The following is a 72,089-nucleotide window of genomic DNA, read 5'->3' as shown; positions in this document are numbered from 1 at the left end:
CTCTAACATGAATTCAGTGGCTGACTCTTTGATCACCTCCCCCTGAGGGGGTATGGCAGGCTTACTAGGCCACAGAGGAAGACTATAAAAGATAATTCTGATGAGACCTGATAGGCTGGAGTCAGATGGAAGGAGAGGAGATACTCCCTTATCAGTGGACTAGGGAAGGGGCATGGAAAAAATGAGAGAAGGATAATGGGTGGGACTGGGAAGGGACAAGGATGGGAGCTACAGCTGGGATTCAAAGTGAATAAATTGTAATAAATAAAAAATTATATTAAAAAAAGACTTCTAAATGAAAGTTACTAAAGTCTTCATTAGAGAAGAGGCAGACTCTTCAATATGCTGGATAAATTCAATATTCACAAACAGAAATCTGAAACTATGTCTGTCTTTCACCTGGTATAAGAATTGATCTCAAAATAGATCAAAGACATAAATGGAATCCCTGAAACTATGAAACTTCTATAAGAAAACAAAAAAAAAATCTACAACATACCTAGGATAAATACAGATAAAATATAATTGATACTTCATAGAAATATGTTAATTTCCATGCTTAGATCAACACTATTTACAAATGTTAACATATGGAATCAGTTTAAATGGACATCGGTGGATAACTTGATAAGTAAAATATGGTATAGATGTATGGTATGGTACAGTATTTTTAAGCAATGATGAACAAAGAAATCCTCACTCAAAAACCATGCATGAAAGTGGAGTATATCATGTTAAATAGAATGTCAGAAAAATAATATATGTTGTCTTTCATATGTGGAAGCAAAAAGGGCCATTCTGCATAGTGGTGATTGCTAAAGAGTGGAAAGTATGAAGATGAGGTCAAAAAAGATGCTTGATAACAGGGATTAAAACACAATCAAAAGGAATAAACTGTAGCATTATACTGCAAGAGAGGAGCTAGTCGGCTCCTAAAAATTACTGATAAACCAACTGAAGGCTTATCATGATTTACTAAGAATATAATATATACATGCACACACACACACACACAGACACACACACACGCACACACACACACCATTCATAGCTCCTCAGTTAGGAGTGGGAGTTCATGAGCCTCTTCCTCAGCCATGTTAGAATATTGACTGGCCTGACCTGGTACAGGTCTTGTGTTGATAGCGTTCATATCTTTGATTGCCATTGGTTTCCTATCTGGGGTGAGTAGATGTTTGTTCACCTCTACCCAAAAATAAGGTCATACAACACTAACCTTGTCTTTATTAATGGCATGTGCAGCTTTCTTTCTGTGTGTCTTCCAATTTTTTGATTAACATTAACAGTTTGGAGGTTTGATATTAAATTTCATCTGACACACACATACACACATATGCACACACACACACACATATATATATATATACACCATACACACCACATATAGAGTTCTCTCTCTATAGATAGATACATACATACATACATACATACATATATACATATCTGTCACATTATTATCAATGGAAGAAACAACCTTTCATGTCTGTGGTGAAAATATCCAGCTCAGCAGAAAGGAAAGGAAAAAGGAAAGGAAAGGAAAGGAAAGGAAAGGAAAGGAAAGGAAAGGAAAGGAAAGGAAAGGAAAGGAAAGGAAAGGAAAGGAAAGGAAAGGAAAGGAAAGGAAAGGAAAGGAAAGGAAAGGAAAGGAAAGGAAAGGAAAGGAAAGGAAAGGAAAGGAAAGGAAAGGAAAGGAAAAAGGAAAGGAAAAAGGAAAGGAAAAAGGAAAGGAAAAAGGAAAGGAAAAAGGAAAGGAAAAAGGAAAGGAAAAAGGAAAGGAAAAAGGAAAGGAAAAAGGAAAGGAAAAAGGAAAGGAAAAAGGAATGGAAATAAAAGGAAAGAAGTAAGGAAGGAGGGCAGGAAGGAAGGGAAAGAGAAAACAAAAACTAGTAGATAGTAAAGTGGGGGCAGGTCTAGGAGAAATTGGAGAAGTGAACATAAACAAAATACTAAGTATTAAATTTTCAAAGAATTTTAAAAATATTTAATCATCATTTATATTTGTCTTTTTACCTGAAGTTTAAAACCCCATTAAATTATCAAGTATCTTATTTCTTTTTTTTGCATTTTTCTTTTTTTATATTTTTTAATTTTTATTTTTTCTTATCAGTTACATTTTATTAACTCTGTATCTCAGCTGTATCCCGCTCCCTCATTCCCTCCCACTCCCACCTTCCCTCCCTCCTCTCCACCCTGCCCCTTTCCAACTCCACTGATAGGGGGTGACCTCCTCCCCATTCGTCTGATCCTGTTTTATCAGGTATCTTCAGGACTGGCTGCAAAGTTCTCCTCTGTGGCCTAACAGGACTGCTCCTCCCTTGGGGGGTGGGGAAGTCAAAGAGCCAGCCATTGAATTCCTGTTAGAAATAGTCTTTGTTCCCCTTACTATGGGAAACCCATTGGTTACTGAGCTACCACAGGCTACATCCAAGCAGAGGTTCTAGGTTGTATCTATACCTGGTCCTTGGTTGAATGTCAGTCTTAGAAAAGACCCTGTGCCCAGATATATTTGGTCCTTGTGGAGCTCCAATCCTTTCCCCATCATACTAACTCCCCTTCTTTCATATGATTCCCTGTACTCTGCCAAAGGTTTGGTCATGAGTCTTTGCTTTGAAAACACTGCTAGTTAGAGTCTTTCAGATGCGCTCAGTAGACTCCTGTCATACGTTCAATGCACATCCCATCTGTCTTTCTAAATGAGGATTGATCATCTTACCCCATGTCCGCTCAATTGATTTTCTTTTTTATGTGTATAGATTTCATTATGCTTATCATATCGTATAGGTTATATAAGCGAGTATATCCCATGTTTGTCTTTCTCCTTCTGGGATATTTCACTCAGAATGATCTTTTCTAGATCCCACCATTTGCCTGCAAATTTCATGATTTCCTCCTTTTTGATTGCTGAGTAGTATTCCATTGTGTAAAAATACCACAATTTCTGTATCCATTCCTCCGTTGATCAACATCTGGGTTGTTTCCAGGTTCTGGCTATTACAAATAGAGCTGCTATAAACACGGTTGAGCAAGTATCCCTTTTGTGTACTTGAGCAAAGTTTGGGTATATACCTAGCAGTGGTATAGCTAGGTCTTGAGGAGAAGATATCAGAAGATAGAAAGATCTCTCATGCTCATGGATTGGTATTGTGAAAATGGCCATCCTGCCAAAAGCAATCTACAGATTCAATGCAATTCCTATCAAAATACCAACTCAATTCTTTACAGACCTTGAAAAAAAAGATTCTCAGCTTCATATGGAGAAACAAAAAACCCAGAATCTCCAAAACAATCCTGTACAACAACAGAGCATCTGGAGGTATCTCCATCTCTGATCTCAAGCTGTACTACAGAGCAATAGTAATAAAAACTGCATGGTATTGGCATAAAAACAGAAAGGAGGATCTGAATAGAAGACCCAGAAATAAATCCACACACCTATGAATACTCAATTTTTTTACAAAGAAGCCAAAACCATTCAATGGAAAAAAGACAGCATCTTCAACAAATGGTGCTGGTCCAACTGGATGTCTACATGCAGAAAAATGAACATAGATCCATATTTATCACCCTGCACAAAACTAAAGTCCAAGTGGATCAAAGACCTCAACATAAAACCAGATACTCTAAATCTGTTAGAAGAAAAAGTGGGGAACAGCCTAGAACTCACTGGCACAGGAGACAACTTCCTGAACAGAACACCAGCAGCACAGGCTCTAAGAGCAACAATCAATAAATGGGACCTCATGAAACTGAAAAGCTTCTGTAAAGCAAAGGACACTGTCATCAAAACAAAACGACAGCGTACAGATTGGGAAAGAATCTTCACTAACCCTTTATCTGACAGAGGATTAATATCCAGTATATACAAAGAACTAAAGAAGCTCAAAAGCAGAAAACCAAGTAATCCAATTAAAAAATGGGGAACAGAGCTAAACAGAGAATTCTCGACAGAGGAATATCGAATGGCAGAGAAACACTTGAAGAAATGCTCAACCTCATTAGCCATCAGGGAAATGCAAATCAAAACGACCCTGAGATTTCATCTCACACCCATCAGAATGGCCAAGATGAAAAACTCAAGTGACAACACATGCTGGAGAGGTTGTGGAGAAAGGGGAACCCTCCTCCACTGCTGGTGGGAATGTAAACTGGTACAACCACTTTGGAAATCTATCTGGCGCTTTCTCAGACAAGTATCTTATTTTTAGTGGTACTTTATTTTAGTACCACTAATTAAATGAAAACTAAATCTATTTTCAAAGCTAATTTTTTCACGTGTGTGTGTGTGTGTATGTGTTGAGATCAAAAGTCAACACTAGTTGTCTTTTCTAAATCATTTGCCACAATATTTTTTGCCTCTCACAGATGACAGAGCTAACAGATTGACTAGGCTAGCTGGCCAGTAAACTTTGAAGGTTTGCCAGTCCCTCCATGACTTCATTCTGCTCCCACAATGGGCTGGGGCTCCAGGTGCTTTCTGAAGAACCTGGCCTTTTGCATTGAGTGCTGAGAGTTCTAACACGGGTCTTCATTACTCCATGACAGGGTCTAGTCGTGTGCTGTACCTTACCCCTAATGCTAACTGTCTCTGTGAGACCTTTAGATGCATTTTGTATGCTCTTTAGCGCTCTCTCTCCTCCATGCCTGTCTTCCTTCCTTCCTTCCTTCCCTCCCTCCTTTCTTACTTCCTTAATTCCTTTCCTTTCCTTTTTCCTTTCCTTTCCTTTCCTTTCCTCTCCTCTCCTCTCCTTTCCTTTCCTTTCCTTTCCTTTCCTTTCCTTTTTCTTTTCCTCTCCTTTCCTTTTTCTTTTCCTTTTTCTTTCCCTTCCCTTCCCTTCCCTTCCCTTCCCTTCCCTTCCCTTCCCTTCCCTTCCCTTCCCTTCCCTTCCCTTCCCTTCCCTTCCCTTCCCTTTCCTTTCCTTTCCTTTCCTTTCCTTTCCTTTCCTTTCCTTTCCTTTCCTTTCTGCTAAGCTGGATATTTTCACCTCGTGCATGAAAGGTTTTTTCTTCCATTGATAATAATGGAAATAATATAGTGACAGATATGACTAGATATTTTGTGAATACAAAAATTAGTTTTAAAAAAAGTTAACAGTATTTTAGCCAGAGTCCTCCCTCTTGATTAGTTTCTTTAGGTGTACAGACTTTAGTAGGTTTATCCTATATTATAAGTCTATATGAGTGAGTATATACCATGTGTGTCTTTCTGCTTCTGGGATAGCTCACTCACGCACAGATGTAGCCCATGACAGTTCAGTCTCCTAGTGGGTTCCATAGTAATGGGAACAGGGACTGTCTCTGATATGAACTGATTGGCCTGCTCTTTGATCACCTCCCCCTGAGGGTGGAGCAGCCTTACCAGGCCAGAGAGGAAGACAATGCAGCCGCTCCTAAAGAGACCTAACAGACTAGGATCAGAAGGAAGGAAAAGAAGACCTCCCATACTAGTGGAATTGGGGAGGGGCATGCATGGAGAAGGAGAAGGAAGGGAGGGATTGGGAGGGGAGGAGGGAGGGAACTACGGGGGGATACAAAGTAAATAAAGTGTAATTAATAAAAAAAATTTAAAAAGTTAACAGGATTTTTAAAAGGTAGTATTTTATCTAAGTGAAAAGCCATACTTCTAAATATCATCTTCATGTACCATATTCTTAATATAACTAAGATAACATTTTTTAAATAACAGCTAATATTCCCCCTCCAACTTATACCTTCTGGATCAATGGGATTACATTCTCATTGTGGCTATATTACTGGGCAGAAAATACTATAAATGAACAAGTATCATGGCTGTCACAAAAAAAATTTTTTAAGGGAACTCATTAGTTGTCAAGTCAATCTATATTTTCATTTATTTAAATAATACTGCTAAAAAAAGCTCATTTCTGAATAAGTTATCATTGACAAACAACTTAATAAATAAATAACTAAGATACATGAGAGATTACAAAACTAGTACAAAAAGGTCCAGGGGTCATACTGTGTCCTCAGCTACTATTCCACATGTATCTAACCCCAAATCTTCCATATGGTGGCAGATTTGTTTTGTTTTTGTTTTGTTGTTTTGTTTTTACTGGCTGGGGGTGGGCATTATGGTGTAGCTAAAAAGCTTTAGAAAGTCCTCTATTAAAAATATTCCTGCCCCAGACGATCTGTTGTTGTACAGGATTGTTTTTAGCAATTCTAGGTTTTTTTGTTTTTCCGTATGAAGTTGAGAATTGTTCTTTCAGGGTCTGTAAAGAACTGAGTTAGTATTTTGAATCTGTAGAGATGATCAGTCCTCACTCAGAAAGGCAAATGGCAAGGATATCATAAGAGGGAGAAAACAGGGAACAGGACAGGAGCCTACCACAGAGGGACTCTGAAAGTCTCTACCCTGCAGGGTATCAAAGCAGATGCTGAGACTCATAACCAAACCTTGGGCATAGTGCAGGGAATCTTACGAAAGAAGGGGGAAGTAGAAAGACCTGGAGGGAAGAGGAGCTCCACAAGGAGAGCAACAGAACCAAAAAATCTGGGCACAGGGGTCTTTTCTGAGACTGATACTCCAACCAAGGACCATGCATGGAGATAACCTAGAACCCCTGCACTGATGTAACCCATGGCAGCTCAGTCTCCAAGGGGGTACCCTAGTAAGGGAAACAGGGACTGTCTCTGACATGAACTCAGTGTCTGGCTCTTTGATCACCTCCCCCTTAAAAGGGTTAGCAGCCTTACCAGGCCACAGAGGAAGACAATGCAGCCAGTTCTGATGAGATCTGGTAGGCTAGGGTCAGAGGGAAGGGGAGGAGGTCCTCCCCTATCAGTGGACTTGGAGAGGAGCATGGGTGGACATGAGGGAGGGTGGGATTGGGAGGGAACAAGGGAAGGGGCTACAGCTGAGATAGAAGTAAATAAACTGTAATTAATATAAAAAAATAAGAAAAATATATCCCTGCCTACATTAGCATCTATAATTTTCAAAAGTCAACCTTTGCTTAGCATGACTGATCTCTCATGACTGATGTTTTGCACACTGTTCTTACATAGGAGGCAACAGCGTCTTTCATGTGAAATGGGTCAGACAAATAAAAACATCTTTTGTGTTCATCTCCCACTACAGTGAGATTTGCTGTTAGTTCATATTTATCATCTGTTGGTAGGGCCATGATGTATGAAGAAGAATGTCTTCAGACAAGAACATGAAGCAAATCGATGTTAGTTTTATTCATGTGCGTTATTTCTGTTACTTCAATGAGAATGTAAAAATCTGGGCATATGTTAAGCCACTCTGAGTGCGTGGATTACAGTGTCACCATGACATTCTTTGAAGAAAAGTTGTATATGTGGCCTCCTTACAGATGAGTCTCTACCCAGCTGTTCTTGCAGTATATTCATTAGACTCCCTTACAAATGTGTGCCTAGCGGCAGGAAGGGCTTCCATTGTGTGTGTGTGGCACATTATGAAATACAAGAGAAGACAACAGCCTTCTCTCTTAGTAGCAACAAAAGAAACTGCCAGCAAAAAAAAAAAAATGTGAAAGGGAGCACATTTCCAGCTCATAGATGCTATTAATAAACAATGTATTCTAATAAACGTAGTAATAAAACGGTAAACCCCAGTTTTATCATGATGGCCCTTCCAGAGAGAAATAAAAAAGAGTGACTCTGGGTGTTTGCTGCTTTTAATAGTGTGTAATATAAGCAGAAAAGCATACATCAATAGTTGTTTATTGCTGTAGCTACTTGATTCTGTATTCATATTTTTCAAATTTTACTCAGAAGCAAAAATAAGTTCATAATGAATAATAGCCATTAAAATATCCAGTGTAACTGGAAATTGTTTGCTTTAAAAATTCTCACAGCCATTTCTACTCCCTAGGGTTTCAAATCATGAAAATTACACCAATTTTTAAATTATATATATATATATATATATAAAACCAGCACATTACTTATCTTAGCTTGTTATTTCTATAAAACCATTGCATTTGATAGAAGAATACATGTAGAATTTTATTTATGAATAAGGTAAATAATACTTTATGTTTAATTACCTAAAATATCTTTAAAACTATTCACTGCATTTCACAGTCGACATTACTTGAATGATAAAGGATTGAAACACACTAACGAACTCTGTATAAACTTTATAGAATTTATGAATATATGAATATATTTATAGAATTTATGAGCTACCTTTGGTAGCTATGGTCAGTGTGTGTGTGTGTGTGTGTGTGTGTGTGTGTGTGCGCGCACTCACCCATGTACGTACTCATAGAGGCCAGAGAATCACAGGCCCCACCTCTTACCCACTGCTGGAGTTACAGATGTGTGCCACTATGTCTGTCTTTTACCTGGATTTTAAGGACCAAGAGTAAGGTCCTTATGTTGGCACAGCATGCACTTAACTGACTAAGCCATGTCCTTATCCCCCTGTTTTTAAAATTATATAAAACAAGAATGGCTTTTTTCATGCAAATTAACTAAAATTCTAGTTGCACTCATTAAGAGAACCATAGCAGTCAATCAGATAAGAATTCATAAATCATAATAAATGTCAAAATCATACTTTATTAAATTAGCTATGGGGTTTTATCTCAGTTTTTGTCTTAAGAAATGTCACTTTGTGAGAAAGACAGGAAAAATAATTTCTGCTAATTAACATGCTTTCAGTAAAATATGTTTCGTCTTCAAAATCTGGTAAGAACTTTTCAATCCATAAAACACTGTAAGAAAAAACAAAAACTGTGAATCAGGATCCACACACATTCCAAAGAACTGATGAGGTTGCAAATCACTTCTGCCTCACTCTCCAGCTACCAGAATGAAGCTCAGCACTTTCTCTGTGTTTTCTAGCTTCAAAGAGCTTTCTCCCTTTAACTAATTAATCCTTTACACTACCCAGGGAGACAGTGATAAGAACCCCCTTCAAGAGAGCATCTAACTACATATTAACACTTGCTTCTGCAGGATTCAACATATGTGCTGTGCTGTTCTTTTCTATCTTCTTCCAATAAATCTTCTGGGGGTGCTTTTCACATGGAGGTATATGATGCATGGCCATCTACCCCGATAAAATGACGAACACTGCATTCAGTCTTCAAAGAAAAGCTAACAAAGAAAGATACAGTGTAGCAGGTACAGCAAAACCATCTGGCACACTTCTGCTGTGTTTTCTCTCATTCCCTTCACATCTTATTTGCAATTATTCTAGGATGTTAGTTGTGAGACTAGAACACTGTGATGCAAAATATTATGATCATATTGCTGATCGTTTGAAATTGTTTTAGATTCTGAAATACCATGTTCAAAAAAAAATCAAGTGTGTAAATTATGCTGACCAGAAGAGAAGACCATATGTGAAAGCTACACCCGAATGAAAAGAATATTTGACTATTTTATTAAGAGTTCCCCGAGCAGGGATTGCCTTGTCTCTGCAGGTAGCTGGCTACAGGGGTCTACCAAAACAAATCTATTTCTGCAGTAAAGGTCAGCATCAGGTCAGTGTAGGGGAACAGTCTGGAAAAGTACTACACATCTTTCCCCCAAAACAGGGGGTGTCCTTATTCGGTTTCATTTTTAAACTGAAATCCCCTTGGAAAAGTAATCATTTCCTCTTTTAATTGTGCAGAAATTTGGGTTCCATTCTAGTTACTTGTCTATATCTAATCTCTAAGAAATGCAAAGATATTTAAACACACATAATCCTCTGTACATGTGTAGCCAGGCCACACGCATGTATTCACATAGGTTCACACATTCATGTTCAAACGTGCACACAAATACACATGAATACGGAATACACACATGAGCATACAAACAGTCACAAACACAGGCACATACATGCACACAAACACACATGCACTCAGATGCACAAATAGAAGTAAAAAAATGTATTTGAAAAAGCATCCTTGGACTGGAGAGATGAACCAGTGGTTAAGAGCACTGAGGAACTGGGGGAAGTAGAGGGAGAGAAAATTGTAGCAGGGCTATATTTTATGAGAAAAGAATCTACTTTCAATAAGAAGAGGAAAAGAGCACTGGCTCTTCTTCCATGAGACCTGGGTTCAATTTCAAACATCCAGAGTGGCTCATCAAAACACCGTTATACCAGAGACAGATTTATGTAAAGCTAGCTCAAAAAAACAAAACAAAACAAAACAAACAAACAAACAAAAACACATGGAATTGGTAACTCCAGTTCCAGGGGATTTATATACACAAAATAAAATTAAAACAATACGAAAAGCAACCGTAGTATACATGCACTCTTTTTTTATATGCTGTTTTTTATTAAGCTGATAATTACCATTCAGTAGAGAACTTATTTATTAAGATCCTCAATAAGCATGATCACCCTTGGCTAACAGGCTTCATGTGGCAAAGGATAGCAATGAATCTGCTTAATACATGATCATCAACTTAAAGAATAAAGAGGATTTTTTTTTAATTGTAACTTGACTCTGTGGTTCCCAAGAGTGAATTCTGTAGATGATACCTTATCACCAGGTCAAAGAGCTGTATATCATGCAAAAGAGGTATGAACAAGCTAAGAAATTTGTTTTTTATACATACCCTTTCTTTGTAAATGAGGTGATATAGTTAAAGTGCTTAGCTTTGATATAAAAGACTGATACAAAATTTGACTTTTAAAAATATTCTTGTTTATTTTTTGCTAAAATGAATTGAAATATCTTCCAGAGATTTGAGTTTAATCTGGGCATGAGTGGACCAAGAGTTGTAGGCACTAGTTTTTCAAACACTACTTTATTTGGGGGTTCCTTAAAACTTATACCTCCCTTCCAACCACCCAATCCCAGGCAGTGGGAAAAGAAGGTTGGAAGGGAAAAGGAGACATAGACCTCTTTACTTCTTCTGGCTGAGTATGGTTGTAGGATTCTTGCGGCGGGGGGGGGGGGGGCAGTATTAATCTTGGTCATCAGGATATCCACAAGTCCAGCAAACCAGCAAATGCAGCAAGCAGTTCTCCGTCTGCCTTCTCCAAGTTGCTGCTCCTTCTTTCTCTGGTGTATCTGGTATATACCCCTCAGTGTTCTCAGAATTCAACTAACTTTACCTAGTAGAGACCATACCCTTAAACTGGGCAATTACCAGCTCTGGACAAAGTAAAATCCCACACTTAGAATTATAACAAAATAAAAAACATGTTTACATAACAAAACTAAGATTATTTTTTTTTAGTTTACAAAGAACCATTTTATTTATAAGTTCTTACCCTTGTGTGTTTTAATTACCTCTTTCTGCTCTGCTATTTTTCTCCTGAACTTTGAGCACATGTTTCCAAATGAGGTGCTAGGTAAAAGATATCCTTGTTTCTAGAAGGAACTTTCTTTAGGCAACAACTAATCTAGCTTCTTCATTTCACTTTTTCAGTGATAGCTAGGTGAAATCAATTCACTGGCATTTCAGATCACCAAATCTTACTCATATTTTTTTTATATTTTCAATTTTCTTCTCAGTGAATTGAATTCTTTATGTAACATTAATTTTCAACCGACAGTTGTCTGAATTTGATCCACATATTTCCTTGAAAATATACTCCCTAAGGTCACTTTTAAGCTCTCATATTTCAGATTTCAATTTAAATGTCATTTACGAATATAGTCCTGTCTTAAGTTTCAAATATGAATTAGAAAATCTCATTTGGTATCTATTCATAATTCTTTTCCCCCACTTTTCTCGGACTTACATTATACTTTAGAATGTTTGGTATGATTATCCTTTTGAACACAGGAGTCTTTCCAGAGACTCATACTCCAACCAAGTACCAGGCATGGAGATAACCTAGAACCCCTGCACAGATGTAGCCCATGGCAGTTCAGTATCCAAGCTGGTTCCATAGTAATGGGAACAGGGACTGCCTCTGACATAAACTGATTGGCCTGCTCTTTGATCATCTTCCCCTGAGAGGGGAGCAGCCTTACCAGGCCACAGAAGATGACAATGCAGCCACTCCTGATGAGATCTGATAGACTAGGATCAGAAGGAAGGAGAGGGGGACCTCCCCTATCAGTGGACTTGGGGAGGGGCATGGGTGAAGAAGGGGGAGGGAAGGTGGGATTAGGAGGGGAGGAGGGAGGGGTTTCTGTGTGGATACAAAGTGAATAAAGTGTAATTAATAAAAGTTAAAAGGAAAAAAAAGGGAAATGAGCAGCAACATTTTTGACAATGCCATCACCCCAAAAAGAAAAATTGTTGATGATGGAGAGAATGCACCCTAGATTTCCCATATCAAACAAGAATGACCATTCCAAATCACCTTGAAAACCAGAACTGAGCAAATGATTAACTATAAAATGCCTTGAGCAAGGTTGTTAAGTTGAATGTACCTTTTGTCCCTGCCTGAATTAGACATACATGCGAACCTAAAGCTCATGTGGGTGCTCAGAAGATAGGTGTAGATGTATTAAGTTCTGTATTTACAACTCTCGATATAGACACACTGGTTAAATGTCCTTTATCAGCTTTCTACTAGCACTTATTTTTATAAATGTCAAATTGTTTTCCTAGAGCCTAGGGACACCACACTCTAGGGCTTTTACCATAAAATTCAAGCAGGACTAATAGTATCAAAGATTAAAATGTCCTAGAATCTGGCATTTACTCTTTGGTAAAGTATCTGTGTTTCAGTATGCAATATAGTCTCCACTATTTACCCCATCGTAATAGGAAAAAAAAGTAGACATGTTTTTCCTTAACATAGAAATTATATCTTGTTTTAAAAGGATAATCATACCCAACCTAAGTTTTAAGGAAACCAAAACTTCCATTACAAAGAGTATTGAAGAAAGTCACGTGCTTGAAACAGAGGCAAGACTGCCATTGTTTTACCAATCCCAAGCTTGTTCTGGGAGCAAAACTATGCACCCAGTTTTCTGACTTCAGACCCAGTTTATAGAGATGGATCACAGACTCGCAAGCATTACCCTAATTTTAACCACTGTTTGGAATGATTCTATTATTTGTAGTTGCGATTGTATCTGACAACTAGCCTTGGAATCCTCAGTACTTTGGCCAAAGTAATGTCAACATTTAAAGATGATTCCTTGTTATGAGGGTCCTTACCTCTATTGTAACTCTGACTTGGATCATCTGGCTGAGAGATGACTTTTAAGGTCTCAACCAGCACTACAGGATTTTGAAGAAAACAATTCATATTGCTATGAAAGTCTGACCACATTCTGATGATGTGTCACATTGTGGCTATCATGTTACATTACGTAGCCTCTCTACCAGATGTCTTCTTGTTTTAGAAATGCTCAATTGTTTACTGTAGATTTTACCTCTACAAACGATGGTTGGGCTCTTGGGCTATGAGCATATATGAACCTGCAGCACGCGCCAAGGAGAGGTAAAAGAAGAGACCTATACAAATCCTGAGGCAGAGGTCTGTCTTCCTTGATGGAAGAGAGACAACTGATTCTTCTCTGGGGGTCTCTAGTTTGTGATAAGGAGAAGCACAAAAGGGTTGCAAGTAAGAGCTAAGTTTGATTGTTGGTTTCTACCCTGCAAAGGATTTGTGCTATGGCTTCATTCTCCTGTGTTAAACTTTAGATTCTTGCTCTGATACACTAAGCAGAAGGCCCCCGGTAGCAGCTGCATGGAGCATCTGGCCTAAAGGTAGCAATCAATGTCATATGTCTGGCTGGCAATGCCAGACTTCCAGGCTGAGAAACAGATCAAGCCTTTAGGGATTCTTGGAAATATGGGAAATATTGGAGGAAATACAACTGGCCAGCCAAGGTTACTAAGAAAACTAAACAAGTGGCCATCAGAGCAGTGGGATCCCGAAGAGGACAGTAAGAATATGCATACGAAATCAAGTCCCCCAGCACATCCCAAATCAAAGATATACTGCAAGACATGCTTGAAATCATTAAGACAAAAATCACAAAATTTTTAGTTGTTTTCTATTAATTAAAATGAAGAACTCGCGGTAATCAATTTTAAGTCATGCAACAATTTTAACATCTGTAACATTCACGTACAATAAATATCATTTTTTTTAATTTCTTTGTGCTACATGGCAGGATTAAACAAGTATTTCCTCAAAACTTTTTTGCCATCAAGGTATTATGACTGCGCTACTGAACGATAAACCTGAAAGAATAAAAAGTGAGTGTGTTCGGGTTGTAACCGTTAATGTTTCTCTTCCTCAGAGTAAAAATTGTGTTAAGCAACAAAGCTTAAAAATCCTGTCTTCAAACATGAAGAGCTTAGAAATACTATTGAAAAGACATGATTGAAGCTCTCCCAGGGAAATGTTGTCAAAAGGTGCTCGTTGGAGAGATGCTAGATGGTAGGAGCAACAGAAGTCCCGACTGCAGCGATGCACTGAGAATCTTGCTATTTTTGACCCTCGTCACTCTGTGTCCTGGGTCCTGCCTTAGCTTGGAGAAAGCCCTTCAACTGCATTATTTTTTTTTCTTTATTTACGAATTGGGCAAAATGGAGTCTAGAAACTTTCAATTAGTTTCCTGACCCTGTGCTGTTTCTGAATCTTCTGCAGAAATTACGATGAAACATTGTGGTATGGCCAACAAATAATACCATGAAAGAATGATGACAAGTATGATTTGATTACCTAATCATCTTCATCAGTATTTTTTACATGGAACATTAATCTTTTAATATATGCTCTTCTCTAAATCAGAATAAGAATTATAATTTCTTCTCTTTTTATTAGCAACACAATTGGAGACATTTTCTGCTTTTCTGAAGTCAACTATAGCTCTTTTAGTAAGTACAAATGATACTAATTTGAACTTCACTCCTGCTAACTCATTTTGTCTTATTTTCTATGCTTCAACTACATTTTCTCTATGGACCTATGCACTTTCTACCCATTTGTTCACTGTAGGTCAATTAAAAGGGTTTTTTTTTTTTTTTATAGCTTTATAATTGTCTGGACACTGAGTCATTCTGCTCTATTTCAGGTGCACCATGAACAGCTCAGTATTATAACTGAAACTGATACAAAAAGTGCCTGGAACAAATGCCCAATGCTTTCCCAGAGCCAGAGTGAGTCTTTGAATTTCTCAGGATATGATAATATTCATAAAAGGTGAGATGAAGGGTTTTTGGAGTTGAATATGGTTTTAATTTTTAATTATACACAAATAATGGAGGCATAAAGGTTAGAAATATGATAATGAAGAAATTTTAACTGCGAGAGAAGTGAAATGCATAAAATTACCTTTTTATAAAAAATACATATACGCTATTTTTGAAAAGCAGCAGTTCTTCTAATGTACATTTTTGGCTCATTCTCTGTAATTAGGCTAACAAGTGTCGTGCTGAGAAAGGATTAGTCCTGATGGACAATCAAAGACAATGCTTCCTTCCTGGTAAAAGGTGAGAAGAGATGGAGGCATCTGTGCTGCAGTTATTAGGCATGGCAGCAGGAGGTCCATATGACCAGTTTGTGAGTGAGAACGGAGTTCTGACGCGGAGCTATTCCCAGCACCTCCTCAGCTCCTCAGTGCCAACATGGAAGGCCTGCTTCTGACGTGGACAGTAGAGACTGCTCTGAGAACATTGTCCTGGCGGTTCTGTTAGGGAGCATCCTCAGCAAGGCATCACAATGCTGGCAGGTGAAAACTCCCGGCAGGAGGAAGCATTTGGCATAACAGCAGGATTTGTGATCCTGTGATTCTGAAAGTAGAGAAAACATCCTTATATTAAAAAAAAAAAAAGTGGAAAACCTAACCATTTTGTTCCATACTGGGATGCAGAGAAGGGGGAGGTGGTGAGGAGAGTGGGAAGGAGTGAGGGAAGAAGAGGAGAGAGAGACTGAGACAGATAGAGGAGAGAGACTTTTGAACACAAGATTGGATCTTTTTTGATTCCCATGAAGGTGTCATACTGTAAGCAATATAACAGGACGCTGGGGAAAAAAAATGAAACTAAATATCCTCTCTGGCCAGTTCAGGAAGAGACTGTGATGTAGCTTCACATTCAGTTAGCATTTGATTCAGTGTTACCTTCTGAGAATACTTCTAATAGCAGAGTCTTAAACCTTTGAATCAGGTAAGGTTTATTTTCTTTCTACTGTTGTCGTTAAGTGTAAAAATTCAATCATAAGCTTTTCAAAACATTCGTTTGAACAGCTTAATCAGTGTGCATTAGCTTATACATATTGTACAGGATACTGATATTAATAAGAAAACTACAGGTCTCCAAGTGAACTAATCATATAATACTAAGTAAACATGCCTGAGTCTAAAGAATATGGGTTAGGTTACATTCCAAATGGACAGCGTGGAATAAAAACATGGTATCAAGAAATGAGTGTCTAACACAGTTATTATTAATGTACCTCCCAGAGATTGCTTAAAGGCAAAGGTGACCATGAGGCCAGTGGTAGATGGTTACAATCCGTCTTCCTCAACATCTGTGTAAATAGATTCAAAGAACCAAAGGCTGCAGCTTCAAAACTGAAACTACAAAAGGCCATATCTATAACTGTACACAAAATAGCCTTGTCTACCTCTTCTTCCTACCCCCTACTACTTCTGGAGCTCTCAAACAAAAAGAATGACTGAAGGACCACCAAGGAGATAGAGGGCAGGAGGAGGGCATGGAGATAATTATTTTCAAGAGTGCTTTAAAGAATCGTCTTTTTTTTTTTACAGGAGTATCTATGCATGCAAATCTAGTTTTTTAATTCAGATCACACGACCTCATACAATGTTAACATTTATCGTGTGAATGGTATTTCTATTTTAGTATTGTTCCAGTGTTTCAATTTGTAGAAAGTTAGTTAAACATTAAGCATAATTATAAGATGTTGGTATTTGTAAACACTACATAAAAAAATTTAATTATTTCTTTTCAGCAAGATGTTACAAAGAACACTTCCTTTTTTTTAATTTAATAATCTGAAAAAGATCTTCAGCGATGAAACATGAGATTAGGGATTGTAATTCAGTGATACAGTATTGGCTTATCATGCTTGGGGTCCTGAATATAATCTTCATTGAAAGGAAGGGATGACAAAGCAAAGAGAGAGAAAGGTACAGAAAGTGAGGAAGGAAGAAAACAAGGAAGAAAGGAAAAAAAGAAAGGAAATGAGGAAGGGAAAAAGGAGGGATAAAAGGAAGGAAAGGGGGAAAGAAGGAAGGATGGAAATAAAAAGGAATTGAGGTTTTGATGAAAACAGAAAGGCAGTTTCTTAGTTGGGGTTTTTATTGCTGTGAGGAGACGCCATTGCCACTGCATCTCTTATAAAGGAAATAATTTAGCTGAGGCTGGCTTACAGTTTAGAGGTTTAGTCCATCATCACCATGGCCAGAAGCATAATGGCGGACAGGTAGACATGATGCTGGAGAGTAGCTGAGAGTTCTACATCTGGATCCACAGGCAAAGGAAAGAGAGAAAGTGAGAGCACCCCCGGTTTGAGCATTTCAAACCTCAAGCCCACCTGGAGTGTCAAATTTCCACCAATAAGGCCACACCTACTCCAACAAAACCTAATGCCTGAAATAATGCTACTCCCTGAGCCTGTGGGAGCCATTTTACTCAAACTACCACAGGCTCCTGTGTGCATGTGTATGTGTGTTTGTGTGTGTGTGTTTAAAATGGTGGAAGGTTAATGATGATTTTCAGCTTCTAGAGACTTATTTTTTCATTGAACTGTCTGTTAGATATATAGCAGAGAATTTAACCCCTTCAAAAAAGATGTGGAAAGACAGAGTTCCCTGAGAACATGAAGCAGTGTGAAAACTAAAATAATTTGTGTTGTTTTTCTGTCCTAAATACCCTGTTATATTTCCTGTCCTACAGACTCTACTCTATTATTTACTCAGAGGTAAGGATTTTTTTTTAATTTTACAAACAATTTTGTTTTATTATTTTTATTTTTTCTTTTTTTAACTTTTATTAATTACACTTTATTCATTTTGTATCCCCCCATAAACCCTTCCCTCCTCCCCTCCCAATCCTACCTTCCCTCCCGCTTCTTCACGCATGCCCCTCCCCAAGTCCACTGATAGGAGAGGTCCCCCTCTCCTTCCTTCTGATCTTAGTCTATCAGATCTCTTCAGGAGTGGCTGCATTGTCATCCTCTGTGGCCTGGTAAGGCTGCTCCCCCCTCAGGTAAAGATTTTGACATGCAAATAATTTAAAATTAAAGCTGAGAAAAGGCTGTATTTTCATATAGCTGCCCTCAGTATCAAGCTTGCCACTTCTTGACTAGAAGTCTAATGTGTACTGTGTCTCTTTTGTTCACTTCCCTGTTTATTTATGTAACCCCCCTCTCTCTCTCTCTCTCTCTCTCTCACACACACACACACACACACACAAACATAACCTCACTATGAGCTGGTTTACTACTTTGTGACTAGTACTCTGGATGAGATAGCATTAACAGCTTTAATGTCTGTAGGAAAAGATCAAATTACTCAAATTACAGAACTGAAAACTCAGTCAAATGAAGAAATAATAAAACTTCGTTTTAAGGCTCTAGCAATAAGTATCTTGATACTAATTCTCTGGATTTGATTCAACTCAGAGCTAGAGAAATCAATCTCCCCTATAGGCATGGTGATAGTAAGCTTGCTTTGTGTCCTTTTTAAAAATTTTCACCTTTATTGTTTATTTATATGTATATGTATATGTCTTCGTGAGATTATATGTAGTGTGTAGTGTGTCCACGAGTTTCAGAAGAAGATACAAGACAACACGGTGCTGCAACTACAGATAGCTGTGAGCAGCTCCCATGGGTGCAAGGAACCAAACTCCAGTCCACTACAAGAGCAGGAGATATAGTACATGCTGAGCCACCTGTCCATCCTTGCCTTATGTTTTACTCATCATCACTTGGAGCTTAAAGATGTCTTTCCCACTTATTGGACATTTGTGACTCTTCCTTACAGCTCCCTGCATGGTAGATAATGCAGATTGTTCCCTGCACTGCCTTTGTTTTGAAATAACTTTTCTTGGAAGTGCTTTTAGTGTAAGAGGTCTTCTCTTGGAATATCACCAACCACCTATAGTAAGTATGAGATTCTAGCCTGGGGCAGGCTTTGTATTGATCCCTCCATTTTGAACCTCTTCCTTTGGACAATAAAATAATCAGCATCAAACATTTAACTCCCTATGATTCAAGGGCACTAGCCAGACATGGTGACTTTGCAGACTATACCAGACCAGAGGATTTGGTGGACTAGGAATGTTAATTAATCAGTCAACACATATTTAATTATATTTAGAGTTCAGAAGGATTTCCTGTTGTCCATCTTCACTTCTAGAGAGTTCCACCACACATTCCTTCCAGAGAGTCACTAGATGTGTCTTCCTGCCTTCTGAAATCCTCAGTTACCTACCAGAATCCTCACTTACCTCATTATATATATATATATATATATATATATATATATATATATATATATATATATAATGTTTCCAGAAGAAATTTTGGAAGATGAAGCCGCCATCACTTTGACTAGACATCACAGAGTATCTCTTAATATTATGTCATAGAAATGTTCACATTTGTTCTGCTTCTTGTTTGTAAAGTCATAGATACAAAGAGCAAAAAGATTTGGTAAACAGTGGTTTTTAATGTTTTTATCACTTCAGAAAAAAATTGCATTAAAAAGAGTGACCTTGGAACCCAAACCCTATTCTGTTATCCTGTGAATTAAGAATTTTGAAATACCGATTACAGTTGTCTCAAAAGTAAGTTAATTATAAGAAAAGACAGACTAATCTAAAGTTAATTTAAGAAGCTACATTATTTTAACAAAATTATGATTTAACATTGGCTCTCTAGCTGCTGGAGCAACATCTAATGCTTTATTATGTTGAATACAGCAAACTAAATCAGGTGATTTATGTAATATTGATAAGTCCTCAAATAAGTTAACTGTATAAAAATCTGTCTCTTTCACCTACTGGCACTGTGCTAGTTCTAAGACCAACAAGCCAACTAAACATTTATTATATAAACCAAAAAAAAAAAAAGGTGTTTCTTTGTTTCACCTATTTCTGGAAGTATGATAAAGTATCAGAATACTAAAATTTGGATACCTGTTAAAAATAATATTAAATTGTACAAATATGTCAAATAAATAGATGATGTTGTTAATGTAATCTTAGTCTATTACTATAATCTATTGAAATAAAAGTTGCATATGAAAGTTTTCTTTCATGACTAAATGTGACTTAAAATCTTACTATTTGTTTTTAAAAATAGCTTTCAAAATTTAATTGTGAGTCTGTGAAGCAAATATTAGGTCCAAAGAAAGGCCCTCAAAATAGCAGTGCTAGTAAAAATATCTTAAACAGAAAGACTGTGACTAGGTAAATTGAAGGATTATTATTAGGTAAACAGAAGTTTAAATTCAGCATAAGGTTTATCAGGTTTTCCTTAATCTGCTCCCAAAGGTCAACTACATCTCTTGGACAAGGTCATTCAGTCATTCAGACAAGGTTGTTCAGTCAATCTGAACAACCAGTGTCAGCTCAAAGCAACCCCCCCATGACACATTAAAATCTCCTTGCTTTTTCATCATTTTGCTTCTCAATGTCCCGAAATAGATAGCTGTGGAAATTTGAACCACAATAAACTTTTCTTTCTACCCAAGGAGTGGTCTAGTTAAGTGGTCTCACTGAGCTCTGATTGATTAAATAAAATGGAGTGAACTAATGGTGAGAGGAAGCTGTATTATATAAATGCATGTTCATTGGTCACAGGGCAGGATTAAGTAGAGAAAGAACACACTGGGGGCAGGGAAGAAAGGTGAGGGGAAGAAAGAAAAAGAGAGTTCAAGAAGAGGAAAAGATAGGAAAGGGGAAAGGGGGAACCAATATGTCCAGATTATATAGTTAAGACAGGAAAACAGAAGCTCTGCACCTAGGTAGAGGCCCTGCCCAGGTATAGGCTGTTTACTCAACCAATCAGATATGTCTTAGGCAGGTTTACAAAACAAAGATAGGTATAACCAAATTTTTTTTAATTTTAATTTTTCTTTTTTTATATTAATTACAGTTCATTCACTTTGTATCCCAGCTGTAGCCCCCTCCCTCATTCCCTCCCAATCCCACCCTCCCTCTCTTATCTCCTCCCATCCTCCTCTCCAAGTCCACTGATAGAGGAGATCTTTTTCCCCTTCCAACTGATCCTAGCCTATCAGGTCTCATCATGACTGGCTGCATTATCTTCCTCTGTGGCCTGGTAAGGCTCCACCCCCTTTGGGGGGAGGTGATCAAAAAGCCAGCCACTGAGATCATGTCAGAGACAGTCCCTATTCACATTACTAGGGGACCCACTTGGAGACTGAGCTGCCATGGGCTACATCTGTGCAGAGGTTCTAGGTTATCTCCATCCATGGTCCTTGGTTGGAGTATCAGTTTCATAAAAAAACCCTTGGGCCCAGATTTCTTAGTTCTGTTGTTCTCCTTGTGGAGCTCTTGTCCCTTCCAGGTCTTTCTATCTTCCCCTTCTTTCAAAAGATTCCCTGCACTTAGCCCCAAGTTTGGTTATGAATCTCAGCATCTGCTTTAATATACTGCTGGGTACAGTCTTTCAGAGGCCCTCTGTGGTAGGTTTCTGTCCTGTTCCCTGTTTTCTCCCTCTTCCAATTTCCATCCTGTTTACCTTTCTGAGTGAGGATTGTTCATATTACCCAGGATCCTCCTCTTCCTTAGATTCTTTAGTTGTACAGATTATAGTACGTTTATCCTATACTATATGTCTAATATCCACTTATGAGTGAATATATACCATATGTGTCATTCTGCTTCTGGGATACCTCACTCAGGATGATCTTTTCTATATCCTACCATTTGCCTGCAAATTTCATGATTTCCTTGTTTTTAAATGTTGAATAGTATTCCATTGTGTAAATGTACAATTTCTGTATCCATTCCTTAGTTGAGAGACATCTGGGTTGTGTCCAGATTCTGGCTATTATGAATAAAGCTGCTATGAACATGGTTGAGCAAATGTCCTTGCTGTATACCTGAGCATATTTTGAATATATACCTATGAGTGGTATAGCTGGATCTTGAGGAAGTACTATTCCTTTTTTTGTTTGTTTGTTTTGTTTTTTTGATTTTATTATTATTTTTTTATCAGTTACATTTTATTAGCTCTGTATCCCAGCCGTGTCCCGATCCCTCATTCCCTCCCAGTCCCTCCCTCCCTCCCTCATCTCCACCGTGCCCCTTTCCAAGTCCACTGATAGGGGGGACCTCCTCCCCATTCATCTGATCCTGTTTTATCAGGTATCTTCAGGACTGGCTGCAAAGCCCTCCTCTGTGGCCTAACAGGACTGCTCCTCCCTTCAGGGGTAGGGAGACCAAAGAGCCAGTCATTGATGGAAAGCTATCTGGCGCTTTCTAAGACAAATAGGAATAGTGCTTCCTCAAGACCCAGCTATACCACTGCTAGGTATATACCCAAAGTTTGTTCAAGTACACAAAAGGGATACTTGCTCAACCATGTTTATAGCAGCTCTATTTGTAATAGCCAGAACCTGGAAACAATCCAGATGTCCATCAACGGAGCAATGGGTACAGAAATTGTGGTATTTTTATACAATGGAATACTACTCAGCAATCAAAAAGGAGGAAATCATGAAATTTGCAGGCAAATGGTGGGATCTAGAAAAGATCATTCTGAGTGAAATATCCCAGAAGGAGAAAGACAAACATGGGATATACTCACTTATATAGACCTATAAGATAGGAAGTACTATTCCTAATTGTCTGAGAAAGTGCCAGATTGATTTCCAAATTGGTTGTAAAAGTTTACATTTCCACCAGCAATGGAGAAGGCTTCTCCTTTCTCCACATCCTCTCCAGCATGTATTGTCACTTCAGTTTTTGATCTTAGCCAATCCAGTGGGTATGATTTGCATTTCCATGATGACTAAGGACATTAAACATTTCTTTAAGTGTTTCTCTGTTATTCTATATTCCTCTACACAGAATTGTCTGTTTAGCTGTCTACCTCATTTTTTAATTGGATTACTTGTTTTGTTTCTTTTTCACTTCTTTCTTTCTTTTTAAATTCTGGATATTAGCCCTCTGTCAGATATGGGATTGGTGAAGATCCTTTCCCAGTCTGTAGGCTGTCTTTTTGTTCTGACGACAGTGTCTTTGCTTTACAGAAGCTGTTCAATTTCATGAGATCCCATTTATCCATTGTTGATTTTAAAGCCTGTGCTGTTGGTGTTCTCTTGTGCCAATGAGTTCTAAGCTCTTCCTCACTTTTTCTTCTAACAGATTTAGTATATCTGGTTTTATCTTGAGATCCTTGATCTGCTAGAAATTTAGTTTGGTGAGGGTGATAAATATGAATCTCTTTGCATTTTTCTGCATGTAGACATCCAGTTAAACCAGCACCATTTGTTGAAGATGCTGTCTTTTTTCAATTGTATGGTTTTGGCTTTGCTGTCAAAAATCAAGTATCTATGGTGTGAGTTTATTTCAGGGTCTTCTATTAGATTCCATTGATCTACCATTCTGTTTCTATGCCAGTACCATGCAGTTTTTATTACTATTGCTCTGTAGTACAGTTTGATATGAGAGAAGGAGACACCTCCAGATGATTTTTTGTTGTACAAAAATTGATCAGATAGTCGAGCACAAAGCAAGCCTCAACAGATACAAGAAGATCAAAATAATTCCTTGTATCCTATTAGATCATCATGGCCTTCAGAAATAAGTTGGAGACATCTTATACAAGCAAATTAATAGCACAGCTAAAAGCCCTAGGAAAAAAAAAGAAACAGACACACCTAAGAAGAGTAGATGATTGGAAATAATTAATCTAAGAGCTGAAATCAATGAATTAGAAACAAACAAAACAAAGAATTAATGAAACCAAGAGCTGGTTCTTTGAAAAAATAATCAACAGGATACACAAACCCTTTGCCAAATTAACTAAATTCAAAGAGAAATCCAAATCAGCACTATCGGAAACAAAAAGGGGAAAATAATAACAGCACTGAGGAAATCCAAACAATCATTAAGTCTTACTACAAAAGCCTATATGCCATAAAATTTGAAAATCTAAATAAAATGGGCAATTTTCTTGATAGATTCCATTTACCAAAATTAAATCAAGATCAAGTAATTAGAATAAATACTCCTCTCCTTACCCAGTGTCTACTTTCTTGTTTATCTTCCTTAGGTGTATGTATTTCATTATGTTTATTATGTCCTATAAGTCTACATAAGCGAGTATATTCCATGTTTGTCTTTCTCTTTCTGGGATACTTCACTCAGAATGACCTTTTCTAGATCCCACCATTTACCTGCAAATTTCATGATTTCCTCATTTTTGATTGCTGAGTAGTATTCCATTGTGTAAAAATACCACAATTTCTGTATCCATTCCTCCGTTGATTGGTATCTAGGTTGTTTCCAGGTTCTGGCTATTACAAATAAAGCTGCTACAAACATGGTTGAACAAATGTCCTTAGAGTGCAGGGAATCATATGAAAGAAGGGGAATTAGTATGACGTGGAAAGGATAGGAGCTCCACAATGACCAAATATATCTGGGCACAGGGGTCTTTTTTGAAACTGACACTCCACCAAGGACCATGTATGGATATAACCTAGAACCTCTGTTTGGATGTAGCCCATGGTAGCTCAGTAACCAATTGCTTTCCCATAGTAAGGGGAACAGGAACTCAATGGCAGGCTCTTTGACCTCCCCACCCCTGAAGGGAGGAGCAGTCCTGCTAGGCCACAGAGGAGGACTTTGCACCAGTCCTGAAGATACCTGATAAAACAGGGTCAGATGAAAGGGAAGGAGGTCCTCCCAATCAGTGGACTTGCAAAGGGGCAGGGAGGAGATGAGGGAGTAAGGGTGGGATTGGGAAGGAATGAGGGAGCAGGATACAGCTTGGATACAGAGTTAATAAAATGTAACTAATAATAAAAAAATTAAATTAAATTTAAAAAAAAGAATGAATACTCCTATATCACCTAAGGAAATAGAAGTAGTCATCAAAAGACTCCCTTCAAAAAAAAAAAAAAAAACACAAAACAACCAGGGCCAGATGGTTTCAGTCCACAATTCTACCAGACCTTCAATGAAGAGCTACAATTCTCTTTTTTTTTCTACAATTCTCTTAAAACTATTCCACAAAATGAAACAGAAGGAACATTATCAAACTCATTCTATGAAGCCACAGTCACCTTGATACCTAAACCACACAAAGACCCAACAAAAATAGAGAACTTCAGATCTATCCCTCTTATGAACATTGATGCAAAAATACTCAATAAAATACTGGCAAACAGAATCCAAAAACATATGCAAGATATCATCCACCATGACCAAGTAGGCATACAAGGGTGGTTCAATATATGGAAATCCATCAATGTAATCCACCATATAAACAAACTAAAGGAGAAAAACCACATGATCATCTCCTTAGATGCCAAAAAAGCATTTGACAAAATCCAACACCTGTTCATGTTTAAAGCTTTGGAGAGATCAGGGATACAAGGCACATACCTAAACATAATAAAGGCAATATACAGCAATCCTAAAGCCAACATCGAACTAAACTGAGAGAAACTTAAATCAATCCCACTGAAATCAGGGACAAGGCAAGGCTTCTCTCTCTCTCCATATCTCTTCAACATAGTACTTGAAGTCCTAGCTAGAGCAATAAGACAACTAAAGAAGATCAAATAAATCGGAAAGGAAAAAGTCAAAGTATCACTATTTGCAGATGATACGACAGTATACATGAGTGATCCTAAAAAATCAACTACAGAACTGCTTCAGCAGGTAAACACCTTCAGCCTAGTGGCTGGATACAAAATTAACTCAAAAAAAAAAATCAGTATCCCTACAAAAGGGCTGAGAAAGAAATTAGGGAAACAACGCCCTTCACAATAGCCACTAATAACATAAAGTACATTGGGGTGACTCTAACCAAGCAACCAAGCAAGTGAAAGACCTATTCGGAAAAAAAAAAAAACAACAAGTCTCTGAAAAAAAGAAATTGAAGAAGGTATCAGAAAGATCTCCCATGCTTATGGATCAGTAGGAGAAACACAGTGAAAATGGCCAGCCTGCCAAAATCTACAGATTCAATGCAATTCCCATCAACATACCAGCACAAGTCTTAAAGACCTTTTTTTTTTTTTATCAGTTACATTTTATTAACTCTGTATCCCAGCCGTGTCCAGATCCCTCATTCCCTCCCAGTCCCTCCCTCCCTCCCTCATCTCCACCGTGCCCCTTTCCAAGTCCACTGAAAGGGGGGACCTCCTCCCCATTCATCTGATCCTGTTTTATCAGGTATCTTCAGGACTGGCTGCAAAGCCCTCCTCTGTGGCCTAACAGGACTGCTCCTCCCTTCGGGGGTGGGGAGACCAAAGAGCCAGTCATTGAGTTCCTGTTAGAAATAGTCCCTGTTCCCCTCACTTTGGGAAACCAATTGGTTACTGCGCTACCACAGGCTACATCTGAGTGGAGGTTCTAGGTTATATCCATACCTGGTCCTTGGTTGAATGTCAGTCTCAGAAAAGACCCTGTGCCCAGATATATTTGGTCCTTGTGGAGCTCCTATCCTTTCCCCATCAGACTAACTCCCCTTCTTTCTTATGATTCCCTGTACTCTGCCAAAGGTTTGGTCATGAGTCTTTGCTTTGAAAACACTGCTAGTTAGAGTCTTTCAGATGCGCTCAGTAGACTCCTGTCATACGTTCAATGCACATTCCATCTGTCTTTCTAAATGAGGATTGATCATCTTACCCCATGTCCGCTCAATTGATTATCTTTTTTAGGTGTATAGATTTCATTATGTTTATCATATCTTATAGGTCTATATAAGTGAGTATATCCCATGTTTGTCTTTCTCCTTCTGGGATATTTCACTCAGAATGATCTTTTCTAGATCCCACCGTTTGCCTGCAAATTTCATGATTTCCTCCTTTTTGATTGCTGATTAGTATTCCATTGTATAAAAATACCACAATTTCTGTACCCATTCCACCGTTGATGGACATCTGGGTTGTTTCCAGGTTCTGGCTATTACAAATAGAGCTGCTATAAACATGGTTGAGCAAGTGTCCTTTTTGTGTACTTGAACAAACTGAAGGAGAAAAACCACATGATCATCTCCTTAGATGCCGAAAAAGCATTTGACAAAGTCCAACACCCATTCATGTTTAAAGTCTTGGAGAGATCAGGGATACAAGGCACATACCTAAACATAGTAAAGGCAGTATATAGCAAGCCTATAGCTAACATCAAACAAAATGGAGAGAAACTTAAATCAATCCCACTGAAATCAGGGACAAGACAAGGCTGTCCATTGTCCCCATATCTCTTCAACATAGTACTTGAAGTCCTAGCCAGAGCAATAAGACAACTAAAGGAGATCAAGGGGATACAAATTGGAAAGGAAGAGGTCAAAGTGTCACTATTTGTAGATGATATGATAGTATACATGAGCGACCCCAAAAATTCAACCAGAGAACTCCTTCAGCTGATAAACACCTTCTTAAAGACCTTGTAACCATATCTTAATGGCCAGTAACATGCATCAGACCAACCTCTAACAGGGGAGTATGGGCTCTATCCACCTTTACCCAAAATCCCACATAGCCCAGCTTATGTACCCTTGAATCCATGCTTTGGGTGATCCTTTACTTGCATGGCACTTGGGGCAATGTAGCCTATAATTCTTCTCTCCCAGGCTGCTTTATTTGCCTTGTGGGAGCCTTTGTTAGTCATCAAGGGAAACAAAATGCTAACGAAGTAACTGAGACTGACAAAGGAACATCTATTTGGGGTTAGAGAGCAGGCCACAAGTGTTAGAAAACATAAAGTTAAAAAAAAAAGCAGAATAATTAAGTAACATTTACTAACAGAATGGACAACATATTGTTCCTATTTACTGTGATGGTCCATGGCAAAACTTAATAGAAATCATCAAAATTATGTTTAATACACTCGTGTGCAGACAAACCACTGTGCTCTGTGCCAAAATATTGCCTGAGGGCAACAGTGAACCAAAGTATTTGTATTGTTGCTGTTGTTGTTCTTATTATATTGTTTGGAGAATCACTTTAATAACAAAATTTATTTTCTCCAATGTGTAACATTAAGAACTATTTCTACAAAGTTTTATTCAAGAAAACTAAAGTATGATTTTTTTTCTTGCTATAAACATTTCACATATAAGTGGAATTTTTTTAATGCGAAGAGAAGCTTTCAAGTCATAAAGCTATTTTTAGGCCTATGAGGTAATAAATATTTTTTTTTAAGTTTGTAGACTGACACCTGAATGCACAGGAGCCTCACGACCTGTTTATGGTGTATCGTCACCACACCTTATATATAGTATGTTTGAAGCATTTGGAATTAAAACAGGTCTTGAAATTAGCATTCCGTTTGTCAGATTCATTAGCTGTAATAATTTGTTAAATTCACTTAACCTCACTGTAATTAGGAAAATATCTCATGTATGTCATGATTTGTCAAACACCTATGAACTTCATGTGTCAAAACTGGGACATCTATTCAAATTATTCTTGCAGTGTAAAGATTTACTATTAATTATAACCTTCATGATTGGTGTACCCATCTGAACTAAAATGACCTTTCCTTGGCATCCTCAGATATTTGGCTCCATCATTCCTCTTCATCTTTTTCTCAGTTTCCATGTCTCACATAGAACCACAGAAGTACAAAGCCACCACTGAAAAACAGTGGTCACACGGCATTCTTCCTGATGACTACATTTACACAAAGTCCACTGAGAACTCTGAAAAAGCTTTTCCTTCAGGGACAAAAGACGTACAGTTTGGTCTTACAGATTTTGTCTTTTTTACTCTTGAACCATGGATAAAATTCCAGTAATTATACAATTCATACAGAAGCAGCAAAAATGACTGAAATGATGTCACCAAGCGGTGAAACAAATGAGCCAAAGACAGGATCTACACACTCAAGACTGTGAGAAGAAATCTTCTTTGGTTGAGTCCAAGATGAATTCTTTAATACGATAACAAAAAATTCTTAGTGGCACAATGATTTTGTTGTTGTTGTTGTTATTGCTGTTTTTGTTCTCTATTCCACATTTTTGTCTTTTGAGTTACAGTTTATAATTTCTTTGTCATACATATTAATGAGATGACATTGCTATCTTACAGAGGGCAACTGCAACAAAATCAAAACATACTTTAGCTCATTTGTTTACAGTGCTATAAATTAAATCTAGGCCCTGGTACATTCTAGACAAAAACTCCACCATTGAATTTATAGCCCCTGTCTTTGCTTTTTTTTTTTTTTTTTTTTTTTTTTTTCTACTTTGCCCAGGCCAGACAGATCTTCCTGTCTCAGTCTCCAGAGAAGCATTTAATATTTAAGCCTCCAAAATTAACCTCTAAATACTCTAGAGGAGACAATTCAATGAAATGGTGCTATTAGAGCCCTGGATTAGAGAAATCACACAATGTATCTCTCATGTGGAAACTATGATGACCGTGAACAAGTAGTCTTGTTGCTCTTTTTGTCTTCTCCTTCCCTGCACTGCAGCTCCTTGACTGAACTCCACAAGGAGATGATTTGTACTGGAGCAGAGGAGGCAGGCATCAGTGAGGGAGTAAGCTCACCTCAAAAAGCAGAAGACTGACATCACACAAGCTGGATTCTCCTCAGGCAGAGCCATCAGTCTCAGAGTGGACTATGCTGTAAACACTATAGGCAAACAGGTCCTGAACTTCATACAAGACAATCAGACACAAACATAGACTGGAGGATGTATGGCTCCTGAATGGTTTGCACATAAAATTTGGGAATCACAAATGTAAAATAGAACTTATGAGGTTAAAAACAAAACAAAAAAATCTTGCTAGAAAATAGAAGGATAAAAAAGCAAAACAGATTTTAAGGGTTTTTTTTTTTCTTCTTCTTCTTCTTCTTATGATACTTTTAAAAATCCTTATGGAAAAATTTCTCATATTGTTTTGGAAATTGATAATTCACTCATTTAAGGATATTGATTGAGCATCTGCAATATCCCAGAACCTGGGATCGTGGTATCATATGCATGCATATTACTGTGTACACTTATACATCCTTTTATCCCCACAAATGTTTTTCTTGAAAATCATTCTCTTTGAAATTTTTATACCTTAAGATCCAGTTAACTGTCCCTTGAAAGATATTCTGGAGTGGCAGTTTAGAAATTTTTATCCACTTAAGATGGTAGTTTCTGTTCTGTTTTAACACTTTACCCTACATATTATGATTACTGATGTCTTTTAACTATCCAGTGAGCTATGAAAAAATTTAAAGTAAAACCAGTTTGTAAACATTCTTTTTAATTTAATTTTATTTTATTAATTACACTTTATTCACTTTGTATCCCCCATAAACCCTTCTCTCCTCCCCTTCTAGTCCCACCCTCCCTCCCCCTTCTTCACGCATGCCCCTCCCCAAGTCCACTTAGAGGAGAGGTCCTCCTCTCCTTCCTTCTGATCTTAGTCTATCAGATCTCATTAGGAGTGGCTGTATTGTCATCTTCTGTGGTGTGGTAAGGCTGTTCCCCCCCTCAGGGGGAGGTGATCGAAGAGCAGGCCAATCAGATTATGTCAGAGGCAGTCCCTCTTCCCATTACTATGTAACCCACTTTCTTTTACCTTTACCTGGTTTCATTTTTCACAAATAATCAAATATTTGTATGTAAAATTTTAATAAATTTTGGAAAATAAAATGTGGTGAAATTATCCATCAATTCCCTTTGAACCCATTCAATTATAAAGACCATTCATTTCTTAAGTGCTTATACATGTTTTCGGAAAAATACCTGGAAATATAATATTTAAAGTTTTAGAATATTTTAATTTATTACCTTTAAGTTCTTAGTTTGTCTTCAGTTTAGGTGGGGCTTGGAGACAATTATGTATTATTGTACAACTATCTAGCCATCTTCTTTTAAAATCTTATTCTGTTTACTTGAATTCTATCAATTGAAACACAAGTACAAATAATGTAGATTTTGTTTATTAAAAGATTATTGTGAAAGATTATCCTTTAACTTATAAAGGACAATACAGAAAGATTTAAGAATCAAAGACTATTTATTTTTATATTAAAATGTTGATCTTTGTGTAATGGCCAGAAATAGTCATATGTTGTATAAATGAAGATGTTTTGATCAAAGGTACATGTTGGTGGCATAGTAGTAACCCTAATGTCACAGTGCAATGAGTTACCCAACATTTAGCCATGCTTAAATTAAATAACCTCCTTCAAAAGTGTAGTCTGAAGGCATAGCACATATATTAAGTTATGTATCATGGAACAGTAAATGAAGATAGTAAATAACTAAGGGAAAGGCCTACACTTAATATACCTTTCATCATTATTTTAAGATATGTTTCTGCCGCTTATAAAAGTCAGTTTACTGTCAACAGTTTTTCACACTACAATGGCAAAAGCCTCACAGACCTCATATTCCCTACATCTCTAGCTTTTACGTCAAGAGGCCATGTCCTGTGTCCCTGTCATGAAAATGGCAGAATTGCCTTTCCTGTTCTACAGAGTGTATTTCTATCATTAAGTGACTTGTAGCGTATATGAACAATGATTATAGAGGTATCACATGAGGCTATCACTTATTACCCTAGTTCATCCTAAACATTAGGCAATTATGCACACTGAGAAATGTTAGCATTCAGTACAGCGCAGTGACTTCAGAATGATACTCTACCAATGTACAAACAAGGACAGTGGAAGTTATCTAGGAATTCATACTAAATATGAAGACTCAAACAGATCAGTACATCATGGAATAAATACCTAAAGCTGAGAACTTACTCTCCACTCATACTTGAATGTGTGGAGACTGAAGTTTGGGTGGGATTTGGAAGCAATTGTGTATTATTATCCCCCAAATTTGTGGTTGCTTTAGATAAAACAGGAACTGAGGTAGCTAAATATTGTTCTATTGTAGACAGCTTATATCTTTTACTTAGAGGAGCAAATATGTATTTGAACATAAGGCTAGAATTTGTGAATGCCAGTGTAATTTAGATTCCCCTTGTGTTGAAACATTCCCACCAGAGCTTTGTCTTTTTTTTTTTTTGTCACTGCAGCTGAAGCACACTGCATGGCATGCAAAAAGAGAAACCCTGAAATACATATTTTAGTGATCAATTTAGCATTTGCAATTTCCCAAACTTTGTTTTAATCAGGAGCTAATGATGTATGGCACTTCTAGTAAGTAAATGAATGTTTGAATTGCTGTGAGTTATTTTAATAATTGCTCAGCTAACCATTTAAATTATCAAAGATCTTTACTTGTGCAATGTCATATAAATGTTGGAAATTAAAAATTAATCAACACGATTTACGTAACTAAAAGCTGCCTTCTAATGGGATATTTTTCAATAAGATGACAGCAATAATTATGTGGAAAAATATTCATTCCTGTAGTTTGAACGATTATAGCAATTTCTACCAGGGGATTTCGCAGTTAGATTCTCATTCTGGGCAACAGTGATTAATATAATGGTTATTAATGAGAAGTCATTTGATACTTCTAGCAGTGTTTAGGTGTCAATGCCTTGAAAGAAATGTGTTTAGAATTTTAATAATAAATATTACACTGGACTGGCTACTAAGCAATCATCAGTTTTTCTTGTCTTCGGTCATATAAAAAAGGTCAGTGAAACATCCAGCAAAAAATGATACTTTGCAAAACCTGCCCTATCTCTTCCCTGAGATAGTATCTCTGTATTCTTGTATACAGTTCATTAAATATATGAGGATAGAATTTTTGCAAGAAGGGTAGTGACAAGGTCAGAGGTTACAATTCATAGCAAGGTCAGTCTCTTGTATGTGACACTCCAAGAGCTGAATTAGAGTAAGACTTGCCTTTCAGCCTGCCCACTGAAGATGGAGCCACCAGAACTTAATATCATTGAATTAATTAAAATGTTATTAACAGTTATTTGGTAGTATATGCATCACATTGAATATTGATAAGGTATATTTTTGTTATATTGTGCAAATGTAAAATGTAGATTAAATGATACAATAAATGAGTTTAAAATTATGCACATTTTCTAACATATGGTATGCAAAGATGAGTATTTGCTCAATTCATACAATATCACTGGCCCAGAATTTAATTTGAAGCATTATTCTCTCATACTACTATGTTGTTTCCAAGGTTTTTATGACAAATTATTTCCAGGTCTTCATGGAGTGTACTGCTGACTGGCAGTTGATACATGTCTACAATAAAGTACATCAATGCTTGTGTCAGGGGAAAGAGCAATGAACATCACAAGTTCAACTGTAAATCACAGGGATTATAGGTTCCATCAATACTATAAAGCACTACCTCGCTAATATTTCTAATGTATTGTTAAAAACTGGTGATTTGGAGGCGGGAGATGCAACTTTCTATAAAATACTTGCTATACAAACAAGAGGACAGGAGTTTGGGTTCTTAGCATCCATGAAAAAAGCAGCTTCAAGATCTTGAAATCTATGTGCTGAAGGACCAGTGAAAAGAAGGTCAGGTACCAAATTCTGACCTCCACATGCCCATGTATACAAATCCATCTGTGCCCTCACAAACCCAAGAACATACACACACATATACATCACTTACATATAAAAAGGCAATGCTTTTCAATTAAATTTTAAATTAATATTTTGGGCTAACTTACAAAGTAATGAGTTTCATCATAACGTCTTCATACATGCTATTTCACTTGTGCTCATTCACTCTTCTCTTTCATTCTGCACTCAGGGAGGCACAGGCAGGTGGATCTCTGTGAGTTCGAAGCCAGCCTGGTTTATAAAGGGAGTCCAGGACAGCCAAAGCTACACAGAGATATCCTGTCTCAAACAAACAAACAAAACCAACTTTGCAGTGCAGCATATAGTCTTAAGCATAGAGATTGAAAGGTCATTTCAATTGACACATGAAAAAACAATGGATAGACGTCAATACCTCTTCATAGCAAAAGCCCTGATGGAACTAGGAAGATAAAGAACATAGTTCAACATACTTAAGACTATGTACAAAACCTGTAGGCAACATTACACTGTGCGAGATGGAGTTAACTAAAGAGTATTTTCTTTAAAATAAATATAGGATCAATTGACCATTTTCTCCATTCTTACTCAATATAACCCTTGAAGTTATACCTAGAGCAACAAAATATAAGAAAGAAAAAAAGACTCTAATTAGGAAAGGAAGAACCCATAACATCACAGATGGGATGATACACTAAAATAACTTTGTAAGTTACAACAAGAATGGGTTTGTTCCTATTTTCTTAAAAAAATCACCATACAGCAGGATAAAAATGTAACATAAAAAATTTAAGATACTGAGAAATTAGAGAACACACTAAAAGATTGAAAGATTTCTTTTGCTCGAGGAATGACATATATTGTGAAAACTGCTACTCTACTAAAATAAATTCACGGACGACATAATCCACAAAATCTCAATGACATTCTTTGCATAAATAAAAGACTGTTATTAAAAGTTTTCAGTTATAATAAGAATTAATTATTGCTTCTTCAAAATGAATGGAAAGATTTCAAATTACTATAAGTAAAATTATAGGAAGTGGTTATTTTGTTATGGTTTTTTTTCTTTTTTTCAATTTAATTCATTTTATTTGTAATGTTGAATAATAATATAAATATTTGTAGATTAAATTCTGAAAAATAATAGTCCATGTAGATCAAAAGCTATACTAACATTTTAAAACTTTAACCCAATTCTTATTAGTAAAATGGCAGAGCAAAAAAGAAACGATGTTTTAGTAAACTCTCACCTAAATACACACTAACAAAATTAAAATGTAAACCAGTAAATAAAATAAAATGAAAATGACTCCAATATGAACATAAGCTGTATGTCTGAGGTTAAATGACTATCAGTAAAATATGCCAGTAAAAAGTGTGTTGGGTCACATGTTCCATCCCACTCTGTTGTGAGCTCTCTTACAGTATAAGAACAGAGTTGCTGCCTCTTTTAATGGCTGCACTTGTGAGGCGGGTAATGGTATGTTCAATCTCCATGGCTAAGTGTTTGATTTATTGTTGATTTGGGAGCAGTTTCTGTATGAACTGGAAGAGGAGCAACTAAAACTAGGCCTCTCTAAGAGCAATGTGCTGTTTAGTTTCTATTCCTCTGAGTGACTTCTTGGAGCATAGATAATTTCTTCTGAACTCTTATTATGGTTTTTATGAAGGCAATAGTCTCAAAGGAATTTTTAGTGCTGAAGTCTCTACGTGAATACTTATACTGTGCTATCATATTATTGGTTGCTTGTGTGCTATAATTGACATAAATATTACTCTATCCATATATATATATATATATATATAATCCAATTTTACTTTTATACCCTGCTAAGATAAAAGCTCCTGATAATCCTAGAGATAGTGGGGAGTTTTGTTTGCTTGAAGAGATGCTATTAACTGCCATTCTCTTAAAGTCTCATGCAACTGAGATCTGCCCTGAAACTAAGTATAAAATCAATTCATTCCATGATTTTACCATGAGCACAGTGGCTAATATTTACAAGGGAACACACTGACTGCAAATCTTCCTATTCCTTTCATTTAGACTTGTTTTCTTGCTTTAGTAGCACCTGCATTATTATCTGATATCAATAAAACAGTGAGTATATGTAGGCTATCTTATTTCTCTTGCTCTTTTGAGACAGTTAGAATAAAATTTCAACATAATTGTATTGCACAGTAAGAATAATTCAGCACTTGTTAAGAAGATCATGAAAAAGAAACACGTATTTTATAGAAAACATAATGTTACAAAATACATAATTTTATACAACATAAAGTCATTTTAGAATTATGAATGTTTCTGGTAAGTATAATACCACTGAAGATTCTATTTTCCTCATTTTATTCTATGGAAATATCAAGTAAATTAATTCCACTTTAACATTTGTATAATGATTAATATAAAGCCGTACAACTTTAGAACTTTTTTAAACATTTTAGAATTAATGTGATCTATTTCTGGTAATGTGATCTAATTCTGACAATTGAATGGGTTTAACTTTTTATCATGACTCCAGTCTATTAATTTAATTAATTACCATGACTACAGTCTTACTTTCATTGCTCTCCTTTACTTTCTTCTTAAAAATATGAATGCTGGAGCATTTTAAATTAAATCTATGCTTAAAAACTTGTATTTTCTTTTGTGAAATTCTTAATTTAACTATGTGACTTAGACATGTGCTGAGAGAATCAATCATAAGAATACAGACTAAGATTTGCTGATCAATTGGAGAATTATTTATAGGTACCAAGCATTCTCAGCCCAACTTCAAAGAGATGGTAAGCCCCGATTTTTTTTTTTATTTTTTAAATTTTTTAAGTTTTATTAATTACAACTTATTCACTTCGTATCTCCCCTGTACCTCCCTCCCTCCTTCCTTCCTAATCCCACCCTCCCTCTTCCCCACCCGTGTCCCTCTCCCATTCCACTGAAAAGGTAGGTCCTTCTCCTCTTCCCTCTGATCCTAGTCTATCAGGTCTCATCAGTGGTGGCCGTATTGTCTTCTTCTGTGGCCTGGTAAGGCTGCTACCCCCTGGGGGGAGGTGATCAAAGAGCAGGCCAATCAGTTCATGTCAGAGGCAGTCCCTGTCCCCATTACTATGGAGGCCACTTGGATACTGAACTGCCATAGGCTACCTCTGTACAGGGGTTCCAGGTCATTACCATGAGTGCTCCTTGGTTGGAGTGTCAATTTCAGAAAAGACCCCTGTGCCCAGATTTTTAGGATCTGTCACTGTCTTTGTGGAGCTCCTGTCCTCTCCAGGTCTTACTATCTCCCACTTCTTTCATTAGATTCCCTGTACTCTGCCCAAAGTTTGGCTATGAGTCTCAACATCTGCCTCAATACCCTGCAGGGTAGAGTCTTTCAGAGGCCCTCTGTGTTAGGTTCCTGTCCTGTTCCCTGTTTTCTCCCTCCTCTGATGTCTATCCTCTTTTCCTTTCTGAATGGGGATTGAGCATCTTAGCCAGAGTCCTCCTTCCTGATTAGCTTCCTCGGGTGTACAGATTTTAGTATGTTTATCCTATATTACATGTCTAGTATCCACTTCTGAGTGAGTATATACTTTGTGTGTCTTTCTGCTTTTGGGATACCTCACTCAGGATCATCTTTTCTAGTTCCCACCATTTGCCTGCACATTTCATGATTTCCTTGTTTTTCATTGCTGAGTAATATTCCGTTGTATAAATGTACCACAATTGCTGTATCCATTCCTCAACTGAGGGGCATTTGGGTTGTTTCCAACTTCTGGCTATTACAAATAAAGCTCCTACAAACATCTCTGTGACAAGCTGGAGAGTTAAGACAGGGTAGGCTCCTAAGATATATGGATAACTGTAGCTGAGACTCCTAGTAGCTGGGGTCATGAAGAATAAATAGGTCTCCCTCTAACTAGGCAGGACTAATTGAGGTGCAAAAAAGTAATGAATCAGAGACATATATGATAAAATGAGTCAGAGATAGTATACTCCCAACACTCAGAAAAAGACAGGAAAGGAAGGCTACTTAGGAGCAGTGCAGGGAGAGAAAAAAGAGTTTTTACCAAGAGTTGATTTATAAAGACAGGTTGCAGAAACAACAAGTCAGACACAGGTGAAGACAGAATGACCCAGATGTTGTTGTAAAAAAAAAAAAAGTAATGTTTGGCTATATAATGTTTATTATTAGCACAGTGGCATTATTTAACCTGCTTTCACAAATAATAAGATATAGACACCTGTTAGATTTATAATCACCTTATTTACCTTGGACTGGGCAGACATTTCACCAATGCTGTCTTAATATCCTCACCATCCTTTCCCCAGCAGCCAATTAATGCCATCTGCCTTAATCATCCTATCTGGTCTACATAATCCCATGGTACTTGCTTTTATTCTTCATCTGGGCCTTTCCACACCATTATTGAAGTCCTTTCTTTTAGGACACATCGTTTCTTCTCCATGCTAAACCCATCATGGCATCATCCTTCCCCCTCTCTTCCTATGGATCTGTCTCCTGTGATTCTCCGGAACCTCTCCAAACCCTAGAACCTTAGCCATGCCTACCCCATTCTGCCCTGCCCAGGTATAGGCCATTTAATCAACCAATTAGGTTTGTCTTAGGCAGGTTTACAAAACAAGTATAGGTGTAATCAGATCTTGAAGGCCAGTAACATGCATCAGACCAACATCCAACAGCCAGAGAATAAGATGAAGTCAGAAAATCAAAACACATTACCAGAATTAGTTTGAGGTCAGGCAGAGAAATTCAGTCAGAAGCCAAGAGAAGCTAGTTTGAATCAGTTTGGAGAGGAGTTTAGGAGAGAAGAGCTTAGTTGAGACCAACATCTAAAATTCAGAAAGAGCTTAAAAAGACTTGGGAATGATTCTTATCTCATCCCCTCATCTGAAAACAACAACAAATACAATTACAGAACATAGAGTTAAAATCTTCAGTAAAATACTTCACACCAAGTATAGGCATATATCAAAAAGATCATTTTGCCACAAACAAGTTAATTTTTTTTTTTCAGGTGCAGAGATGGTTCAACATTTGTAAGTCAGTAAATTTAATAATAATAGAAGTAGGGTTAAAGACAAACATCACATGATCAAATCATTAGGTGTAGAAAAAGCCTTTGACAGAATCCAACTTGTCTTTATTATTAAAGACTTAAAATGAATATGACTGGAAGGAGCCTACTTAACATGGTAAACCCACAGCCAGAATCATCCTAAAAGGAGAAAACACAGAAGCTACTCCATTAACATCAAGGATGAAACACAATCTCCATTTATTTGCAATACAGTATCTAATGCTCTAGCTAGAGTAATGAGATAGACATAGGCTGGCAGATCTCTGTGACTTTGAAGCTAACCTGGTCTACAAAGCAAGTCCAGGACAGCCAAGGCTACACAAAGAAACCCTGTCTAAAAAAAAAAAAATGTTAATTGTCAAAGAAACATTATTAAAGCTTAAATCATACATTGACCCCAACACCTTAATAGTAGGAGACTTCACCACCCCACTTTCACCAAGGGACAGATCATTGAGACAAAAGTTAAACAGAGAAATAATGACACATACAAAAGTCTGAAATCAAATGGACCTAATAGATGTCTACAGAACTTTTCATCTAAACAAAAAAGAATATACCTTCTTCTCAGCACCTCATGGAACCTTCTCCAAAATCAACCATATAGCTGGGCACAAAGCAAGCATCAACATATACAAGAAGATTGAAATAATCCCTTGTTCCCCTTACTATGGGGAACCAATTGGTTACTGAGCTACCACGGGCTACATCCAAGTAGAGGTTCTAGGTTATATCCATACCTGGTCCTTGGATGAGTTTCAGTCTCAGAAAAGACCTTGTACCCAGATATATTTGGTCCTTGTGGAGCTCCTATCCTTTCCCCATCATACTAACTCCCCTTCTTTCACATGATTCCCTGTACTCTGCCGAAGGTTTGGTTATGAGTCTTTGTATCTGCTTTGAAAGGACTTGGAAAGGGGCAGGGTGGAGATGAGGGAGGGAGGGTGGGATTGGGAGGAAATGAGGGAGTGGGATACAGCTGAGATACAGAGTTAATAAAATGTAACTGATAAGAAAAAAATTAAATTATAAAAAAAGAAAAAAAAAGAAATAATCCCTTGTATCATACCAGACCACCAAGGTCTAAAACTAGACCTCAACAATAACAGAAATAACAAAAAAAGCATACACACACATGGAAACTGAACAACTCTCTACTCACTGACAACTAGGTCAGGGAGGAAATAAAAAAGAAATAAAAGACTTTCTAGAACTTAATGAAAATGAAGGTACAAATTACCTTAACTTGTGGGATACAATGAAAGCAGTGCTAAGAGGAAAGTTCATAGCACTAAGTGTCTTCATAAAGAAATCTGAGAGATTGGAAGATGGCAGCAAGCTAGTGTGGAGCTTAGCTGAAGGACAGAGGACCTGCAATGCAGAAATTGGTAAGTGAAGGGGCTGATCAACCCAGAACAGAGTTATCTAGACTTCCAAGAAGAAAGAGACTAACCGAGAACTGAGTCCATTTGGAATCAGATCATGGCAGACTCCTCCAGGAGGAAACACCCCAGAAGGTGATCCCCAGGCACTTCCCTGCACCCAACACCCTACTCCCTCTTTGGAGGAGGCAGGAGGCGTCCAGCAGAATCTGCCAAAGACCACACTGTCTGTATCCCAGCCCCAGCAATTGCTGCAGCTCCCACAAAAACAAACAAACAAACAAACAAACAAAACCGAGACTTGGAGTTTTGGGGCTGAAAAAACCCAATCCTTTTGGGCACTCCCCTGAGAAGGAGAACACCGCCATAACCCTGCCCTGGCAGAGCAGAAGGATAGAGAGGTGTACAGTGGCTTCACAGTGCCTGGACCCCAGTACTGCCAGCTGTTCCTAGCAAACAAACTTCAGCTCAGGATCTGGGACTGTGGTCATTCAACACATCCTGAGACTCTCCCGGATCCAGCGCAATAAGGTCTAGCACCAAGTCCTAGCACCGGCAGCCCCCCAACCCCTGACAGAGAAACCCCAGCTCAGGATCTGGACTTCTCAGTCCCAACCCCTTCTGGCACTCCCTGAGAGCGCCACCATAAGCTTGCCCTAGCAGAGGGGAAAGTCAGAGGGGAAGGACAGAGAGGCAGCCTGCCACAGGACACAGCACCCCCTCTCCAGCTCACCCAGCAGCCCCTGGCAGAGAAACCTGAGTTCTGGATCTGAGGACACTCAACCCTAACTGGTACTCTCCCCAAATCAGCAAATATAGGTTCTACCACCGGGCTGCTTCTAACCAGAGAGATCTGGGCCCGGGATCTGGGATTGAGAACACTCAACTCAACTCTTTCCCCGCGCTACCCCGAGACCAGCCAACAAAACCCCTCCCAGCAGAGGGAAAGAACCAAGAGGCAGCACACAGGACAGGAGGACACTGAGTCCTGCTGCCACAGCGCCACAGAGCTGACTGTTAGCCTACCCACACATTTTCCGCAGCAGGACCAAATCGGAGAGTAGAGAGCAAGGGGAACCCCTGTGCATTCCAACTGGTCCTGCAAGGGAGTGAATGAGCCTTCTAAGGAGAGTTTGCCCCAGACCCAGGGCCTCTCCACACAAGCAACCAGACAAGATTCCTGCCACCCACACCCCTAGTGTGGGCATCATAGGGATGCTTGGGATAGCAACTCCAATGCTGAAGCTTCTGCCTTGTGGGTCCACCAGTGTAATCCAGGTAAACAATCCTTGGATCCCAGACAGAACTGCATACTAGTTTGGCCTGTAGGCCACTGCAATAGTCAGAGAATCCACGCATGCACACTGTGCCTGCTAAAAGTGCATGTGAATAGCACCAGCGTCACATTCCTTACTTAAGCAAAACTGAAACCACAACGCACACTCCCAAACCAGTGAACCTCCCTCACCTTCCTGAAAAAACAGTCCAGAAAACAGAAAGAGACGATCATCACATGAACTACAAACTTGAGGAACCAACAGTGAGGGTTATAAATAACCAGATGGCTAGAGGAAAATGTAAGAACATACCCAACAAAAATCAGGACATCATGACCTCACCAGCAACCCCACAAACCAATGGACACTTCAACTCACTAGATATACAAGAAAACGACCTCAAAACTATGTTTCTCCAGCTATTAGAGACCCATAAAGATGAAATGAACAAAGCCCTCAGAGAAATAGCCAAAGAAATCGAGACGAACAAAGAGGAAATAAAGCTCTTAGAGAAATGACCAAGAAAGTTGAGGTAAACAAAGTGGAAATGAACAAAGCCCTCAAAGAAATGTCCACACAAATGAAGGCAAATAAAGAAGAAATAAACAAAGCTCTCATAGATATACAGGCAAATACAGCCAGAGAAGTAGAGGCACAATTAGTGTTATATAGAGAGGAAACGAACAAAAAAACAGAAGCAGTCATTAAAAAGCAGGACTCCACATTCAAACAGATGAAGTAAATGGTGCAAGACATGAAAATAGAATTAGAATCAATAAAGAAAACACAAATAGAGAAAAACCTGGAGCTGGAGAACATAGAGAAAAGATCAGAATACAAGAGATGGAAGAAAGAATCTCAGGATCACTTGCAGAAATTGACACATCTCTCAAATTAAAAATAAATTCAGAAAAGGTCCAAAGACAAAACATCCAAGAAATCGAGGACACCATGAAAAGACAAAATCTAAGAATAACAGGAGTAGAAGAGAAAGAAGACATCAGGCTCAAAGGTCCAGAAAATATTTTCAAGAAAATTATAGAAGAAAATTTTCCCAACTTAAAAAAATAGATGTCCATAAACATACAAGAGGCCTACAGAACACCAAGTAGACTAGACCAGAACCCCTGCACAGATGTAGCCCAGGGCAGTTCAGAGTCCAATTGGGTTACATAGTAATGTGAAGAGGGACTGCCTCTGACATAATCTGATTGGCCTGCTCTTTGATCACCTCCCTCTGGGGGGGGGGGGGAGCAGCCTTACCAGGCCACAGTAGAGGACAATACAGCCACTTTTGATGTGAACTGACAGACTAAGATCAGAAAGGAGAGAAGAACCTCCCCTATTAGTGGACTTGGGGAGTGGCATGCAAGCAGAGGGAGGAGGGAGGGTGGGATTGGGATGGGAGGAGGGAGGGGCTTATGGGGGGATGCAGAATGAATAAAGTGTAATTGATGAAAAATTTAAGAAAAAAGGGAAAAAAATAAAAAATTAAAAAAAAGAAATTCTTCACTTCACATCATAGTCAAAACACTGACCCTACAGAACAAAGAAAAAAAATTCTAAAAGCAGCAAGGGAAAAAGGCCAAGTAACATATGAAGGTAGACCTATCAGAATCACACCAGATTTCTCAACAGAAACTATGAAAGCCAGAAGGGCCTGGACAGAAATCATGCAGTCATTAAGGGACCACAGATTCCAACCCAGACTACCATACCCAGCAAAACTTTCAATCAACATAGGCGGAGAATTCAAAATATTCCATGACAAAACCAAATTTAAACAATATCTACATAGTAACCCAGCTCTACAGAAGTTACTAGAAGGGAAACTCCAAACCAAAGAAAACAACTACATCTAAGCAAACAGAGGAAATAGATAACTACACAACAACAACAAAAAAAAAAAAAAAACCAAAGAATAAAAGCAATGAAACTCAGCGACACCACAAACACCACATCGAAATATCACATGGAACCTTCTCCAAAATAGACCATATAGTTGGTCATAAAGCAAGCCTCAACAGATACAAAAAGATTGAAATAATCCCTTGTATTCTATCTGACCACCATGGACTAAATCTGGACCTCAACAACAACAGAAATAAAAAAAAGCCGACACGCACATGGAAACTGAACAACTTGCTACTCAATGACAGCTGGGTTAAGGAAGAAATAATGAAAGAAATTAAAGACTTCCTAGAATTCAATGAAAATGAAGGCACAACATACCCAATTTATGGGACATATTAAAAGCAGTGCTCAGAGGAAAATTTATAGCACTAAGTGCCTTCAAGAAGAAATTCGTAACATCACATACAAGCACCTTAATGGCCCAACTGAAAACCCTAGAAAAAAAAGAAGCAGATATACCCAAGAGGAGCAGAAGCTGGAAATAATCAAACCCAGGGCTGAAATCAGTCAATTAGAAACAAATAAAACTATTCAAAGAATCAATGAAACAAAAAGCTGGTTCTTTGAGAAAATCAACAAGATAAGACAAACCCTTAGCCGAACTAACTAAAAAGCAGAGAGAATCTAACCACATCAGCAAAATCAGAAATGAAAAGGAAGACATAACTGCAGACACTAAAGAAATTCAAACAATCATTAGGTCATAGTACAAAAGCCTATATACCACAAAATTTGAAAATCTAAATGAAATGGACAATTTTCTTGATAGATTCCATCTTCCAACATTAAGTCAAGATCAGGTAGAAAGACTGAATAGCCCTATATCTCCCAAGGAAATTGAAGCAGTCATTCACAGTCTCCCCTCCAAAAAAAGCCCTGGGCCAGATGGTTTCAGCACGGAATTCTACCAGACCTTCAAAGAAGTGCTAACACCAATTCTCCTCAAACTATTCCACAAAATAGAAACAGAAGGAACATTACCAAACTCATTCTATGAAGCCACTGTCACCTTGATACCTAAACCACACAAAGACCCAACAAAAAAAGAACTTCAGACCTATCTCTCTTATGAACATTGACACAAAAATACTCAATAAAATACTTGCAAACCGAATCCAAGAACACATCAAAAATATCATCCACCATGATCAAGTAGGCTTCACCCAGGCATGCAAGGGTGGTTCAACATATGGAAAACCGTCACTGTAATCCATCACATAAGCAAACTGAAGGAGAAAAACCACATAATCATCTCCTTAGATGCTGAAAAAGCATTTGACAAAATCCAACACCCATTCATGTTTAAAGTCTTGGAGAGATCAGGAATACAAGGCACATACTTAAACATAGTAAAGGCAATATACAGTAAGCCTATAGCCAACATCAAACTCAATGGAGAGAAACTTAAATCAATCCCACTGAAATCAGGGACAAGACAAGGCTGTCCACTATCTCTGTATCTCTTCAACATAGTACTTGAAATCCTAGCCAGAGCAATAAGACAACTAAAGGAGATCAAGGGGATACAAATCGGAAAGGAAGAGGTCAAAGTGTCACTATTTGCAAATGATATGATTATACATGAACGACCCCAGAAATTCAACCAGAGAACTCCTTCAGCTGATAAACACTTTCAGCAAAGTGTCAGGATACAAAATCAACTCAAAAAAATCAGAAGCCCTCCTGTATACTAAAGACAAAAGGGCCTAGAAAGAAATTAGGGAGACAACACCCTTCACAATAGCCACTAACAACATAAAGTACCTTGGGGTGACACTAACCAAGCAAGTGAAAGACCTGTTTCAGAAAAACTTCAAGTCTCTGAAGAAAGAAATTGAAGAAGATATCAGAAGATGGAAATATCCCCGTGCTCATGGATTGGTAGGATTAACATTGTGAAAATGGCCATCCTGCCAAAAGCAATCTACAGATTCAACGCAATTCCCATCAAAATACCAACTCAGTTCTTTACAGACCTTGAAAAAAAGGTCTCAGCTTCATATGAAGAAACAAAAAACCCAGAATCTCCAAAACAATCCTGTACAACAACAGAGCATCTGGAAGTATCTCCATCCCTGATCTCAAGCTGTACTACAGAGCAATAGTAATAAAAACTGCATGGTATTGGCATAAAAACAGAAAGGAGGATAAATGGAACTGAATAGAAGACCCAGAAATAAACCCACACACCTATGAATACTCAATTTTGGACAAAGAAGCCAAAACCATTCAATGGAAAAAAGACAGCATCTTCAACAAATGGTGCTGGTCCAACTGGATGTCTACATGCAGAAAAATGAAAATAGATCCATATTTATCACCCTGTACAAAACTAAAATCCAAGTGGATCAAAGACCACAACATAAAGCCAGATACTCTAAATCTGTTAGAAGAAAAAGTGGGGAACAGCCTAGAACTCATTGGCACAGGAGACAACTTCCTGAACAGAACACCAGCAGCACAGGCTCTAAGAGCAACAATCAATAAATGGGACCTCATGAAACTGAAAAGCTTCTGTAAAGCAAAGGACACTGTCATCAAAACAAAACGACTGCCTACAGATTGGGAAAGAATCTTCACCAACCCTTTATCTGACAGAGGGCTAATATCCAGTATATATAAAGAACTAAAGAAGCTGAAAAGCAGCAAACCAAGTAATCCAATTAAAAAATGGGGAACAGAGATAAACAGAGAATTCTCGACAGAGGAATATCGAATGGCAGAGAAACACTTAAAGAAATGCTCAACATCATTAGCCATTAGGGAAATGCAAATCAAAACGAGCCTGAGATTTCACCTTACACCCATCAGAATGGCCAAGATGAACAACTCTAGTGACAACACATACTGGAGAGGTTGTGGAGAATGTAGAACCCTCCTCTACTGCTGGTGGGAATGTAAACTGGTACAACCACTTTGGAAATCTATCTGGCGCTTTCTCAGACAATTAGGAATAGTGCTTCCTCAAGACCCAGCTATACCACTGTTAGGTATATACCCAAAATTTGCTCAAGTACACAACAGAGATATTTGCTCAACCATGTTTATAGCAGCTTTATTTGTAATAGCCAGAACCTGGAAACAACCCAGATGTCCATCAACGGAGGAGTGGATACAGAAATTGTGGTATTTTTACACAATTGAATACTACTCAGCAATCAAAAAGGAGGAAATCATGAAATTTGCAGGCAAATGGTGGGATCTAGAAAAGATCATTCTGAGTGAAGTATTCCAGAAGGGGAAAGACAAACACGGTATATACTCGCTTATATAGACCTATAAGATATGGTAAACATAATGAATTCTATATACCTAAAAATGATAATCAAGAGAGCAGACATGGGGTAAGATTATCAATCCTCATTTAGAAAGACAGATGCGATGTGCATTGAACGTATGACAGGAGTCTACTGCGGAAGGCATCTGAAAGACTCTACCTAGCAGTGTTTCAAAGCAGAGACTAAGACTCATAACCAAACCTTCGGCAGAGTGCAGGGAATCATATGAAAGAAGGGGAGTTAGTATGATGGGGAAAGAATAGGAGTTCCACAAGGACCAAATACATCTGGGCACAGGGTCTTTTCTGAGAATGACATTCAACCAAGGACCATGTATGGATATAACCTAGAACCTCTGCTCGGATGCAGCCTGTGGTAGCTCAGTAACCAATTGCTTTCCCATAGTAAGGGGAACAAGGACTATTTATAACAGGAACTCAGTGGCTGGCTCTTTGACCTCCCCACCCTCCAAGGAAGGAGCACTCCTGTTAGGCCACAGAGGAGGACTTTGCAAACCTGATAAAACAGGATCAGATGAATGGGGAGGAGGTCCCCCCCTATCAGTGGACTTGGAAAGGGGCAGTGTGGAGAGGCAGAGGGAGGGTGGGATTGGGAGAAAATGAGGGAGCGGGCTACAGCTGGGATACAGAGTTAATAAAATGTAACTAATAAGAAAAACTAAAAATTAAAAAAAAATAAGGCACAGAATTAATCAAAGCACTCTCTCAACAGATGAATCTTGAATGGTGGAGAAACACTTAAAGAAATGCTCAATGTTCTTAGCCATCAGGGAAATGCAAATCAAAATGACTCTGAAATTCCATCTTACTGGACATCAGAAGAAGGAGAAAAGAGGGAACACGTCAGGTCCTCCATCAGGCTCCTGATGTGTTCCCTCTTTTCTTTTTCTTCTGCTATCCATCCTCTTTGCCTTTCTGGATAGGGGTTGAGCATTTTAGCAAGAGTCCTCCCTCTTGATTGGTTTCTCCAGGTGCCGCTGTCATATGCACCATCTGTATTTATACTATTATTAATGGCACTGTTATTTTTAAAATGTTTTCCTTCCTCACTAAGCTGTAAGTCTGAGAAGGATGACATAGGGATATAATGAATGTGATTATTCACTCATATTCCCAACACCTTCAAGATACTCTCCCAAGATATATTATCTTGCATTGTTTTATGCTGCTGTTGTACACTAACAATCTTCATTGACCTTCCCTTGCTTTTGTATTTCAGAAATTTTTGGCCAGACATTGACAGTGAGGAAAGAGAAACATGAAAAGGAATAAGGAAAAAAGCAAAAAGAAAGTTTCACTTGCTGAAGTCAGGCCACAGAGGAAGAGGATCCAGGGAGTCCTGATGAGACTTGATAAGGTAGGGTCAGATGGCAATAGTGGAGAACTGCCCCTTTCAGTGGACTAGGGAAGAGATTGAGGGGAAGGGAGAGGGAGGGTGAGACTGGGGAAGTAGGAGGGGGCTTCAATTGGGACATACAATGAATAAATTGTGAAGAAAAAAAATTAAAAAAAAAAGAGTCTGGAAGCATATTCTTGCTGGTTCTCTGTGCACATCTTCTTGCCACCTTGCACTGAGGGCTTCTGCTGCAGGAGAGTGATGAGATACGGTTTCAGACTGGAGGCCTGAAAGGCCTTCCTCATTCCCTCTCTGCCCTGTCTACACACAGAAGCAGACCACACCTTCATGCAAATGGATAGAGTGCTTAAATTTACCTTCTATTCTGTTTCCTAGGATTTTTTACTTCAGACAAACTGGCTTGTTGTATGAAAGCAATATTTTAAATTGTGACGTTAGGAGTATGATTTTCTTTTTTACTCACAATTTCTGTCATTTTTATTATGTCAATGTATATTTTACTTGTTTTTTTAGATTATTATTACTTTTTATACAAGGTATTTCTAATATTAAGCAACCTTGACATAATAAGGGCATCATCTTTATACACAAATGTTCTTATATGTATCATTGAAACCATTTTTCTATCAGTTACATTTTTATCAAAATTTCAAAATAAAAATATATGGTTATTACATAAAATATCAAGCTATAATATTTGATACATATATGCTTTGGACATACTATCAAGATTACTTAAGTTATTCCTCCTCGAATTTAGACTTCATTGAAGAATAATTTGATGTTGTTTAGATTTATCTAAAAGAAACTTAGAATATAGTCTGAGGTTTTCTGAGATATCAGAATAACTCAGTCAAAGAATTGCCATGTGAAAATGAACATGGCTTCTTGACTTTTTAATCTTTGTTTGAATGACAGAAAGATTATCATAAAAATCACAGTTATCTCAATTTTTATAATAGCCTGCTAACTCTGTGTCAGATTTACATTAGCTTATCTTCAGGAAAACATCATGTCAAGATGCTCGACAACCAATATAAGGGAAATTAAACAAAGTCAAGACATATGATGTCTGTATGAATGCATATGCTGTAGATATGCTTTCATTGAAATCTTAGACTCATTTGGAGTACGGCAAAGACAGAATTTTAGCTCCTTCTCCACGAACAATTCCTTGCTTTGGCTTTTGAAAAGCAATTGAATCAAAGGAGGAATTGATACTTATTCTGCATCCATCACGTTATCGTGGGTAGAGTGCACCCTCTACTTTCTCCTGATTGAATAGCACCCCTCATCTGGAAGAAAAGAAATGGCTGCGTCTATGTAGACAATTTGCTCAGAACATCAGAAGAAGGAATTTGTTTATAAGGTTCATTAGCTCCTGGCCTCTACTGGCAATAACCCATGTTCAGGAGGCCACCATTGTGACACCCTCCAAAGATCCCCCAGAAGGAGGCAGAGTCTAGAAGGAGGATGCCTGCTCTGAAGTCTCCCACTTTCCATGAACTGGGTCTGCAGAGCCACCCCAGGAGGGGAGACTGCAGCTTTGAAAGCTAACACCTTTGTTATTCCAAGTGTTAGAGATGAAGCTTGAGTCTCAGATGCCCCAAGGTCTGTGCATCCTTCACCAAACACAGATGGAAGCTGGACTCTTTGAACTGCTTTGAAAATCTGTTACTGAGCTTTGCTTTGGGTCTGCAGAGCAGCCATTGCTAACCTCTGACTGCTTGCAATTTTTATGGCTGTGTGATGACAAGGGATAAAATAGCTTCATTTTAGAAGCAAATGGTTCATATGCCAAGGATGAGAAAAAAAGGCCACCACCTTAGCAAGATTTTATCCTAACTATATAGTAATTATAAATCATAGTCTTTTAAAAAATAACAGAATTATAAATAAATCACAAACTTTAAGGTAATATTAATTCAGTTGCTTTATTATGACAATATTTATGTTCTTAACATCAATAATTTTAAACAGCACAATATGCAAAGATGAATAGTGGCATTTTTAGATCAGTTATTAGCATACAGTTCCTTAGAGGTTTGCAGTGATGTTAAAATATATTGATTCTTGAATTCAGAATCAGAAACATCTGGTATAGTAAGTCAATGTCATGCTTTGACTTACATAGCGATTCCATTTAAAAGCATTTTATATTTATCTCAACAGTTTTCATTTTCCTGTGGTAGGAAAAACATTCAATTAAAGTCACTCTAAGTAAACCATCTCTCTTAAGTCAGATTTAGCCAACAGTTTATCCTGCACCATTTTATCCTGTTACATGTGGTAAGAGAAAATTCAGCTGTTCTTGCCTTCCTTTCAAAGAACATTCAGTTTCTGTATAGAGAATCAAGACCTTTCTATACACTGGAAGATCCCAGTTCTATTGTTCTTAATAGAAAAAGCAAGATTTGATTGAGACAGACAACAGTATACAATGCTATCTTCTCAAAGTAGTTCATTGCACTTTTGTAAACACCTAATATTGCACATGTGTATGAAAAGTGAATGCTTTCGTCTTTGCCCCCTACCTACCAAACGACAACAAAAACTACCCATTAGGTTAGTGCATATAGTTTTACCTGTAAGTTGTCTATAGAGACATTAATGTAACTGTAACTGTTGCTTATTGGCAACTTTCCTAGCAAGGGTTTAACAGGACCATCAGAAGCCCCATACAATATATATTTAATAAGAACACAGACTTTAGCCACAGCAGGCTTCCTCCTTGGAGCATGGTGAGGATAACTGCATGACCTGCTACCCTGTCTCAGCAGGTCAGCACCAGCAGGAACTAGCCGGCTCAGTAATCTCCACCTAGGACCTCTTGAACTTGCTTGCCTGCTTGCTTTTTTAATAGATGTATATATATTAAAAAAAGAAAAGAGCAGGGATATGAGCTTCCTTCCAACTCCCACCCCTAGGGCACACCAAGTGACTATAAAAGTCTTTATTCTATCCTTCCTGCCACAGCACTAACCATGGTGAAAGGGAGACCCTGACAGCCTGGGAATTTACAATCCCAGCTTCATAGTTGGGTTTAAAATGTTTGTATAACTCACAAATGGCACTAAAACATCAGTGATATTTCTAGTAGGGGTTAGAGTAGGGGCTACCAGTGTCTCATAATAGCTACCTCATGTGAGAAAAGGGGGGTAAAAGGAAGGCATCCTGTGGTCAAGGGAACATAAGTAGAGATGGGAAGGATGTTTTGTCATCTTTCATTGCCTACCACTTGCTGCACTGACAAAATCAAGATGTGTGTGAGAGCTCATTCTCCATTGTTCAAGACAACAAAGACACTTTAATTAAAAAGAACTAAATGAAAACTTTAGCTCTCACACTTTTATTTTTTAATTCTTTTAATTTTTATTTATTTTTTAAAATAAAATGTAAATTACATCACTTCCCTGTTTTCTTTCCTCCCTCCATGCTTTGCTTCTCCCAGAGTAAGAGAAAAAAAAAAAGAAACTTAAGTGACAAAAATTTTAAATAACTATACATGCATACTAATCTGAGACATCTGAGAATACACACCCATTATTTCGGAACTGGGGCTCATATTGAGGGCGTCGAAGCAGAGTTGTGCTGATGGTGGGAACCCAGAGAACTCCAAGCAAAGGATAAGTGAGGGCGTGACACTGGTGAGTCCTGCTCACCAAAGAGTGGATCTACAATGTAGAGTTCACGATAAAATGAGATGGGGAGAGACTGTTTGTGTAAGTCACATACAGAAATGGGAAAGCTTCTTAAATTCACACTCCCAGACTACGATTGCTCCAACACCAGGCTTGCTCAAAAGCACATCCATGTGCCTGAGGGAAGCTTTGCTGACCATTTCTAGTTCATAAAGACAGCTAGTTCCAGGCCCATTTTTGTTTGTTTGTTGTTTGTTTGGTTTTTATCATACATGTTTTTTATCATAGACCTCAAAAGAATAGGATCTCTGTATTCATGGAGTCAATACTATATTCAGTGATGAGTTCAAAACCTTCCTCTGTATGTATGCAATAGGTGTTTTCTTCCTCCTTTGGGTGTTTTACTCATGCCTTTATCACAAAGGCCTTAAAAGTTACTTCTGCCAACCCTCAAGCCCTTTGGATTTTAGTCTTGTTGATACAGCTATTCTTTATTTAAATCCATTTCTCTCTGAATTAAAACATTTAAAGTGATATAATGTATTCTGTAAGAATTTTTTGCATAATGTCATGGTTTGAATGTAAAGCAGCTCACATTGTCTTAAGTGTTGAATACTTAGCCTCCAGCCTCTGCTGCTATTTTAAAATCAAGGTTCTGGAAGTATTAGGATGTGGGGCTGGCTGGGGACATGCCTTTGAAGGTTATGCCTAGTCTACACTCGTTTCCTTCCCTCCACAATGAGGTGAAGAATAACTTTCCCACCAGGTTGTTCTGCTCAAGTCCATAGATCCAAAGTGATCAAGAGCTTACTTCTCTGAGGCACTGAGTTATAAATAATCTTTCAAGTATTTTTGGTCAAGATAAGTTCAAAGTAACTGACACAGACGTACTATGTAAAATATGAAAAAAATTGATAAGATGTAATTTTGTGTGCCATAAAAATTTATTACCATCCCATACAAAATCAAGGTCCATATAGCTCCTGACTGAGAAAGTGTTAGACGACATGGAGCAAACCATGGAAAGAGTTTGCGGTGCATTTGGAGATTGAGCTCTGAGGCGATACACTGAAACTGACAAAGCTGTCCACCAATTCCTTCAGTACCCCAAACTCCTTTTTTCTGTTCTCACAGCTTCTCTTGGCATCTGGCTTCTCCCGTAGGGGCATAGTATTGCCTTCTCCACCATCTTCTGTCACATATTTCAGAAAGAAAAGGGAGATAAGTGAGTATCAAGCATTCATCCCGGTCAAGGCCAACACTACATCATTTTTTTTTTTCAGAATTTCAAAATGGAAATTCATGTCCCTATGGCTCTCATTATGCAGAGAGACAAAGCATACAAGTTCTTAGAGTAATGCATTTTCACTTCCAGTGAAATCAGAATTGGGGCTGGAAAGATGGTTTAGCAGTTTAGAGTTCCTGTTGCTCTTGAGTATCCAGGTTCAGTCTCTAACATCTACATGGTGGCTCACAACCATCCAGAACTCCAGTTCCAGACGATTCCACATGTTCCACAAGCACAAGGCATGCACATAGCACACATATATGGATGCAGAGAAGACATCCATACACATAATATAAAGAAAGAAATAAGACTTAAATAAAATTTGATTTTAAAAGAGGCAGCAATTGTAATATAATCTGTTACCATTGCTATGAGACTAGTAGACTTCAGATGGCCAACTAAAAGCCTAATACTATATAAAAGACTGCTTTCTCAATGATGATTTTTTCACAAGTCTTTAATTCAGTCTTTCAATTCAGTTAATTGTCATTATTTTATAGAAGGTTAGTTCACAAAGAATTATCATAAAAATATTATTACAAAACAATTATCCTAAGATAAAAATGAACAAGGAATATGGCCGTTCCCTAGGAATCGAGTAAAGAGCAGAAATAAATGCTCATCCCAATTTACGATAAATAAAAGATCAGTTCCAATACGGAAGTGTTATTTCATGTCCATCAGATGGACAGGAACTGACAAGTTGAGCAACAAACATTTTCACTGACGTGAGGAAATGGCAGCTCCTAAATTGTAGCTGAGAGTGTAAATTGCACATTTTTTTTAGAGCAATCAACCTCTTAAAACTGAAAATCCACACACTTTGCAGGCTGAGCATGTGCCAGAACCTGTGCACTGCACAGAATCTTTTCTGTAGACCCACAAGGCACGTGCATCCCGGCCATCTCATTATGATTATCCCCCTAGCTGAACCGCTTAGGTGAGCATGTGTCTCCTGCACCTGGACTTCACTCTTACATGCTTTCCCACTGTATCTTCCATTTTATGACCTGACCTGAGGTACTGTGCCTGCCACTTGGGTGTCCTTGTTCAGTCCTCCGTCTACAAAGCAATACTGTTACGCGGGGCATTTATTAGTCGCTCTTGTAGATAATCCGTGTTGCATTGAGGTCCAGAATAAATGTGCTCTGGTTTCATTATTGCTTTGAAAATTAAACACACACACACAAACAAAAGAATTTTCCTCTTAGAAGAATTGTATTTTCCAGTTCTGTGGTTTGAATCTAGTGCCTCAGAGATTCCAGGCAATTGCTCTACCTCTGGGTTACGTCTCAGCTCGAAGAAGCACTTTCGGGTGGTTATGCAAAAACTTCTGTGGCCAGGAAGTCATTGTTGAGCACAGTGATGATTCTTTTCTTTCAGAAAATGAGTAATAAATTTGGCAAAATTAATCTGTAGTGTGATGATGAGAGTACACGGGCACCTAAGACTCTTTTGGGAGCTTGATTTTTCTGTCCCTTTATTCCCCAAAGAAAGGATAAAAACCTTGAATTTTTTTTTAATAAATCTACCACCACACGCATTACAACTTAAGTATTTTAAAAATTGATGCTTATTTCCACTTGTGTCCTCCCTGAAAGTTCTTTTCTTCGAAGGCTGAATTTTGACTTTCATACTCACTCATAAATGTATCCCTGAGATGGTATGAAAGAAAAAAGCTCTTTCCGAATAACATTGATGAATTTCACATGTATTTGGCATGGACAAACTTCTTTGTCTTTCATGCAATTTTGATTGCCACTGGGAAATCTAACAGTCTAGTTCTGCTTTCCCTGCTTTGATAATAATTAAACAGTGCAGATAATTGTTTTGAATATCCAAAAAACTCTGATGTGAGGAGAAACTGTACTACTATGTTGGTACTAGTATTTGAATCCCTGATAATAGTACTCTTCTTTCAAAACTAGTAAATCAAGATTGATTTTAAATATTTGCATTGAGATTAATAAGGATGACATTGAGTAAACTCTTGATGTGATGAGTAACTTAGAATTAGGAACCTAAGCTACCTGAGAATGATCTCTATCCATGAACTATCAAAATTCACTCTATCTGCAAAAGAAAAACCTATAGGTGAATAGATACTCAACCTTCAACAGTAATGTGTCTCTCTAAAGCAGCTTTTCCTTGTGAGAGTATTGAATGCTTTATTAGATATTGGTAGTGAATTATGCTTTCGCCACACTTTAATCAGATTGTTTAATCATTCTGTACAGTGAATATAGACCTAAACGTTACAGGGCACTCTGTAAAGTACACTTCTTGAACAATTTAAAATTAATTAATTTAATATAAAAATATTAAGTGAGGAATCATAACTGTACAGTTACATGTCATGTTGTAGAAGTGCCATAGAAAAAATTTTCCCAATGCTTTCATATGGTATATTTATATATTCATAAATATACACGCCATATAGACTGGTATCTCTCACAATAGCTATTTAGTAAATATTTATTATATTAACCCATGCTTAAATACTAACAGACTTTCTTCTTGTTTTTTAATTTTTATTTAAAATATTTTTCAACAATATATTTTGATTGTATTATTTCTTCTTCCCAAACTCCTACCAGACTCTCTCTACCCAATCAATTCCATGTTTTCTCTTTCTTTCTCTCAAAAAAGGCAAAAACAAATAAGAAAGAAATATCAAGACAAGCTATAAAAACAAACAAACAAAAAAACAAAACAGAAAAAGAACATATACACAATAGAGTCAGTTTTGTGTTGGCTTGGAATTTGGTTGGTGTACCTTATGACACTTCATTAGAGATAGCTGATGTTCTCTTTTCCAGAAGGTATCAATTGTAAGCAGCTTCTTGATTAGGCATGATACTTTGTCTCTGCAATTTAGGGCTGGGATTTTTTTTCTGACATAAACCAGCACAGATTTTGTGCATGGTGTCACAGTCCCCGAGAGTTCATATGGCATCGGTCCAGTTGTATCTGGAAAAAGTTGTTTTCTTGGAGTCATCCAGTGCCTCTGTTTATAATCTTCTGATTTCCTTTTCCTCATATGTCTCTGAGTCTTGAATCAGACATTCTTTCATGTTTCCCTTCTCAATTCTTTTTCTGTTATTCAGAGCATCCAGCTTCTATCTTCATTAAATTCCTTAAAACGTTTAATAATAAGCACCTCATTAATAAGATCTCCCAGGTCAGCATTAAAATATGGATTTTCCAAGAGAAACATCTACAAATCGTTTCTGTGTTACTAATCTGCCTATATTTGTCAATAGTAAGACAACTAATATATCCTAAAGATCATAGCATGTTCAGGCATATGTATATGCATGTAATTCCAGACAATTCTTGAGTTGCTCCCTAGTTATAGTGAGAAGTCTTTTAGTATGGCTGAATTCACCACAATACTAACATGGCTTTTGAGACTGCATCATGTTAAGTAAGTTTATGTTTTGTCCTTCTCTACTGAAAGTTTTTGACAAGGAAAAAAAAAAGATGTATCACATACAACCATGGATACACATGCAGACACAGTATACACAGACAGATAAACACAGAGAGATACAGACTCAAAGAATCCTTGTCTTAGTTACTGTTCGATTGCCATGATTAATCACAATAACTAAGGCAGCTTATATAAGGATGCATTTAAATGAGGGCTTGCTTTCAGGTTTAGAGGATGAGTACATGACCAGTGTGGGGGAAAGAATGGTGGCAGGCATAGTGCTGGAGCAGAAACTGAGAGCTTAAGACTTATCTGCAAGATGGAGACAGAGAGAAAGCAAGACTTGTGTGGGCTTTTGAAACTTTATCTCATGAAAACCTTATGTCCTCCTACAAGGCCCCACTTCCTAACTTCTCCTAAACAGTCCACGGAGTGGGAACTAAACGTTAATAAAATGAATGAGTTGGGGCCAGTCTTATTCAAACCAGCACAATACTGATAGATAATGACAACTTCAATACACATCAACATTAATTCAAAATAAAACCACATCATATAGCATTACACTTCCAAGGAGACTGTTGGAATTAAAACACAGTTCATATCTAGGACTGGAGCAGATATTCAACCTATGAGCAAAGAAGATCTTTCAATCTTCCGATGTCCTCTTCAATTTCTTTCTACAGAAACTTGAAGATTTTTTTTTTTGAGGGTTTTTATTTTTTTATTTTTTTTTTCAATGCAGTTTATTCAGGAACATTGAACAATCCTCGGACCCCGGGGAAAGCCAGCCCACAGCTTAAATAGCCTCTGGGTAGCCAACCCAGGCGTGCCATGGGGGCAATGCAGATAGGTCCACATACATGGAAGCAAGCCAGATCCTCGGCCTTAGCCAAATGTGGAGTTGTTCGTGACAGAGAGCACTCACCATCGGGAAGGTGGAAGGCGGAAACCAGCTCCATCTTTAAGGCATAGCATTCCGCAGCTCTCTACAGTTCCCCCTTTTTGTTTTAGACGCATCAGGCAAGATTTTTTCATACAAGTCTTTCACTTTCTTGGTTAGGGACACACCAAGATATTTCATGTTTTTTGTGGCTATTGTGAAGGGTATTGATTCCCTAATTTCTTTCTCAGCCCATTTGTCTTTTGTATACAGGAGGGTTACTAATTAATTTTTGTTAATTTATTTTTTATTAATTACAATTTATTCACTTTGTATCCCAGCTGTAGGCTCCCCCCAATTCCACCCTCCCTTCCTCTTCTCCTCTCTTTACATTCTCCCAGTCCACTGAGTTAATTTTGTATCCAACCACTTTGCTGAAAGTGTTTATCAGCTGTAGGAGTTCCCTTGTAGAATTTTTGGGGTCATTTATTTATACTATCATATCATCAGTGAATAGTGATACTTTTTTCTTTTTTATTAATATTTTATTTTTAAATAATTTTATACATTCACTTGTATCCTAGCTGTAGCCCACTCCCTCTTTCCCTCCCAATCCTCCCCTCCCTCCCTCATCTCCTCCCTGTCCCCTTCCAAGTCCACTGATAGGTGAGGTCCTCCTCTCCTTCTGTCTGGCCCTAGCTTATCAGCTATCTTCAAGATGGTTACAATGTCTTTATCTGTGCTAGCAAGGCTGCTCCTCCCTCAGTGTGGGGTAGGGGAAGCTAATGAGTTCATGTCAGAAACAGTTTCTGTCCCCCTTATTAGGGAACTCACTTGGATACTGAGTTACCATGGGCTATGTCTGAGCAGGGGTTGTGGGTTATATCCATGCATGGTCCTTGGTTGGATAAACAGTCTCATAGAAGACTTCCGTGCTCAGATATATTTGGACCTTGTGGGGCTTCCTGTCCCCTCTAGGATATACTAATTCCTCCTTCCTTCATATGATTCCCTATGCTATGCTGAAGGCTTGGTTATGGGTCTCAGCATCTGCTTTGATACATTGCTAGGTAAAGTCTTTCAGGTACCTTCTGTGGTAGGCTACTACTGACCTGTTGCTTGTTTTCTCCTATTTTCAATGCCACCAGAATGGCTAAGATTAAAAACTCAAGAGATAATGCATGCTGGAGAGGATGTGGAGAAAGCAGAACCCTCCTCCATTGCTGGTGGGAATGTCAACTGGTACAACCACTATGGAAATCAATCTGGTGCTTTCTCAGACAGTTAGGAATAGTGCTACCTCAAGATCCAGCTATACCACTCGTAGGCATATATCCAAAAGGTGCTCAAATACACAACAAGGACATTTGCTCAACCATGTATGTAGCAGCCTTATTCATAATAGCCAGAACCTGGAAACAACCCAGATGTCCATCAACGGAGGAATGGATACAGAAAGTGTGGTATTTTTACACAATGGAATACTACTTAGCAATTAAAAACAAGGAAATCATGAATTTTGCAGGCAAATGGTGAGATCTAGAAAAGATCATCCTGAGTGAGGTATCCCAAAAGCAGAAAGACACACATGGTATATGCTCACTTATATAGCCCTATAAGGTAGGATAAACATACTAAAATATGTACAACTAAAGAAGATAAACAAAAAAAAGGTCCAGTGGTAAGATGATCAATCCTCATCTAGAAAGACAAAGGGGATAGTGATACTTTTTAACTGGTGTTTTTTTTACAGTTTCAGAATTTTTGTCTATTATCATAATAGTGGAAAGTATGGTGGCACAAGGGACTGAGAGCTATATACTAATTTGTAGGCAGCAGACAGGAGGGAGGGGGAGAAAGAGAGAGGCAGACAGAGACAGAGAGACAGAGATATAAAGAGAGACAAAGAAACAGAGAGAGAAGACAGGAGAAACAGAGAGAGAGAGAGAGAAGCTGGCATGAGGGCTTTTGAAACATAAAGCCCACCCCCAGAGACACACTGTCACCAACAAGAACATGCCTACACCAGCAAGGCCACACCTTCGAATCTTTCTAAGCAGTTCACCAACTGGTGGACTAAGCATGCAAATGTGTGAATCTGCAGGTAATTCTTATTCAAACCACCATTTGTATACTAGCTTTAAGAAGGAGAATATTGGAACAGGAAAATTTAGATAGGGTGAGGGATGGGAGGGCAAGGCAAAGGAAATATGGAGAGAAATAACTAACTCTAAAAACTTTAGAAACTTACTATTATTGAGGCTTCCTAAAATATGTGCATATAATTACACAATAAAAATTAAATATAATTAATCTACAATGAGATGAAAATGTCCCTATGAGATACCACAAGCTATCAAATAAAAATCTCAGTTCCACGAACAGGTTACTTTTCTTTTAATGTATTTGCCAATGAGGTCCTAGAGACTCCCAAACATCACAGACTATTGCCAATATTCTTGGTTACCCTCAAGAAGCTGAACATTAGACTCTATAGCTAAAGGTGCCATGTAACTAATCAATTAAAAAATGGAGAGATTGAACTAGCACTGACTTGGGGGTCTTATCATTATTCACCAACTTTCATTATGCTGAAAGCTGCTGCGCATGCTATTGGAGAAGAAAAGTAGGAATCAATATTACCAAGCTACTAAAGGAGAAAAGTAACCATCAATTTTTCTAAATAATAACTTGATCTGGAAAGATAAACTCATTGTACAATAGTTGCATGAACATCATGTAGTAAGCAGTCATTTTCTTATTGGTTTGAAGTCCTGCCCACAAGGTGAAACTCACACCTAACACCATTCTTGGGCTGAAAAAATCTGTGGATAGACGGGTCATCAGCCCTAGAGGGAGACTTACTACCATTATGCTGCTAAATGTACATAGTACTAAACTGATTCCTCATTAAAGTCATTATACTTATAGATTAGCACACCTCTCAAATCTCATGAGATAAATGTCTATTTGTAGTAGACAGTGATTTACACAGAGACTTACATGATATCAATGCATACAGAATGTAAAAAACTGAAAAATTTTCAGACATCAATGGGATATCTATATCCTATCTCTTTCTTTCAAGCCTCAGGGATCATTCTAGAAAAGTAAAAGGCAGAGCTGGTGACTAAATGAGAATGCCAGTTACATATGCTTTAAAACCTTAGTGCCTAGTTAGGGGCTGCTTGAAGAATATTAGGAAGTTCGTGATTTCTAGAGGAAATATGTCAGTGAGGGAAAAGCTGATGTTTCAAATGATCCATGTGATAGTTAGTTAGCTCTCTTTGCTTCAAGATGTGAGGTTTCAGATGTTCCTGCCTCCATGCCTTTGTTCTGCCATCATGCACTCTAACCCCCTAAGACTGTAAACCCATAGAAGTGGTTTCTTCTAAACTCTAGCATATTTGGGGTTTAGAGGACAGTTGTAGGGGAGATCAAAGATGGTGGTGCTGATCACAAAGGGTCTGATCAGCAGGGCAGCAGTGACTGCACAGTGACCAACAGACTGAACTGTGGACCCCAAAACCCAAGCAACTGTATTTCCCAGACACAGACTGGGAGAATGGATGTATAAACAGGACCCAACATTCTGCTGCCTACAAGAAACACACCTCAGCCACAAAGATACACATTACATTACAGTAAAGGGTGGGAAGAAAGTTTTCCAAGCAAATGGACCCAAAAAACAAACTGGAATAGCCATTCTAATGTCTAATAAATTAGACTTTCAACCAAAATTAATCAAAAGAGATGAGGAAGGACACTCCTACTCATCAAAAGAAAATTCCACCAAGATGATATCTCAGTTCTGAAAAAGGGCACCGACATTTAAAAAAGAAATATTAGTAAAGGTTAAACCAAACATCAATCTCCACACATTAATATTGGGAAACTTCAACATCCCACTCTCAACAAAGGACAGGTCAATGAAACAGAAGCTAAATAGAGAGATAATGACACTAACAGATGTCGTGAATCAAATGGATCTATCAAACATCTACAGAACTTTTCACCTATACAAAAAAAGAATATACCTTCTTCTCAACATCTCACAGAACCTTCTCCAAAATTGAATATATAGTCGGGCATAAAGTAAGCCTCAACTGATGCAAGAAGATTGAAATAATACTTTGTATCCTGTCTGACTACAATGTGCTAAACCTAGACCTCAACAGCAACAGAAATAACAAAAACCCTACACAGACATGGGAACTGAACAACTCTCTACTCAATGACATTTGGATCAGGGAAGAAATGAAAAAAGAAATTAAGGACTTCCTAAAATGAAGGCACAACATACCAAACTTATGGGATACAGTAAAAGCAGTGCTAAGAGGAAAGTTAATAGCTCTAAGAGATTTAAGACATCCCATGCAAGCAATTTAATGACACACCTGAAATCTCTAGGAAAAAAAAAAGAAGCAGACCCAACCAAGAGGAGTAGATGGCTGTACATATCAAACACTGATTGTATGATAATCAATAACTCAGAAACAAAGAGAAGAATTCAAAGAATCAATGAAACCAAGAACTGGTTCTTTAAGAAAAATCAACAACATAGACAAACTCCTAGCCAAACTAACTAAACAGCAGAGAGACAGTATCCAAATCAACAAACTCAAAAATGAAAAGAGAGACATAACAAGAGACATTGAGGAAATCCAAAGAACCATTAGGTCTTTCTTCAAAAGCCTATACCTCACAACATTTGAAAATCTAAGTGAAAACGGACAATTTTCTTGATAGATTCCACTTACCAAAGTTGAATCAAGATCAGGGTTTTATATATTCTAAATATTCAAGTTTAGTGGGAAAAAATTTTCTTGAGTTCTGTATATCATTTCTTTGCTATGGTGATTGGTTTTTTCTTGGCTGTATAGAATCCTTTTAATTTCATACAATATCATTTATTCATTTGGCATTATCCTTACATTCCTTTTCAGAAAGTCCTTGTGTATGACTACATCCTGAAGTGTTTCCATAGAACATTTTCAAAGCTTTGGGTCTTACGTTAAAGTCTGTGATCCACTTTTATGCTTGTTTGTTCAGGATAAGGGGTATGCATCTCAATTCATTCTTCTACCTGTACACATCCAGTCAGCAGACTATTATATTTCATTTGGCTGAAAAATAAAAGAATAAGGAAATTGTCTATGAACCAACAATAAAAATAATCAAATATATTCTTAAGCAAAATAAGACCTCAGAAATGACAATACAGAATGTGTATTCACAACACTTGTGAAGCAGAAGGATTGAAGAAAATTGTCACCAAGCCTGAACTACAGCATAACTTATGGTCTAACTTTGGATATAGAGTGAAGCTCTGTGTTCAAAACTCTACAATAAGAAATTAAACAGAAGGAAATGATAATGATAAAAAAATCTATTTAAGTTAAATTTTGCTTTTAAGTATTTATATTGAATAAAAATCAAAACAAAGCATTATGTTGTTAACTCTGGTTTAAATACAGGCGATTCCATTTTTATTACACTCTCATTATTTTCTAATTTCTAAATATTGTTCATAAATTTTGTGCAGCTATGCATTTAAAATTTTTTAAAGCTATTTTATTTTTTTAATTTTTTTAATTTTTTAATACTAGTTACAGTTTATGAACTTTGTATCCCAGCTGTAGCCCACTCCCTCATTCCCTGCCAATCCCACACTCCCTCCCACATCTCCTTCCTTCCCCTTTCCAAGTCCACTGATAGGGGAGGTCTTCCTCCCATTCCATCTGACCCAAGCTTATCAGGCATTTTCAGGACTGATGGCAATTTCCTCCTCTATGGCCTAGCAAGGCTGCTCCTCCCTCGGGTGTGTCGGGGGAGAGAGGTCAGAGAGCCAGCCATTTTCCCCTTGCTACTTTTAATATCTTTTCTTTGTTCTGTAGATTTAGTGTTTTAACTATGATGTGATGTGAAGATTTTCTTTTCTGGTCTTGTTTGTTTGGTGTTCTATAGGCCTCTTGTATGTTTACGGACATCTCTTTCTTTGGATTGAGAAAATTTTCTTCTATGATTTTCTTGAAAATATTTTCTGGACCTTGGAGCCTGGAATCTTCTTTTTCATCAATTCCTATTCTCCTTAGATTTTGCCTTTTCATGGCATCCTTGATTTCTTGGATGTTTTGTGTTTGGGACTTTTCTGATTTTACTTTTTCTTTGAGAGAAGTATCAATTTCTGCAAGTTTATCTTCAGCACCAGAGATTCTCTCTTCCATCTCTTGGTGATGTTTACCTTTGTGGTTCCTGATCTCTAAGTTCTTCAGCTCTAGGGTTTTCTCAGTTTGTGTTTTTTGTTTTTTTTTTTTTTAATTGATTCTAATTCTGTTTTCATGCCTTGCGCCATTTCCTTCATCTGTTTGAATGTGAATTCCTGTCTCTCTATGATGGTCTCTTTTTTTTCTTGCTCATCTCCTCTCTATATGCCACTAATTGTGCCTCTTCTTGTGCCTCTACTTGTTTGGCTATATTTGCCTGTGTTTCTTTGAAAGCTTTGTTCATTTCCTCTTTCTTTGCCTCTACTTGGGTGACCAATTCTTTGAGATATTTGTTCATTTCCTCTTTAACTGTCTGTATGGCTATTTCTCTGAGAGATTTGTTTGTTTCCTCTTTATGTGCCTCTAACAACTGGATAAGCATAGCTTTAAAGTCATTTTCCTGTGTTTCTGATGAATTAGAGTATCCATTAATTTTGGGGAGTTGCTGGAAAAGCCATAATGTACGGATTTTTATTGGGTGTGTTCTTTCACTGACTCCTGGCCATTTGCTTATCTGTAACCTTCACTGTTTGTTCCTGGATTCTGCAGTTCAGACTGATACTGTCTTTCTCTGGGGTCTGGAGAATTCTTCAGGAAGATGAGAGAAGTCTAGTGGTTTCAGCATGTGCATTGGTGTTTCAGCTGTACCTGAAACACCTGTGGGAGGAAAGTCCACGGGCACAGAAGGACAAATGCAAGCAAGCATGTGCATGAAAGTGTGCCTTGAGGGACACGGTGCTAGAGAATGTAGAACCCTTGAGAGTGTGTGAGGGGGGTGCTGTCTTGCTGGCATCTAAGGAGTTGCTTGAGCTGAAGGTGTAGCAGGCACTGGTGATAATCATGGTGCAATTTCCTTATCCAAATTCCCTGAATACCTCAGTGGCCTACAGGCTACTGGTATCCGGCTCTGTCTGAGCTCCAGGCGTTATTTGCCTGAACTCAACTCTTGGACCCTCAAAGCAGGGCCTTCAGTGTCTCAAGAGTCCCTCTGTTTCCCACAGTGGGCATCTGGGTGGAAGGTATCTGATGTCTGGCTACTAGTTTAGAAGGACCCTGGATCTGGGTCTCTGCAAGCACTTGAAGGCACACTCACTCTCAAGTAGGTCACATTGACAAAGACCGTGGTATCTGGGCTCTCTACTCCCTGGTTTGAACCTGCTGAGTCATATGGAGGAGGACCGATGAGCTCCACCAGCTCAGTGGCGCTGCAGCCACCAAATTAGGGAGTTTAGCTACAACTGCAGACTGGGAGGCCGGTCCAGATGCCTTCTGGGAAGTCCTAGGGAGCAACAACAGTGGTCCACAGACCTAGGTGGCCCAGTGCCTGGTGTACCTGGTTTATTTGGCAGGTCTGCAGGACTTCGGTGGCTGTATAGCCAGCTATCTGCCACTGACGGGGCGGCCCATACAGTCACTGGCTGGGAGGCCCTGGGTAGTCGGGTACGGCTGCTCACAGACCTGGGACCTGGGGAGGATGGTATGGCAGATCTGGGACTCAGAAGGCAGGTACAGCTGGCAGCTGTGGCTGAAGAGCTAAGAGCCCTGCCTCTGCTGTAGCATTCCCCAGGCAGTCAGTTCTGTGCTGAGAATCTCTGTGAGTCTGCTCTGCCGAGGAGGGAAGCCCAAAAAAGGGGAGTGCAAGGGGATCAAAAGATCATTTCTCTCCTTTCCCAAAGAAGTCTGAGGGTGACCTGATACTAAAGGTCTCAACTCATGTGATGTTCCCTCTTGTTCAGAAAGCCTCATTGTCGATTTTCCAGCTTTTGTTGTCCCTCCACTCACCAGTTCCAGCGTTTCAGCTCCTCTGTCTCTCAGAAACTGTGCACACTGGTCACAGACATCTTGCCGAGTTCTATAAAGCTATTTTTATAAGCAGTAGTTTTGCAACATGCTTACCTTTATGAAAATGCTATTTCTACCATGAAGTACTATATTATACACCGAGCAGAAAATCAAAATTCTTTATGTTCACTTGATGTGTAACTTGTACAAACTTTGGGAGAGAATAACATGATCCAAAATTGTTTAATTTCAAAACATTAACACATAGAAATAGTATTGATTTTATTGTGTTTTTAAAGTCTTTATTTATATCATTTTTACATGGTACTGTGTTATAGAAGGACATTATTTTCATTCAAATAGAATCTAACATTACACATTACCTTATTTCCTGTTCATGTCACATGTGCACACATGCTTGTATTTATCTTTGTAAAATCTAGGAAACACTAATAAAAGAAAACATTGTATTTGTCTTTGAGACTTCCTTAATTCTCTTAATATGAATGTTTCCAGTTGCATCCATTTTCCTAAAACTGACATAATTTCATTCCTTATTTTGAACTTGTATTTTAAGACATGGAAATCTCCGTGACTTTTCCATTTAGAACCTCAAATTTTAAGATAATAGAGTTTGGAAAGCGACATCACCTCAGTTTTACATGCTGCCTTACATGTCTGTGTTACAAGACACAGGCTTTTTAATCAGTCCCTGTACCTTTATGCTGTTAAAATACCTGTGAATTTCAAGTGCAGCGTAATTGGCACTATAACAAATGATCTAGCGGAGTGTTGTTGAACATTACAGGACACAGAGCTATGATGTTCCATTGTTTCTATGAATAGAAACACCCAGACACCAATTACCATCTCATTGCTGTGGCTGCTTACTGATCCTGTTGTGCTCATCAGGCTCACATCTTTCTAGTTCATATTTTGATTTCAAAAACTTGTGCTAAGAAAAGATTAAATTTATTATGAATGCAAATAAATGTGAAGCACACAAAGCTAATTAAGTTTATAACCACTGAGAATAAAATGAATAGGAAAATTAAATTGCTTTGCTTCAAGGAAAATCTTTTATGAAACATTTGTTGAGTAAACACAACCGCATTTAAGAATATTTTCCTTACACGGTTGATATTTGACTAGTATTCTCACCAGTGACAACTATATGAATTTCCTTAATTTTAAGACACTTAACTACTGTCTTTACATCACATCACTTCATGGTGTATGAGTGGGAAGACCCATAAGCTTATGGTATATGAGTGGGGAGAGTTATACTTTGTAAACATTTAAACAGATATTCAAAATTTGTCAAAGCTTGTGATGGGAAAATAATACATTATAATGCTGAAAAACCTGAAGATAAGCAAAGGGAAAAACTTATGAGAAGCAGAGAGGTCGAGCTGAGAATTTTTGTGCTGAAACAATATGAACTGACAATGTTTTCACATTTGTGACATGAATATTCTCTTCATTTTTTTTATCTCTGCTATTTCTTAAACCCTTAGATATTTGGCAACAATATTTAATATACATACACATATTTCAATCATTATGGAGGGAAATTTTCAATTTTGAAATGCATCTGTGATCATTTTTATTACTGCTAAATCCTGTGCAACCAATCAGCTTGTTCAGCTGGACATTTGGCAGTAATAACATCAATTTTGTTTACCAGCTGACAGGTTTGTTGATATCCCCTTGACGCCTTTCCATGGTGAGGCAGAGTTTACATTGACTCTGGGGTATTTACACATGATGGAGGTAATCTCTTTCTTTTTCCGAGACACACAAACAAAGCAGTTAAATCCCCATCACAAATTACTATATTGGGACTCATTACACTTTTCATAGGCCTGGATCTTTTTGTTTCCAAGTCCCTGAAACATTTATATAGGGCAATGAAATTTTCAAAGAACCTGAGCCAATTCCTTTAACAAAGAACGCAACTCATTGCTCTGAAAGATTGCATTTTCTTCTGATAGCAAGGATATAATCCAAAGCCTAAGGATCGGGAGAATGAATAATAAAAAGTGGAGACAGTATAGGGACACTTTTCGATCACTGCTTATTTTACTGAAGCATTAATTTACTTACTGTTGTAACAGACTTTATTTGAGGTGCTGCCACACACCAGGCTAGGTGCGGAACTTACATGAGAGAATGAAATGATTTCAGATCAGTCTCAGCCCAATCCAGCAGAAGAACAAAACTTGTGAACATTTTTGTCCAATAATGGGATCGGTTCTGAACCAATGAGAGTAGAGAGTCCTGACGTAGAAAAGAGAGAAGTGACTGTTTAAAAGCACGTTCAGACTAGGACAGAGAAGAAAGCTTGATGGACAAGCTTTGCAAATGTTTATGGATATTATTCATTCCATAATAATAACATGGATATTAACATTCCATGGATATTAACATTCACAAGTTATAAAGGCAAAGGGGTTGACTTTCAGGGTCAAATAAAGCACAGCTTTTAAAGAGGAAATTGAAGGGAGGGATGTTTTTTTCCATCTCAGGACTACAAATGAAACATAAGGTGGTATAGAAGAACAGATTTGAATATTGGTGTGGATTCACACATTTTTGGTGACATTAGGCTGAAAGCTAAAAATGTGCCTTGCACAGGTAGCAATGGACCTCGGTGACTGCATATATCGTATTAAAAGGACTCTAGAATAATAAGCAGTGTCTACCCTCTATCCCTACCCTCTTAAATTTGTGAGGTTTTTTGTTTTGTTTTGTTTTGTTGTTTTTTTTTTTTTTTCAAAAGCTCATGAGGTCCATTGTGTATTGCCCACGTTTTTGGATGAGTGGCCTTCACTGGAGTCTGATCAATTTACCAAAGAACAGACTGTTTAAAGAGATGGATTTTCCCTCTCCCAGCACCTATCAATTGCAAATAGCTTCTCACCTAAGGATGCCTTTTAGACTTCTGCCTGCCATCTCAATGCTGGACTGGTCTGGCTTAGGCTTGTATAGTCCTAACTGCTCTGCGTTCACCTGTGCAGCCGCCCCATTTCTCTGGACGACATTGCTGCACCCACCTCTGACTCGGACACTCTTTCATCCTCTTTCCTTCAGTGATCCATAACCTTTGAGTGGAAGCTATACGATATAGTTAGGCCATCTAGGGCTGAGTGCTCTGGAATTTCTTTTTCTCTCTGACTTGAACAACTGTGAGTCTCTGTGCTAATCACCACAAGCTTCCCTGTTAGTGTTGAGAGATGCATTAATGTCTGGGTATAATGTTGTCATTAGAACTCAACTTTATCACTGTGTCCATTTAGTAAGTTCTCCCAGAGAGCCTATGACATATCTTACTACAAATTCTTAGCCCTCGGGAATGCTGTTATGTGTTGCCTTATCTTCCGGAGTATGACTTGGGTCGTCATTTCGATGATGTTTGTGCCACGACTGCACTAGTAGAGGTGCCATTGTTATCTATAAGGTTGATGGGTGCTTTTGTCCTCCAGTAATTGAGTAAGACTGATGATTACTCTTCACCTCTATTAAATCTAACTATTAGGGGATAAAGTTCTCAGTCAGTATTAGCTTGATTTCTCTGTGTTATGTGGTTCAAGTAAGAGATGCCTTCAGCAATATGCCTTGTCATTATGTAGCCCGATAGTAATAGCAGTAACTTGTAATGTTTGAGGTATTTATGGAATGTCACTGGCCAACAGCTCCAAAAGAGGTAACCCATTCCTAGCATTGGGCTTTTTTATTTGTTGACCTGTGGTGTCTAGCAGAGATTGTCATTCCATTATAGAGTAACTAAATCTATTTTATCTATTTTTATGCACATATAAAAAGATACATGATAGGTAGGTAGATAGATACTTATATACAAATATACATAGATTATACATGATTGATAGATAGACAGATAGGGGACCCTCCAGTCCTCAAATCGATACCATCTTTACCCTTGATTATTATCATTACATACATGTATGTATGTATGCATGCACATATGTATGCATGTGTGTAAAATATAAATAAATACAACCTACTAAGGATATATTCATTGTTTGTGTGTAAATGGTTTCAAGGCCAGCCACTCTGCATTGGACAATGAGGAAGGGGCCTCATCCCTGAAAAAGGTTAATTCTGCTTTTCCAGGAATCATTAGTTGCCTGTAGTCTTTTGCCTAAGTGTGGGACCCCACTCAATGATGTCTTGGGTATTAGCATGTCCATTGATAGTGTCATTTTTTTCACCCTTCTTTATGCAGCCATTACTACAATAGGCAATTTACATGGAACATGTATATCTGCAGATTTATAATTTAAAAGTGAGAAAAAACATCCGGGTGGTTGTGGTGCATGCCTTTAATCCCAGAACTTTGGTGGCAGAGGCAGGAGGACCTCTTGAGTTTGAGGCCAGCCTGGTTTAGAGAGCAAGTTCTAGGACCTGTCTGAGAGAGAGAGAGAGAGAACAAGAGAACTATTTTATACTGTTTATGTTTCTGGGTCTGAGTTATCACATTCATAAGATTGCATCCAGATCCTTCATCTTAACTGTGAATTTCACAATTGTTCATCTTAAAAGCTGAATAGTATTTCATTGTGTAAATATAATACATTTTTATCATTTATTCTTCAGTAGTGGACATATAAGCTGTTTCTGTTTCCTGGATAGTGTGTGTACAACAGCAATACACATAGATGAGAAAGTATTTCACATCCATGCCAGCATTTGTTGGCATTTAACTTTTTCTTTTATATTGATTTATTATTTATTACAACTTATTCACTTTGTATCCCTGTGGTAATCCCCTCCCCCATCTCCTCTCAGTTCCACCCTCCCTCCTTCTTCTCCCACTATGTCCTCCCCTAGTCCATTGATAGGGAAGGTCCTCCTCCCCTTCCATCTGAGCCTAGCCTATCAGGTTTTATCAGGACTGGCTGCATTGTCTTCCTCTGTGGCCTGGCAAGGTTGCAACCTCAGGGGGAGGTGAACAAAAAGCCAGCCACTGAGTTCACACCAGAAACAGCTCCCCCACTTCCTTTACTAGAGAACATACTTGGAGACTGAGTCTACAGACTACATATTAGCAAGGATTTTAGGTCCTCTCCACGCATGGTCTTTGGTTGGCATATCGGTCTCTGCAGGGACCCTGGGTTGAGATTTTTTTGGCTCTGTTGGTCTCCTTGTAGAGCCCCCGTTCCCTCCAGGTCTTTTTATCTCCCCCTTCTTTCATAAGATTTCCTATACTCTGCCCAAAGATTGGCTATGAGTCTCAGCACCTGCTTTGATACCATGATCAGTAGAGTCTTTAGAGGCCTGTTGTGGTAGGATCCTGTCTACACAATGGAATGCTGCTCAGCAATTAAAAACAAGGAAATCATGAAATTTGTAGGCAAATGGATAGAACTAGAAAAGATCATCCAGAGTGAGGTAACCCAGGAGCAGAAAGACACACTTGGTATATACTCACTTGTAAGTGGATATTAGCCACATAATATAGGATAAACAACTAAAATCTATACTCCTAAAGAAGCTAAACAACAAGGAAGATAGGGAAGATGTTCAATCCTCATTCAGAAGGGCAAATTCGATAGACATCGGAAGCAGAACACAGGGAATAGGACAGGGGTCTACCACTGAAGGTGTTTGAAAGACTCTACTGATGGAGGTATTGAAGCAGAGGCTGAGACTCAGAGCCAAATATTGGGAAGAGTACAGAAAATCTTAGGAAAGTAGGGGGAGATAGAAAGACCTGGAGGGATTCTACTATCTCCATGAATGGTCCTTGGTTGGAGTATCACTCTCAGGGCCAAGATTTTTTGGTTCTGTTGTTCTCCTTGTGGAGCTCCTGTCCTCTTCAGGTCTTATATTTCTCACTGATTGGCCTGCTGTTTGAGCACCTCCCCCTGGGGGGGGGGCGTGTGCAGCCTTGCCAGGCCATAGAGGAAGGCAATGCAACCACTTTTGATAGACTAGGAGGAAGGGGAGGAGGACCTCCCCTATCAGTGGACTGAGGGAGGGACATAGGTGGAAAAGAAGGAAGTTGAGGTTGGGAGGGGAAGAAGGAGGGAGCAATGGGATACAAAATAAATAAACTGTAATTAATAGAAAAAAAGAAAAGAAAAGAAAGACCTGGAGGGGCCAGGAGCTCCAAAAGGAGAACAAAGAGCAAAAAGAAAAAGAAAAAAAAAAGTGAGCCTGGGAGTCCTGCAGAGATTCATACCCCAACAAAGGACCATGCATTGAGAGGACCTAAAACCCAGGCTCAGATTTAGCAAATATACTCAGTATCCAAGTGGGGTCCCTGGTAAGGGGAGCAGGGGCTTTCTCTAGCATGAACTCAGTGACAGCCTCTCTGATCACCTCCCCCTAGGGGGTGCTTCTTGCCAGGACACAGAGAAAGACAATGCAACCAAACCTGATGAGACCTGATAGGCTAGGGTCAGATGGAAGGGGAAGAGGACCTCCCCTATCAATGGACTTGGAGAGGGGCAGGAAGGAGATGAGGGAGGGAGGGTGGGATTGGGAGTAGACAAGGGAAGAGGCCACAGCCAGAATATAAATTGAATAATTTGTAATAAATTATATATATAAAGAAAAAGAATTCTGACTGGCTAAAAAGGCCTTGAACTCACAGAGATCTACGTGCCTTTGCCTCCTGAGAGCTGGGATTAAAGGTGTGCACCACCACTGCCTGGCTCAGATACTGAATTTTTTAAATTAAATTTTAATTTTTTATACTAATTACAGTTTCTTCACTTTGTATCCCAGCAGTAGCCCCCTCTCTCATTCCCTCCCATTTTTGATGTACTCTGTTTCATAAATAAATTGTGTCTCACATATGTTCCTATGGCTGTGAATGGGGTGAAGGAGAAAACCCTGGGTAAGGTTACTTCTTCCTAAGGGCCTTGTTGAGGCCATGTACCAGACTTGGGGGGGGGGG

This window comes from Meriones unguiculatus, chromosome 6 (assembly GCF_030254825.1).
Source record: "Meriones unguiculatus strain TT.TT164.6M chromosome 6, Bangor_MerUng_6.1, whole genome shotgun sequence".
NCBI classification, from domain to species: Eukaryota; Metazoa; Chordata; class Mammalia; order Rodentia; family Muridae; genus Meriones; species Meriones unguiculatus.
This window is presented reverse-complemented; position numbering follows the sequence as displayed.